Source organism: Pimephales promelas, chromosome 4 (genome assembly GCF_988280905.1).
Source record: "Pimephales promelas chromosome 4, fPimPro1.hap1.1, whole genome shotgun sequence".
NCBI lineage: Eukaryota > Metazoa > Chordata > Actinopteri > Cypriniformes > Leuciscidae > Pimephales > Pimephales promelas.
In genome coordinates, this window is record NC_142772.1 from 15,150,557 (window position 1) to 15,222,645 (window position 72,089).

The 72,089-nt window shown below is 41.9% G+C and overlaps 3 protein-coding genes and 1 long non-coding RNA gene across 4 annotated transcripts; 3 read left to right on the plus strand and 1 right to left on the minus strand.

The window, feature by feature from the left end:
* The first annotated feature begins 14,501 nt into the window (after positions 1 to 14,501).
* LOC148981662 (uncharacterized) lies at positions 14,502 to 16,657 on the plus strand. The gene is made up of 2 exons (XR_016168257.1): positions 14,502 to 15,361; positions 16,206 to 16,657. It is a non-coding gene; the product is annotated as an uncharacterized LOC148981662 (long non-coding RNA).
* Positions 16,658 to 17,371: 714 nt separating this feature from the next.
* Positions 17,372 to 18,007, plus strand: LOC148981663 (paraneoplastic antigen Ma2-like). The gene has a single exon (XM_089129775.1). It carries the CDS (start codon positions 17,372 to 17,374, stop codon positions 18,005 to 18,007), a length of 636 nt encoding a protein of 211 aa, XP_088985901.1.
* Positions 18,008 to 26,402: 8,395 nt separating this feature from the next.
* Positions 26,403 to 29,326, plus strand: LOC120472185 (uncharacterized). Its single transcript, XM_089129776.1, has 2 exons — positions 26,403 to 26,869; positions 27,977 to 29,326. The coding sequence occupies exons 1-2, from the start codon at positions 26,710 to 26,712 to the stop codon at positions 29,320 to 29,322; spliced, it is 1,506 nt and encodes a 501-aa protein (XP_088985902.1). The 5' UTR covers positions 26,403 to 26,709; the 3' UTR covers positions 29,323 to 29,326.
* A 45-nt stretch (positions 29,327 to 29,371) lies between these two features.
* Positions 29,372 to 36,197, minus strand: LOC148981664 (uncharacterized). Its single transcript, XM_089129994.1, has 4 exons — positions 35,742 to 36,197; positions 32,478 to 32,672; positions 32,035 to 32,131; positions 29,372 to 30,916 (listed from the first exon to the last, which is right to left on the minus strand). Exons 2-4 carry the CDS (start codon positions 32,607 to 32,609, stop codon positions 30,600 to 30,602), a joined length of 546 nt encoding a protein of 181 aa, XP_088986120.1. The 5' UTR covers positions 32,610 to 32,672; positions 35,742 to 36,197; the 3' UTR covers positions 29,372 to 30,599.
* Positions 36,198 to 72,089: the final 35,892 nt, after the last annotated feature.

Genomic DNA, 72,089 nt, shown 5'->3' on the forward strand with positions numbered 1-72,089 from the left:
CTGTATGCTTTCCCCCCGATCGCTCTGCTCCCAGGGGTCCTGGAGAGGGTCCGTCAAGAGGGCATCAGTCTACTTCTGGTTGCCCCGAGATGGCCGACACGAGTATGGTTCTCGGATATAATATCACTCCTCATAGCTCCGCCATGGCCGATTCCTCTGAGGAGGGATCTATTGTCTCAGGCGGAGGGCACAATCTTCCACCCTCGCCCAGAGTTGTGGAAGCTGTGGGTCTGGCCTCTGAGGGGGTTCAGTACCTAAATGCTGGCTTATCAGCTGAGGTGGTTGAAACCATACTTAGCTCTAGGGCCCCATCTACCAGGAGATTATATGGCCTCAAGTGGAAGGTGTTTCACACTTGGTGTGGAGAACGAAGGTTGGATCCAGTAAACTGCCCAGTGGCTTCAGTTCTGGAATTCCTTCAGGATCGTTTCTCTGCGGGTCTCTCCCCGTCCACTCTTAAGGTGTACGTGGCTGCCGTTTCGGCTTTCCACGCGCCAGTAGATGGTGGACCTCTGGGGAGGCACCAATTGGTCATTAGGTTTCTCCGTGGTGCTTGGAGGATGAGGCCGGCGATCAGGTCCAGGGTGCCTGCCTGGGATCTGGCAATAGTTCTGGAAGGGTTGTCCCTCGCTCCCTTCGAACCTTTAGAGTCGGCTTCGCCTAAGGACTTAACGCTGAAAATGGTCTTTCTCTTAGCGATTACCTCTCTTAAGAGGGTGGGAGATCTCCAGGCCCTGGCGGTAACGCCAGCTTGCTTGGAGTTTGCCCCTGGCAAAGTAAAGGCCTTTTTGCACCCGAGTCCGGGCTACGTGCCTAAAGTTCCTTCGAGTACGGCTCGCTCTGTAGTCCTTCAGGCATTCCATCCTCCACCTCATGTGTCGGCGGGAGAAGAGAGGCTTCACTTGCTCTGCCCCGTCAGAGCTTTGAGTGTATACTTGGAAAAGTCTGCTTCTTGGAGAAGATCTGACCAGTTGTTAGTATGCTTTGGGTCACCTAAGAGGGGGCTCCCGGCGACCAAACAAACTATAAGTAACTGGATTGTCCAGGCTATTACTGAGGCTTACAAGGTGCGTGGGGTTCCTTCACCTTTGGCCTTAAGGGCTCACTCGACTAGAGGCATGGCTTCCTCTAGGGCCCTTCTGTCGGGAGTACCTCTGCAGGAGATTTGTGAGGCAGCCGGCTGGGCTACCCCGCATACTTTCATCAGGTTTTACAGTCTCAGCCTTCCCAGTACGCCCGGTGCACACGTACTCGGCCCTTGCTGAGTGCCTAATCAGTTTCACTCTGGGGCGGGTCTGTTCGGTGCGTGGCCTAGTGGGTACTCGTTCCCCAAAGAGTCGATTTTATCGACGCAGTGTTGAGTTCCCTCGATAGGGAACGTCTCGGGTTATGACTATAACCCTTGTTCCCTGAGAAGGGAACGAGACACTGCGTCGTGTTGCCACGCCCCCTTTTCAGACCCTTGAGCGTCTTGCTTCATCGCGAGGCTAGTGTGTGTTGTGACAGCGTCACTTTTATACTTCCGGGTATGCCGTCACATGTTACGTCACGACGCAACACCAATCAGGATTGGATTAGTTTCATTCATACTTCAGAGGCGCACGCTTAGGGAGCGTCCCCAAAGAGTCGATTTTATCGACGCAGTGTCTCGTTCCCTTCTCAGGGAACAAGGGTTATAGTCATAACCCGAGACGTTTTCCTCTCCGTTCCACCAGATGGTTTTCTTACCAGGTTCCAAGGGTTTTTACTGAGCTGGGGAAAAAAGCCTTCTCTTACTTTGCGCCATGGTCCTGGAATAATTTGCAAAATTTGTTACATCTAAATTATCTAGTTCCATTAAATGAATTTAAGGCCATGTTAAAATGCAATATAACTCAAAAATGTAACTGCCATATGTGACCTGCTCTTTTCTGTGTGATGATTGTTTGTTTGTTTTAGACTGTTGTATTTTGTATATAAATTGAATCTGGTGTGCCGTCTTGGCCAGGTCTCCCTCGGAAAAGAGACTCAGGGTTCTTCTCAATATCCCTCCTCGTCTCCTCGCTCCTCCGTCCTCCCTCCTATGACCCGGAAACCGATCGAGCTCAGCCATCTTGAAGGACATCTCAATTCTCTAATTGCACCGTGAGGAGGATCGAGGAGATAGGAGGCTTCCTGAGGAGTCATAAGCGAGGATACACAGGTGCATCCTACGCGGAACTGTTATATTGACTAAACGTGACGCACGTGTCAATTCTCCTCCCCCTTCACATCGGTCACAATCATTTTAATTTATACTTTACCTTTGCAGTTTATATAAACCACACATCTCTGATATTTCAACAGTATAGCCTATCTTTATTATTATTTATTATTAATTTATTAAATAACCAAACTTTAACAACATAAGGGCAGATCCTTTTAGCGCTGCTGATGACACTGTGGAGTGACGCTCGAGTGATCAAGTACTCCAATGGATATAAAAAAGCTTTTATTCGATTCCTCTGTCCTCCTTTCCTTTCCTCGCTTCCTTCTCTCGCGTCCTACAGGGGGTGGAGCTGAGACGCAAGGAAAGGAAGCAAGGAAAGGAAACGAGGATGCACAAATAAGAAATGAGAAGCACCCTCAGTCTCAAGGGACTTCCTGGTTAAATAAAGGTTACAGTTTTTTTTATTCGCTTTGGTACTATTTTCACAAGTAGGTGTACATTTTCAAAACTCTTAGTACAAAAATCCAAACTGATCACACTTAACGCAGCTAGTCATTCTTTCAAAACCTGATGTAATGCTTTCAGTCAGTTGCACATGTTTTCAGTCCACATAATCATTTCAAACACACGATTATTGTAATATGTAATGAGAACATTTTGTTTAATCACTGAAACACAACAATATGATCTTCTTTCAGTTTAGTACTTTTAACAATCAGTTCATCCAACAGCAAACAATGCAAGATACATGTTTACGGCCTTAGAAGTGCTGAAATGAATATGCTACAGTACTATAAAAGACAGATTACACAGTTTTACTGTAACATTAGGCAATACACTTACAGTACCCAACATTTATGTAACCCAGGTGGTTTATTACAGTAATATTCCTTATAAGGTTATTACAGTTTTTCTCGATTGTTTACACACATTTTCTGAAAGAATCCCTCATATTCTCAGAACTCTACACACAAATCTAAAAACACTCACACAATTGGCAAAACCCCTCAATTCTCCTGCAAAATGAAACTTTACATTCAAAACAATGTTATTTCTTCTCAAAATGGTATTTTGTTTTCAAATGACACACACAAACTATCATATGAATAGACATTTATAAGAACCAGTTGAACACTGATGTGCTCAATGTAAAACACTATGATCAATGGAAAACACTTCTCCATTCATCATAATGACTTGGGCCTTTTTTGTTCAGTGTTACACTTACTACAGACATTACATACATAAGTGTGTTGTAAAATATTTGAGAATATTGTTTTTATACCCAGAACATACAAATACACGGTAACAAATATATTTTATTTTTCCCACAAAATCAATGGGAGATAGATCCCACATTTTGTACACCCCAACCAACACAAAGTTGCACATACAGTGGCCTACATACAAAACAACAGAATTTTTTATGTTATGTTACAGTAAAAAAAAAGAAATAAAAAAATATCTATGCTGCATTCTCTCTTTGGTTTTGGTATTTTATGCTAAAGCTCTGATTGCTAATTGTAAAACTGTGTGACGGGTGTTTGCCCATGTGACGAGTCAGTGTGAATATTTGAATGGCAGTGTGTTCCTCGTGAAAACAAGAGATTTTCTGCATGAAAATTGTGCCAAATGCAGAGAATTGTGTGTAGTGTTTTGAAAAACGTGTGTTTTAGAACTGCAATTCGAGTGTAAAGCAGGAATTGTGCTTGTAGTTCAGCAGAATTGGTTCAGGGGGTTGGTCAATGAGTTACATGTTGTGGTCATTGTGTCTCAAGTACCAGAAAATGTGTGTAAACAATCGAGAAAAACTGTAATATCTTATTTCTGAGATGATTACAGTAATAGTTCTGAGTAAGTAGGGAATTATTGATTAAACAATAGTATTAGTCATTAAGAGAAGTTCATTTGTAGGATTTATAAGTGATATAAAGGGTTTCACTTGAATAAGGTCATAACGGGGATGTGTTGCTTTAAGAATAATGAGGGAGATTAAAGTTTGTCTGTAATGCACTAGGGGAAAATGTGCTTTTGCCTAGCATTCTTGTATTATTTTATTTTCATTGGATGTTGTGTGTTTTATCCTGCCCTCTTTATTCAGAGGGTGTTTTTGGATTGGATGAGGGATTCTGGGAGAGAGGAGAGAGAAGCGGGTGTTGTAAAAGGCTGAGGAGAAAAAATGTAATCTAAGTGCTGTATAAGTATTTAATTTGTGCATTTATTCAGTTCGGACTTTTCTACAACACAGAAATATTTGTGAAAGAGTTACTCCAAACAGGAGTTCGTCTAGCTCTTTATTTTCATAGTGTGGAAAAATACACTGACGGAAACACGGTAGAATCACGGACATTTATTTGCGGACTGCGCGTTGATTATCGTATCCGTGTGAAGAGGACCACTGTTCGCTGGACTTTGATCAGAGCGGGTCTAGATCGGATGAGCTCTGGGGTTCGTTTGCTGCTGTCGGGGAAGAAGATGGTGAGCCGATGGGTCCAGTAATGACAGTGTGTGCAGGTGCTCGTGGTGGATGAAGAGTTGCTGAGAGTCGTTTGCTGACGGAGGAATTCAGGTGATCTGGTTTTGTTTTGTTTGCTCAACAGAGTGAAGAGGCCATTTGTTGTTTCTAGGCCACAGCGAACTCTAGCAACGATACAGGCCTGCAACGGGGGTTGGATGGTGACTTTTACAATTGTGTGTGTGAGTGTGCGCGCGCATAAATGAGTGATCACTGAAAGGGTACGGTTACGGTACAGTGTTTACATTTCACAAAAGATAACAAAAGTGTTCAAAAGTGTTATTTGAGATTTATGTGATGTAATTGAAAAGGTTATTCCTAACTTTGTTTTCATTCTAGTGAAATAATTTAAAGTGAGTTAGTTTATCTTAAAGTCACAGAGTGAAAGTGAATTTGTGACAGATGGAAATAAGGCGTTGTATCAATAAGTCAGGATAAACAGTTGAGTAATAGTAATAGTTAACAAGTTCATAGTCAGGTAATGTTGCCATTCTTATAGAGTAATGAGATAGGATATGTTATGGTTAAAGTTGTTATTGTTTGTGGAAGCAGTTACTGTACAGTTACAGCACTTTTATTATTCTTTATCTTTCATGTGCAACATGTCATGTTAACAGCAGAAGCAGTAGTGGAAAAAACCATTGTAGTTACAGGAGACGCCAGTAGAGGGGGACGGTTGAATGAGATGACGGTGCAGCTCGCTTCCTCTCTTCAGTCATTATACACTTGACCTGAGGAAAGATTGTGTCCGTGCATTTTTCATCCAACTATCTTAAAACTATTCCCCTTTTCAGGGCTTTTACATTTGGAGGCACTGCTGGGATGAGAGAAGTGAGGTTGGTGTCCCCAGATAGCGGAAGAGACCACACATCGATCATCCCCTAAAACGTAACCCGGGTGGCAGAGAGTACAGTCACGGTGGGAGTGGAAGTCTAACCAAGGAAAGCGTGTATCCTGAGGTGCAGAGTCTACTAGGGAGCAGCAAAAACCACGGTAACAGACAATACATCACACCACCGCCCCGCTTGTATCTCACCTGCCAAGATGGATCCAGAGGTTGAAAATTTGCGTTTTGAGGTTAAAGGAGCTCTTTTCCAACTCACCACAGATGAGTTAATGCAGATAAGTGACTTTCTTGAAATATCAGGAACGAACCGAGAAAAGATTATTGGAAAAACTCGTAACACTCTTGTTTCTCAGATTATCCAGTATATTGAAAATGAGAAACTAAGTGAACTAGAAGATGAAGGCATGTCAGATCTGTTAAGTCTTATGGACATGATAAAAACACTGCAAGAAGCGAGTAAAATGGCACATCTGAAAAAGCAAAAGAGAATGAAGAGCAGGAGAAATTAAAGAAAGAGCTAGAGCAACTAAAACTAATGGTACGACAGAAGGAAACTGAAATGCAGGAACGGGCTAGTAGAAACCCCCAGAGTACATTAAATAATGAAACTACCCCAGTTCACGCAGCTCATGGCCATGCAAACAGCCCAATATGGCGAAAAGATTATAAAATCTCAGGTCAGATTGGCGAACCTGGACAAAAAGACAGGCTTACCTTCTCCAGCTTGGCGCGTCAGATCGAGAATGGTCTCAGCAAAGGTTACCCCGAATCAGAAATAGTAGACGCCGTCATTAGAGCCATAGTCCCCGGCCTACAGCTCCGAAGCTATCTTGAAGGAAAAAGTCATCTGTCCCTGCCAACCCTTAGGAGGATCCTCCGATCACACTACCAAGAAATGAGCGCGACCGAACTATATAAACAACTGACCACGGAAGTTCAGAGTAATAGAGAGACTCCACAAAACTTCTTAATCAGAGCTATGGATTTAAGACAGAAAATATTGTTTGCTTCACAGGAAGCCGAGTCGAGCCTCAAATATGACCCCGCACTAGTGCAGAGCATGTTCATGCACTCGGTACTCACAGGCCTACAAAATGACAGCATCAAAACTGATCTCCAGCCTTACCTGTTGCAGCTGACTACTTCTGATGAGTTGCTCTTAGAGAGGTTAAACCTAGCATGCGCTAATGAGAAAGAGAGGCAAGATAAAAAGAGGCTGACTGCTCCACAGCGACATACTGGCGTTCACGCTGTTCAGTCTAGTGATGCGAGTGGCGACAAAAAATGTCCAGTTCGACCAAACATTGCCACCCTTCCTCTGGATGTCTTTTCAGACTTAAAAGAAATCAAAGCTGACATAGTACAGTTGAAAGACCTCAAGGCAGAGATATCACAAATTAGAGAATCCATTCATAAGACAGAAGCAGTACCAAAACTGTTTCCCCCTGCTAACAAAGGGATTGACTACAGTGCAGCTAACTGCCCAGTGTATGCTCAGCCACAGTTCACGACCTGGAACAAAGAGAGTGCCACAGATTTTCACCAGCCAAGTGAGGAGTACCAAACTGCGGGTGGAGCAAGACTAAAGACACCGACAGCGCAGTTTCAACAGAGGTTTGCACCGCAAAGATACCCAATGCAACGCCCCAGACCAAGATGTTTTATGTGCCAGCGGCGAGGAGAGGAGCACTGCGAACATTGCTACAGGTGTGGGAGTAGCGAACACTTTCGTGCGGGCTGCAAAGGATACAGAGCACCGCCCAGTGCTAGTAGAGGGACCCCTTTAAACGAGGAGTGGTTGCCCCCAAGGGACCGGGAGTGACCAGATCTGTCAGGGTGTCCCAAAAATGCACCAACTGTGGAGAACAAGAGAGATATCAAAAGGTTCAACAATGCTCAGTGTGTAAAACAGCATTATACTGTTCTAGAGAATGTAAGGGTAATCACTGGCCAGAACATAAAGAAAATTGTAAACCAATCACCCACCCTGAACCGAAAACACAACGAACACATTCATGCAAGATGGTGAATGAGAAAAAAAGAAACACTTTGAAAAAAAAACATTCGACAGTGACTGAATTAGTGGGCAAGAAATGTCTCCTTAATTGCTACCTACAAGGGAAGAGAACCCAAGTGCTCTGGGATACCGGTTCCCAGGTCTCTGCGATTAATGATGAGGTATGGAAAGCTGACAAATTCCCTGACATCAGACTGAGAGATATTGCAGAAATAGTTGACCCAGATGACCCCTTACAAATTGAGGCAGCTAATGGTACCGAGATGCCGTATGTGGGATGGGTAGAGGTGACTTTTAAGCTAGCAGCCGGCGTTGAGGAGTTTCATGTCCCCATGCTTGTTATGAAAGGCAGCCAACAGCCCCGCCCCATTATTGGCTTTAATGTAATTGAACGTGTAGTTATTAACAGCCAGAACAACCAGACAAATAACACATGGGAAGAGAGACTGATAAATACTGTGAAAATGGCTTTTCCCTACCTCAAGAAAAAGACAGCTCAGGCATTCGTCAAAGCAGTCAAGCAGCGAGAGAACAAGTGAGTACCTAGTGAGAACAGCCGACCAGAGAATGAGTATACCCAGTCATAGTGCTGTCCAAGTGAAGTGTAAGATAAATGTGAAACGCTTTAATGAAGACACAACATTAGTCTTTGCGCCTGATGACAATCCCCTGTGGCCGGAGGGACTTGAATTTTGTGAAACACTTGTCCAAGTGAGGAAAGGGTCCCCACCGAACATTATCTTGAGTGTACAGAATGCCACTGACCATGATATCATATTAACAGGAAGAGTAGTGATCGGTACAGCACAGCCAGTCACCTCTGTATATCCTCTCAATACTAATGAGGAAAAACACTCTCCTGTGGATGTGAACAACATTCAGATCCAGCACACCAAAGACCATGAGGCAAGTGCAGAACTCTGGGATCCCCCCATCGATCTCAGCCATCTGCACGAAAGCCAGAGAGAGGTTGTTCGTAAGATGCTGAGGGAGGAGTCAAACTCTTTCGCCAGATCAGATAATGATATAGGCTGTATTGAGAAGCTCCATCTGAAAATTCCATTGAAAGACCCTGAGCCTGTAGCCCGAGCTTACATGTCAGTCCCTAAGCCCTTATACGAGGAAATGAAGAACCACTTAACCGATTTGATTACACAGGGGTGGATTGAGAAATCGCACTCATCCTACGCTTCACCCATTGTGTGCGTAAGAAAGAAATGTGGCTCTTTACGACTCTGCATAGACTACAGGGAGTTAAATCGGAAGACCCAACCTGACAGACAGCCAATACCCAGAATCCAGGATATCATGGATGGCCTTGGAGGAAACGTCATGTTCTCATTGTTAGACCAGGGAAAGGCCTACCATCAGGGTTTCATGGAAAAAGACAGCAGGCACCTGACAGCTTTTGTGACACCCTGGGGTCTGTACGAATGGACCAGGATCCCATTCGGGCTCATGAATGCTCCAGCCGCTTTCCAACGCTGCATGGAGGACTGCTTGGAAGGCATCCGAGACAAAATATGTATTCCATATTTGGATGATACTTTAGTGTTCAGCAAAACATTTGAAAGCCATGTCAGTGATGTAAGAACAGTATTACAGAGATTAAGACAGTATGGCATTAAATTAAAACCAAGCAAATGCGAGTTATTCAAAGCTGAAATTCGCTACCTGGGGAGAATAATATCAGCAGAAGGGAACAAAATTGATCCTGCTGACACTGTTGCCGTCAGAGCACTAAAAGACAAAAAACCCAGAACAGTTGGTGAGTTGAGACAGATCATGGGACTGTTGAGCTATTATCGCCAATACATAAAGGACTTCTCCCGCATTGCCAGCCCCCTGTATGAGTTAACTAAGGGATCGGCCCATATAGGGAGACCACAACCAGAGGGAAGAAAGTCGCAGAAAAGAGGAATTGCAAAAGTGGTGCCATCGCACACACCAATCGGATGGACAGACTCACATCAAAAAATCCTTGACCGACTGATCGACTGCCTGGTCCAACCACCTGTACTGGCATTCCCTGATTTTTCTCAACCATTTGTACTCCACACAGACGCATCTAACAAGGGACTCGGAGCCGTGCTTTATCAGAAGCAAGATGGAAAATTGCGTGTTATAGCCTACGGTTCCCGGACACTGTCAGCATCGGAAAGAAACTATCACCTCCATTCAGGTAAACTGGAATTCCTCGCTCTTAAGTGGGCAATTACAGAGAGATTCCGTGACTATTTATACTACTCCCCCTTTTTCACGGTTTACAGTGACAACAATCCCTTGACTTATGTGCTGTCCACTGCTAAATTGAACGCTACAGGAAGCCGATGGGTAGCAGAATTGGCAGACTTCAACTTCACCATTAAATACCGCCCCGGCAAGGAAAACATTGATGCCGATAGTTTGTCTAGGATGCCAGTGGAGGTGGAAAAACTGATGTATGAATGCACAGAAGAAATGTCGTATGATGCAGTGGGAACAACTGCTCAGGCAGTAGAAACACAGTCAGAGTCAAATGCTGCATGGTCGATGGCTATCTCCGTTAAGAGTTTACTCGACGCTCAAGGGACTTCAGTTGTTTCATTAACGCCAGCACAGATACAACAGGATCAGAGAGACGACGCTTATATTGGACCAGTTTTACAATGTAAGTTGTCTGGAGTGATTCCCGTGCGTCAGGAATTGAGAAAATTCAATGCACAAAGTTGTTGTCTCCTTCGGGAGTGGAAAAAACTGGAAGTCGATGAAAACGGGGTTCTATGGAGAAAGACAGTCCACAGGAAACAACTGATATTGCCTGAAAAACACAAAGTTACAGTACTGAAAGAGCTGCATAATCAGATGGGACACCAAGGCATTGACAGGACAGTGTCGCTGATAAGAGACCGCTTTTTCTGGGCGTACATGCAGCGTGAGACAGAGCATTATGTAATGAGCTGTACTTGCTTGAAACAGAAAAAGCCTAGTCGTGAAACAAGGGCCCCTCTATTGAACATTGTCACCACCCAACCATTTGAACTTGTGTCAATAGATTTCCTCCATTTAGATAAGTGCAGAGGCGGCTATGAGTATATTCTAGTAATTGTGGACCATTTCACACGTTTCGCACAAGCGTACCAGACAACATCAAAATCTGGGAAGACAGTGGCTGACAAAATATTTAACGATTATGCTCTAAAATTCGGGTTCCCAACACGCATTCACCACGACCAGGGAGGTGAGTTTGAGAATCAAGTTGAGCAAATACTGCAGTGTAGCTGGATCGAGGATGACTCCTTACCACCCACAGGGAAATGGCCAAGTCGAACGGTTTAACCGAACGTTAATACAGATGCTCAAGACCCTGACAGACAAAGACAAGATGAACTGGAAAGACTCCCTGAATAAGCTTGTATTCGCTTATAACTGCACACGTACAGAGGTAACAGGTTTTCCCCCATTTTATCTATTGTATGGCCGCTCTCCAAGATTACCGATTGACATGTTATTCAGTTTGCCCACAGAAGAGGGAAGTCGCAGCCAGCGTGACTATGTGGAAATGTGGAAGCAAGGAATGCAGGAGGCATATGCGATCGCAAGAGAAAATGCACACAAATCTGCTCAGCGGAATAAGAGGGTGTATGATACGAAGGTGAGGAGTTCTGTGTTGTGCCCAGGAGACCGTGTGTTAATTCGAAACATGACCCCTCGCGGGGGAACTGGGAAGTTAAGGAATCACTGGGAAGATGCCATCCATACTGTAGTTCGTCGAGTGGGAGAGGATGTTCCCATTTATGAGCTGAGACCGGAACATGGGAAAGGACAGACCAGGATTTTGCATCGAAACCTCCTTTTGCCATGCGATCACCTACCGCTGGAAGCTGAAGTACGCCCACCTGTGAAACCACGAAGGAAAATGGCAGTTGCTGATAAAGTCAGAGAGGAGTCGGAAGAAGAGGATGATGAGGATTACTATTTTGTGCCATCTCAGACCTTTACTCAACCACCAGAGTCAGTGAGAGAGATTCCTCCCATGGAAACTAATGTGAGTCAGCCAGACCTAAAGGAACATGCAGTAGAGCCACCTCTGATAAGATATTATAATAATCACACTAATAACCAGGATGTCCAGGACGACATCGCATTTGAGACAGAGGGGGGAATATCAATGCCATCAGTGGAAAACATGCACAACGCACACGACCCAGAAGTGGAGACCAGACCTCAGCGGCCGCAGAGACAACGTAGGCCACCAAAGACTTTCAACTATGACAAAATCGGAACCCCATCCTGCTACAGTCTTGATGCATTGTCTTTTTAAGCCCGAACTCCATTGTGGACACCACCGTTTGAACTGGCTTGCACTCATTGACTCATGAGGAAGTAGATTGTACAGTCGAGGACTTTGTTACCTAAGTCGACTGTGGGGTATTCAGGTGATGGACTTTAAAGCATTCAACATTTCTACAGTTACGGGACGTATACACTATACAGTGTGTGTTATGTTGAAACAGACCGAATGTATCAAAAGAGTTCCAGACTGTAACTAAATAACAAAAGTGAACATGTGTGTGTTATGTTGAAACAGACAGAATGTATCAAAGGAGTTCCAGACTGTAACTAAATAACAAAAGTGAACATGTGTGCGTTATGTTGAAACAGACAGAATGTATCAAAAGAGTTCCAGACTGTAAAAAAAAAAAATATATATATATATATATATATATATATATATATTCTGAACATGTTTGAATTTATGGTTAGAGTTAATGATGTTGAGGACAACATCTAATTTTGAGGGGAAGTATGTGACAGATGGAAATAAGGCGTTGTATCAATAAGTCAGGATAAACAGTTAAGTAATAGTAATAGTTAACAAGTTCATAGTCAGGTAATGTTGCCATTCTTATAGAGTAATGAGATAGGATATGTTATGGTTAAAGTTGTTATTGTTTGTGGAAGCAGTTACTGTACAGTTACAGCACTTTTATTATTCTTTATCTTTCATGTGCAACATGTCATGTTAACAGCAGAAGCAGTAGTGGAAAAAACCATTGTAGTTACAGGAGACGCCAGTAGAGGGGGACGGTTGAATGAGATGACGGTGCAGCTCGCTTCCTCTCTTCAGTCATTATACACTTGACCTGAGGAAAGATTGTGTCCGTGCATTTTTCATCCAACTATCTTAAAACTATTCCCCTTTTCAGGGCTTTTACAAATTGAGTTTATTTTTGTGAAAGAGAAAATAAGAGACAAGGGTTGATTTACATTTGAAGTTTATTGGTTTATTAAGACTCAATACAAGGGTTTTTTTGTTTGTTTATATTTATTTTATTGTGTGTGAATAAATGTTATTATTTGTTTATACTTACCAAATGGTGTTGCTTGTGTCGTGTATGTACGGTACAGTATATGTGCAGCTTACATATTATTATGCATGTTATGTATGTACAGTTTTTGCTGCGTTATTTGCTGTCATCTATGGGACATCTATAGAGTGGCTGTGTCTATCGAACTGACTATGGACACCTGTAGACTGGGGTTGTAATAGACAATGATTATGTGCACCTGTGAAGAGGGAGGAATTTATTCACATTGGCTGATTAACGACTCGTTTCACCTGTTCCGGGGGCTTCATATGAGCGGACGAGGTGATCGGAGGTGCGCGGCTCAGGAGAGGGAGATGTGATAGCCGGTGGCACGACGCAGGAGAGTCCCCCAATCACCGCAAGCTAAGTACCCTGCTGAGGGAAGTTATATTTCTGTAGCCTGACTTGCAATGCGTTGGTATGTGGGAAGACAAAGCGCCGGGTGGCTCATGAGTGTTTGTTGTCCGTTGCAGCGCAGGATTACATTAGCCGGCAACAACGCGATCGGGAAGAATGCAGGAAGTGTAAACTTCGCCGGGTGCAATTTTGACGGCTGTCTCTGCTGAACCACCATGACCGGAGTACGCTTCGGGAAAGGATTCACCTGCTGGACTTGTTGTGGATTACCTAGCGCCGCAGAGTGGACAGGAAACGTTGGGTGAGCTGAACTGAATATGATGTGTAGTGTAATCTGATCATTGTGTGTGGGTTTAATTATGAATTGCTATGCTGTTTAATCATGAATTGCTGTGCTCTTCCAATATTTAAATGTGTCATAGTGTGACGTGCCGTGGGTACATATGTATTTGTATAGCTAAATTCACTTATAACTTATTTACCTGCATTTATTTATCTAGTTCTGCTCGCCAGTTGGGGGTGCTTGTGATGGGACTGCATGTTTATGGCTGTGCTGCGGCGAACCTTCTATGTGAATTTCAGTAACTGTGTAATAAAAGAGTAAACCGTTTTTGAGCTTCATGTGTTTGTGAGTCTGGGGGATTAGCATTCACCTGCAGTGGTTAAAGACCAGTGACACTTGCAGTTAATTAGTAGACAGTTAATTGAGATATTAGATCTCAAGGAAGGGAAAGAATAACAATATTGCATAGTTGCAAGTCGAGAGACACATTTAAAGAATCCGGAGCATCGCTTGGGTTACACTCAGAGCATAGGGGGCGCTACACAATTTGGGGGCTCGTCCGGGATCAATTATTCTTTTCCTGAGATCTCGTTGAAGATTTAAGAAGACTAAAGTAGTTGTTACTTACTCTTTTCTGCTTCAAGATGGAGTTCAAGAGTGATGAACTGTTGGCTGCTGAACTTAAAGAGTGGAGTGAGGAAGCTTTGGTTGATGAAAATCATGCTATCATGTTAACCAGTTAACCTTCGGGCAACCGACGGCGCTCTGAAGCCCTCCCCCCCCCCCACTAGTTTAATGTTTATGAATGGATTTAACATGAAAGAAGATCATTAATCTTGGCAAACTATATATAATTTTAAAGGTCTAAGCCTCGGGCATCGATGTCAGTGCACTGTTTTTCGATGGAAAGCTTATAAGAAATGTATTTCTTGCATTTAGGTAAGCAGTACACATAAAAACGCACGTAAACAAAAACTCACCATTATTTTGTAATAACGAGCCAGACACGCATCCACTGTTAAAAATTCCAGATTGAATGGAAAGCTGAGGGTCCACTGAATAACATCCCATAGAGCATTTTTTGTCCAAAGAAAAAATAATGTTGTAATATCCATGGTAATTCCTTTGTTTACATCGCGTTTCTTCAGGGTGAATATCATGCGGTTTTGTTATGCAATAAAATAGTCCATAGAAAACAGACTCCCGGTAGCAGACCCTTATATGGGTGTGTTGCTTAGAGTGTAATGAACAAATTACGACCGCGCACACACACACAAATACAAAGATAAGCGATATCTAGTTCAAAATATGCAAACACTGCAGTCCGTTTTTTGACGTCATGATATGCACATCATATCATTCTGTCTTTATAACGAAAGCCAATAAAAGAAACGACATGATATGACTGGTAAAACATGTAGCCAACCAGTGCACGATTCCAACGATGCCCGGGAAGTTTGAATTTCTCACACGAACATATGTTTTTATTTGCTCTCCGTCCGATAGAGGAGCTAAACTCAGGCTCTGCAGAGCCACACCCACCGCGGTCATGTTTTGACAGGCCTGCTATAGCTAAGAGCTAAGATAACAAGCTAAGAGGTAGCTAGTCAACAAACATCTGTTCGTGCAGACATGCAGACTGTCATAAAATGATTTGTCAAAAGAAGTATTTTTCTGCTGAAGTAGTTATTCGAGATCACTCGAAGATGGATTATGTCGACATTGATGAGAAGATGAGTGATGAGAAAATCGTGACGACGGTAATAATTATGCTTGAGGGCGGAAAAGATTATCCAATTTTCGGTGAGTTGCTTTATACATAATTATGTAACATGCACACATTATACGTATGTGTGTCTGTGTGTGTGTGGGTGGGTGAGAGAGAGAGAGAGAGAGAGAGAGAGAGAGAGAGAGAGAGAGAGAGAGAGTGTGTTACTGTGTTTGGTTTTCAGTTGTTTCATACGGAAAATGCATTGTGTAAAGTTGTGTCTGAAAAGATTATGCTACTTTATATGCATTTATTTATTTGTATATATGTATTTATATGCGTTGTACGGTTATGCAGTTGTTTGCCGTTTTTTTCTGGCACATGTGGTGTGCTATCTGAAGGATGGAGGGGCTGGACACCTGTGCAATATACATTTTTTCCTAGCACACATACTGTATATTTTTACAGTCTAATATACATAATATTTATAGTACAAATGCAAATATTTGTACTGTAAATATGATGTATGTTGTACTGTAAATGTATATGTTGTATGTATATATATATATATATATATATATATATATATATATATATTTTTTTTTTTTTTTTTTTTTTTTTTGCAGAAATTGGTGGGAAGAATTGCAGAAAATATGTGCTATATAGGAAGGAGTTGTATGCTTTCAAAATGCCACATTCCTGTCTGATGGCCGGCCATCAGTGTGATTGTTGGTTCTTTGTCTGGTCATCCATATGAATGCTGTCTATATCACTGGCCATTGATTGTTGATTGAATGGATGAGCTTTAGTACGAATGCTGTGTAAACGACTGCCCATCAGTTTGATTGTTGAATGAATGGCCAGCTATATAGAAACTAAACAGAATTATTTACTTGACATGCAGTGCTAATTATCTTTCCATTCTTTCCCATGCAACAGCCATCAAGTTGAATCTTCAGATGATGAATGGCATCCAAGCACCAGCCAGAGATGCAAGCTCTCAGTTTCTTCACTATTCTTCACTTTTTCCATACTTTTCAGAACATTGCAATTGACCAGAGGATGGTGGCATCAAAAGCTAGGAATGGACTAAAGCAATATATGAAGGCCAAGCCAACAAAGTACAGTATTTATATCACTTGTATTTTCTATTGCAAAGAACCTCAGTTATTTATTTTTTATATTTCATAATATTTTACTTATGTATTTTACATATTTTTTTTGTTCTGTTGTGCAAATAAATCACTTGCATAAAGTCTAATGGTTGTGTGTATTATTTTATAATTGCATTATTTTATGAATTGACTGAAATAGCTTGCAGTGCCCTGCATAACATTTGGTCATTAGGTTGCTTTTTGATGTATCCAAGGAGGTTTCTTGGTACCTGGACATAGTCTTGGAAAAAATATTGTAGGAATCTCATTTTTCATAATATCTTCCTCAAATTTGAAATATAAACTGATGAGACTTATGTCTTTCAATCAATTACCTAACTGGATTCCTACAGGTTTGTTTTCATTTATTTTTACATGAAATTGTAAAATATTACATGCAGTATAAATTATCTTCAAGACACTTTAAATTCTATAACTTTTTGTCTGTGTAAGTTTTTTCAACTTTAACAGTTGGGTAATACACTCTAAAGTGTCTTCTTTTTAAACATGTCTAAATTGTGCATGTAGTGCAAATAGTTGAGCAACTGCAAATATTTTAGTTTGGGCATGTTATTTTTGGGGATGTGCCTCAGGCAGGGGGAGGGAGAAAGGGAACTGACATAGTCTTGGAAAAAAGTTTGCAGGAACCCCATTGTTCATTATATCTTCCTCAAATTTGAAATATAAACTGATGAGACTTGTGGCTTTCAATCCTTTATCTATCTGAATTACTCCAGGTCTATTTTTATATATTTGTACATGAAATACTAAAACATTTTTGTGGCGCACATTATTTTTGAGGCACTTTTAACTTTTATAACTTTTTTTCTGTTTGAGCATTATCAAATCTGATTGATTGTTAGTAGAGTCCCAACTGTCTTCTTTCCAAAGATACCTTAATTGTGCCTGTGGTACACTGTTCTCAGGAGCTGTATTTATTGTTATCCAGGCATGTCATTTTCAGCTGTGAGCCCCCTTGTGGAGCTGAAGGTTAACAGGTTAATGGGGGTACCATCAACAATGGAGGTGGCATTCATTGAAGAAGCGGTCCAAACCATAAAAGCTGTTGGCAAAGTGAGAGTAAGAGACTCCAAAGCGGGGACAACTCCAAATACTGTGATGGTATTATGTGAATGCCGAGAGAAAATTGACTCATCTCGCATACCAGCTGAGTTGCCGAGAGCGGATGGTGAAGATCCATGGAGAGTTATTGTAGCATCGGCTGATCTACATGCTTCTGATTTCGCAGAGAAGTTGAAAAAATTTCTTCGTGAGGAAGGAAAATCCATGAGTGATGTGGGATCATTGTTCCATTCGTCTGGTTCGAATGCTGCATCGCCTGAGTCCATCATTCGTGCTGTTGGTGATCTGCTGGAGAAGACAAAACCTTCTGGAGATTCAAATGCTTACAGAAGATTGAGGATGTTCTCTGGTACCATTCCTATTCCGGTTGGAGAGGAGAGTTTCGAGAACTGGTTGGAACAGGCGAGAATGATGACATCTGAATGCGAGTGTTCAGAAAAGGAAAAGAGGAGAAGAATTCTGGAGAGTTTGAAAGGTCCTGCTTTCAAAATGCATTCAGAATGATGAGACAATTCGCTAAAGAAATGCTGTCTGATTTCCTGACCCAATTGGAGAAGTCATTGACGAAAGTTGTGCAGAAAGGAGGGTTGATGTCACAGTCAATGGATAGAGCGAGACTTGAACAACTTATCAGAGGTGCTTCTGCTGAGTCTGACCTGATGTTGTTACAATTGCGCCTAAGAGAGAGGAAAGCTAAACCCCCTGGTTTCTTGGAGTTTTTGAATGAGATAAAGACCGCTGAAGAGAATGAACTTGCGAGACGTAGGATTGGAATGCCAGTAAAATCACTGATTCTGAAAACTGATTCTGAAGTGGATTCTGATGTGGTGAATAAGCTTAGAGCTGAGCTTCAAGAACTGAAATTGAAGATGAGAAAAGATTCATCTAAGATGCCTGCTGATTCCATGAGAACCGCTGCTGCTGCAGAGAAGCAGGAGAAGAAAAGAGAGGCTACTTGTGGAGACCCTGAGGTGGAAGAGTTGAAGATGCAGATTCAGAAGTTGAACAAACGTCTGGAAGTAATGAGAATAAACTCAACTGCTGAACAGATTCAGACCAAGAGGTCGACTTACAGAGAAATGCCTTTTCGAAGAAATGCAGAGAGAAGGTTGCAGCCTAAAGAGGATTTCTTCTGTTACCGTTGTGGTGAAGACGGACATATTGCCACTAAGTGCAGAGCAGCAGAGAATACCGGAAAGGTGATTCAAAAGCTGGTGAAATCCCTACATAGAGCTAAAGCTGAAGTGAGCAGAGCCAAGGATGATTCTACTGGGTCCGGTAGTTCAGATTGTTTCTCAAAGAAGGGAACTACTGATGGAAGTGAAAAGGATGGTGTGCCCAGAGGTCTTGTGGGACCAGTTTCTACCATTTCAGTGGAAGTGAATGGATGTTCATGCAGTGCATTACTTGACAGTGGGTCACAAGTTACCATTGTTTTTGAGCATTTTCATGAGAAACATTTGTCAACCGTTCCAATTCAACCATTGAGTGGATTGTCAATTTGGGGACTGAGTGCTAGTACTTATCCATACAAGGGATATATTCTGGTGGATGTGTCTTTTCCTGAGTCGCTCACTGGAGTGCAGCAAAAAGTGCCTGTGTTAGCGCTGGTGTGTCCAGAACCTAAAGGTCCTAAACAGGTTCCTGTCATCATCGGAACAAATGCAAGTTTCTTCCAAAGACTAATTTCATTGGGACGGGAAACAGAAGTTTCTGATACTGTACATTCCTTGAGGATACAGTCGACCGTTTCCATACCTGGTTTTGAGAAGTTGCCGGGGAAGGAAGAAGTGACTGACTGTGCGGAAGGCACTGTAAAGTGGATGGGTCCGGGAGATCTGAAAATACCTCAGAATGGTGAAAAGTATGCTGAGTGCACAGTGGAACTCAAGAAACAGACTAGAGAAGATATTCTGATGGTGGAAGCCGCTGATGAGAACCAGTTACCTGCGGGAGTGTTTGTTCCTTCGACTGTCTGGCATTCATCGGATGTAAATGTGGATAGTTTCCAATTGCTGGTGTGTAATGAGACTGGGAAGGACATAGTTATTTCTGAAGGAACGGTGATGGCAAATGTGTTTAATACGGATACTGTAACTGTGATGCAAAGAGAACAGACATCTGTGACGAAGTTGGATCCGAATATCTTTAACTTTGGTGATTCCCCTATACCAAGTAATTGGGAAGGAAGATTGAGAAAGAAGTTGTCTGAGCGTGGGAGCGTTTTTTCCATATCCGAGTGGGATGTGGGGAAAGCAAAGGAAGTTACTCATACAATCAGGCTGAAGGATAGTACACCTTTCCGAGAGAGGTCGAGGAGGATTGCTACAGCTGACATAGATGATGTGCGTCGCCATCTGAAGGATCTGCTGGCTGCAGGAATTATTAAGGAATCGAGAAGTCCTTATGCGTCACCCATAGTCATCGCTCGAAAGAAGAATGGTGCTATAAGGATGTGTATTGATTATAGAACTCTGAACTCGAGAACTATACCTGATCAGTATACTACGCCGAGGATAGAGGATGATTTGGATTGTCTGACGGGAAGTAGGTGGTTTTCAGTGTTGGATTTGAGGAGTGGATACTATCAAATCGAAATGGCTTCTGAAGATAAAGAGAAGACTGCATTCATTTGTCCTCTTGGATTCTACCAATTTGAGCGGATGCCTCAGGGGATATCGCGAGCTCCTGCGACGTTTCAGCGACTGATGGAGAGGGCAGTTGGAGACATGCACTTACTACAAGTGATTGTGTACTTGGATGATCTGATTGTTTTCGGGAGAACCTTGGAAGAACATGAAGAGAGACTGATGAAAGTACTTGATAGATTGGAGGAGTTTGGGTTGAGATTGTCAGTTGATAAGTGTCAATTCTGTCAACCATCTGTCAAGTATGTGGGACATATTGTGAGTGCAGAAGGCGTTACACCAGATCCCGAGAAGGTGAAGGCTGTTAAGGAATGGAAGATACCTCATGATCTGAAGTCATTAAGATCATTTCTTGGATTTTGCGGTTTCTATCGCAGATTTGTCAAGAATTACTCCAAGATTGTAAGGCCTTTGACGGAATTGACCAAAGGGTATGCACCTGTGAAGTGTAAAAAGAAGGTGGAGAAGAAAGGGAAATACTTCCAAGAGAAGGAATCCTTTGGAGAGAGGTGGACTGACGAATGCACGGATGCGTTTCATGCTATCATCAAGTGTTTGACTCATGCACCAGTACTGGCGTATGCTGATCCATCTAAGCCGTACATACTGCATGTGGATGCTAGCTTGAAAGGGCTGGGAGCAGTCCAAAATCAAGAATACCCTGAGGGGTTGAGGCCAATTGAATTCGTAAGCCGAAAACTGAGTGAGGCAGAACAACGATATCCCATTCATCAACTTGAATTCCTGGCGCTGAAATGGGCAGTTGTTGACAAATTTCACAACTACTTGTATGTAACAAAATTCACAGTAAGGACCGACAACAATCCCCTTACGTTAGTGGTGCAACGGATCATCACTGATCCGTGATCCGTTCGGATCAATGTCTTCGGTTCGGCACACACGTGATCCGCGGATTGATTATGAAAAAAAAAACAAAAAAAAAACGTGCGCATGTTGTTCAGTCAACGCACAGCTTCGTCATAGCGAGCGGAGGAACGGAGAAGCTTGAACGCCCCGCGTCATTTCAGGGCTCCAGACCAGACTGCGACCAAAATTTGAGAGTGTGCGACTGAATTTTACATCCAGTTTCACATGTGCGACCAGTAAATTTGCCACACGTTAAACGCATGGTAAAGCGGTGCGTCAATGAATCCGTGACAAGAATAGCGCGCGTAAACATCTGTGGGAGGGAGACGGAGACAAATATCACAACCTGATGTGCGTCTGAGCAATCAGCGATCTATCGACTCGTTAGTCGTTGCCTAGCAGCGAATGCAAACAAAATGAAAGTGGAACGAAAATACGCTACTCATTTATGATTAGGACCGTGGAGCAGCAGCAGCGATCCATTGACAAAATAAAGCCCCGAACTTGACAGTCGCGGGCCGATCTCGCTCACGCAACACTGTTACTAGGAGATCCAGTGAAGAAATCCATTGAATTCGCCTCAGAATTCATAACATCAACACCACGAGATCCAGTGAGAAACACTCCGATTCGGCGCAGGTTTCTGTTATAAACCATATCAGATCAAACAGAGCTGACGTGGAAACCAGGAGAAACACTTATAGAAGGCTTTCAGTCCACAAATCAGCCTATATATGATAATGTGTAAGAAATAGTCAAATGCTTACAAGTAGCCTACTACACATCTTTTCCCAGCACTTCAATAATATCATAAATAAATGTTTTATTTTTTTGAATTTTTTATGTGATTACCAACACATTTTTTTGTTTATCCTTTAAAGATTGTCCTAAAATGAAAAAAGTACGATGATATTTTCACTACTTTTATTAATTGATATTAAGACATTATAAATGATAATAACTAAGTTAATTTCATCTACACCCTAAATTAAGCTTAGTGATTTATTGTCAGCCCCAGTGCTACCAGAATTTTTTTTTTTTTTTTTTTTTTTTTTTTTTTGTAGAATTCGCTGTGAGTTCTCATTTGAGGTGATGCTGCCCTCAACTTTCAGTCTGGAACCCTGTGAAGTTAAAATAAAACAGAATATCATAATGTTAAGTCTATTTATTATTAAAGAATTTGTCAGTAGGCTATTACAGTTATTTTGGGGGAAATTTTTTTTTTTTTTTTTTGCTGATCCGAAAAATGATCCGATCCGTGACCCTGATCCGAGAAACGATCCGATCCGTGAGTTTTTTGATCCGTTGCACCCCTACCTTACGTATGTTCTAAGTAGTGCGAAACTTAATGCCACTGGACATAGATGGTTGAGTGCCTTAGCCACGTATGATTTTAACCTGCAGTACAAGGCTGGAAGTCAGAACATTGATGCTGATGTGCTGTCACGTTTTCCTGCGGATACAGATGGAACTACCAACTGGATGGATATCCCTAGATCTGGGGTAAAAGCTATTTGTGGACATTTGAGGAGTACTTACTCAGCTGAAGAAGGGGAGGACAGACTGGTTGATCAGTTGGGTGTTGGAGTTGAAAGTGTTCCAGAACTGTATGTTTGCCCAATTCACTTGAACACTAATGAGAGTGATTCATTGACTAACCAGGAGTTGAGAATGGCACAAAGGGAAGATCCAGTCATTGGCACAGTGATGCGAGATGTGGAGTCTGGAAAGTGTCTGAAAACAAAAAAGAGTTCAGATGTGTTGGAGACTTTGTTGAGGAAACAAGGGAAAAAGTTGGTCATTTGTAATCATCTGTTGTACAGAGTGACACAGAATTCTCTTGGAGGAGAGAAATTACAGTTGGTTTTGCCTGGAAAGTACAGACAGGAAGTCTTGCATTCTCTACATGATGAGTCGGGTCATCTGGGGATTGAGAGAACGACTGAGGTGTGCAAAGACAGATTTTACTGGCCGCATATGTCCATGGAAGTGGAAAGATATGTGAAGAATTGTGGGAGGTGTATTGCGAGGAAGACATTGCCGCAAAGATCTGCGTACTTGAATCATAATTCAAGCAGAGGACCAATGGATCTTGTTTGCATTGATTTCCTATCGATTGAGCCAGACTTGAAAGGAGTATCAAATGTTCTTGTTGTAACTGATCATTTTTCACGTTATGCACAAGCGTATCCTGCCAGAGATCAGAAGGCACTGACGGTCGCAAAGATCCTAGTGGAGAAGTTCTTCGTTCATTACGGATTACCTGCTAGGATACACTCTGACCAGGGTCGAGACTTTGAGAGCCGACTGATCAAGGAGTTGCTTGGAATTCTGGGGATCAGAAATATCATACCTCGCCATATCATCCTCAGGGAGATCCGCAACCGGAACGTTTTAACAGGACATTGTTATCCATGCTAGGAACCTTGGATGCTTCTAAGAAGGAGAGATGGAGTCAGAGTGTGAGTCAGATGGTGCATGCGTATAACTGCACGAAGAGTGAAGTTACTGGATTTTCTCTTTACTATCTTATGTTCGGGAGAGAGGCTCGCCTTCCAATTGATGTGCGTTTTGGAAGTGCTGGAGACGGGAGAAGAGGAGAAAAGCATGTGAAGTATGTAGAGAGAATGAAAGAGGATTTGAGAAAAGCATTTGAGTTATCACTGCAGAATGCACAGAAATCGGAGCAGAGGAACAAAAGACTCTACGATCAGAGAGTGAAGTTCTGTGAGCTGGGAAAAGGAGACTCTGTGATGGTGAAAAACTTGGCTACAACTGGGAAGCAGAAATTGAGAGATAAGTGGGGTTCAGTACCTTACCTTGTTCTAGAGAAGCTGGAAAATTTACCTGTGTACAGGGTGAAGCCGAAGACTGGAACCGGAGGGGTGAGAACTTTGCACAGAGATAACTTGTTGCCGATTGGTGAGGGAGTGCGATTAAACTTACCTTCAGAGAGGGAGGACAGTTCACACCGCGTGGTGACCAGATCTTAAACTGTGGAAAGAAAACAGAAGAAAGTCATAAATCATGAAAGGGAGAATCGTGAATCAGTGGACTGGAATTCTGAGAGTGGTGACAGTAGTGATTATGTTTATTATCCAGTTGAAAGGACTATGAACCTTGAAAGACTATCCTTTCCGTCAACTGTGAGGGAGAACGTACCGAGCCCTAATAGGTCTCGCGAGGATCCTGTTCAGGTAGAACTGACTGGAGGAGTGGAGTCTGATGCTCAAATGGAGGGGAACATTGATGATTCAGTTTCTGAAGAAGGAGGAATTGAAACTGTGAATGTTGCAAGTGGAGAAGATGAGATTGAGAGAGGGAGGAATTCTCTGAAGAGGAGGATTAAACCAGTTCAGAAGTTGAGTTATGATGAACTTGGAAAGCCCTCTGATAAGCCTTTGACTATCGTGTATAGGGGTATGGTTGTGAAGATTCAAGAGTCTTCTAAAAAGAGGAGTGATTGCAGAACATTGTGGTGTCATTCTATGGCCACCTGTGAACAATGTGGTCAGGAGAAGAGGAATCCAAAACCTGAAGTCCTACTACAGTTGTAATTGGAGACTCATGAGGACATGAGTAGTTTAGTAGGGGGAGAGTGTAACCCAGGTGGTTTATTAATATTCCTTATAAGGTTATTAATATCTTATTTCTGAGATTATTACAGTAATAGTTCTGAGTAAGTAGGGAATTATTGATTAAACAATAGTATCAGTCATTAAGAGAAGTTCATTTGTAGGATTTATAAGTGATATAAAGGGTTTCACTTGAATAAGGTCATAACGGGGATGTGTTGCTTTAAGAATAATGAGGGAGATTAAAGTTTGTCTGTAATGCACTAGGGGAAAATGTGCTTTTGCCTAGCATTCTTGTATTATTTTATTTCCATTGGATGTTGTGTGTTTTATCCCGCACTCTTTATTCAGAGGGTGTTTTTGGATTGGATGAGGGGGGGAGATTCTGAGAGAGAGGAGAGAGAAGCGGGTGTTGTAAAAGGCTGAGGAGAAAAAATGTAATCTAAGTGCTGTATAAGTATTTAATTTGTGCATTTATTCAGTTCGGACTTTTCTGACACAGAAATATTTGTGAAAGAGTTACTCCAAACAGGAGTTCGTCTAGCTCATAGTGTGGAAAAATACACTGACGGAAACGCGGTAGAATCACAGACATTTATTTGCGGACTGCGCGTTGATTATCGTATCCGTGTGAAGAGGACCACTGTTCGCTGGACTTTGATCAGAGCGGGTCTAGATCGGATAAGCTCTGGGGTTCGTTTGCTGCTGTCGGGGAAGAAGATGGTGAGCCGATGGGTCCAGTAATGCCAGTGTGTGCAGGTGCTCGTGGTGGATGAAGAGTTGCTGAGAGTCGTTTGCTGACGGAGGAATTAAGGTGATCTGGTTTTGTTTTGTTTGCTCAACAGAGTGAAGAGGCCATTTGTTGTTTCTAGGCCACAGCGAACTCTAGCAACGATACAGGCCTGCAACGGGGGTTGGGTGGTGACTTTTACAATTGTGTGTGTGAGTGTGAGCGTGCATAAACGAGTGATCACTGAAAGGGTACGGTACAGTGTTTACATTTCACAAAAGATAACAAAAGTGTTCAAAAGTGTTATTTGAGATTTATGTGATGTAATTGAAAAGGTTATTCCTAACTTTGTTTTCATTAGTGAAATAATTTAAAGTGAGTTAGTTTATCTTAAAGTCACAGAGTGAAAGTGAATTGAGTTTATTTTTGTGAAAGAGAAAATAAGAGACAAGGGTTGATTTACATTTGAAGTTTATTGGTTTATTAAGACTCAATACAAGGGGTTTTTTGTTTGTTTATATTTATTTTATTGTGTGTGAATAAATGTTATTATTTGTTTATACTTACCAAATGGTGTTGCTTGCAGTTAATTAGTAGACAGTTAATTGAGATATTAGATCTCAAGGAAGGGAAAGAATAACAATATTGCATAGTTGCAAGTCGAGAGACACATTTAAAGAATCCGGAGCGTCGCTTGGGTTACACTCAGAGCATAGGGGGCGCTACATTTACATAATCTATAATTTCCAAATATCCATCATATATGTCGGCCTAATCAAGTGAAGGATCAATGAAGACATCCTCTACAATCATTTAGGCAAATTATAGTTTTTATTTTTCAGATATAATTGTAACATAGGTATACTTTCTATAATGAAATGTAACTACGTAAATACAAGAACAAAACATAACATTTAGTGCACACATTACTGTATATAGTGGCCAATTGTGGTTACCACTATGTGAAATCAATTAGCTATAACGAGTATTCATCATGTGTGGTTACATGTAATTTACTTGTAAATATTCATACGAACACACATTTTATTTCTGTAGTTCTCAAAATCCATATACTGTATATTGCTGAATTGAAAATCTATAGGTTTACCAAATGATTAATTGATTAAACATTAAGATCAGTTGGATTAAATAATAGACAAAAGTATTAAACTGAACAAAAAGAGATGCAAATCAAAAGTTTGATAGTAAGAGCTTTATGAAAGGCAGTTACTGTGAATGAAACAATAATGTAGATGAAACACTTATTTTGTGTTGTGAAAAGGATACTTTGTGATAGGCCTTTATCACATTTCTTGGTTTGGAACGTTCGAAATCGCCAAGCAGTGTACTCGCACTTCCGGTGGTTACTTAGTTACCAGATAAACTATGGCTGCCTCCTCTCGCCGGTGCTATTGCAGTGTACCGGGTTGTTCAACATCAAAACAAAGACAGCCATACCTTAGCTTCCAAAAAGACGAACACCTCCGCAAGGCTTGGGTGAGATTGATAAGGAGGGACGAAGGTCCTTTGTTCCATATAAGTCGGGGTAGTACGCAGTGGCGGCTGGTGATATTTATTTTTGGGGGGGCGCATTTTTTATTTGTATTTTTTTTATTGAGGAGGGCAAATAAATACAAAGCAGTACCAAAAACCATGTTGACTACTACTTAAATATAAATGTATGATCTTTATTTACATTTAATACCAATAAAGAAGTACCAAAAAGCATGTTTCCGACTTGAACTTAAATGTTGCTCTCTTTTATATACATTTCGTACTAGTAAAGAAGTACCAGAAAGCATGTTTCCTACTTGAACATATTGCTCTCTTTTATATACATTTCATACTAATAAAGAAGTACGTTTGCATTTTTCAGAGAGATGTTTGAGGTCTCTTACCCCCGTTGTTGTCCACAAAACTTCAGTGCCGACACTTTGAAATAAAAGGCAGGGAAAACAAAACAGAGAATTGCTAATATCACATCCAGCCAGCCACCTCCGTTTCTCATAACACACGCGGGTGAAGCTTTGTGTGTAGCTTCGTCCCCTGTCACTGGCCTGCTGCTGAATTTGTAAATCAGGGTTGGTCCGGTCCGAGATCCTTTATCTTTTTTTTTTTCTTCCAGCGAAAGCCTTGTGAAAGGGTTTTTTTGTAAAAAAAAATCACAGAATTTGGATGAACTGCTGCCATTATTTATACAAAAAATGTCGAAATGGTGTCGTCTGCGCGCTCGAAATAGTATAGTAACGGCTCTGGTAGTGGCCCAGAGCGTGAAGTTGAATGACAGGTGACGAGAACCAATCATATTGGATAAAATAACGTGAATCAAATTCTGATTGGCCAGGGACGCAACGACTTGCGCCCTGAGGTGAATCTTTAAGAAACCAATTAGAGGCCAGCTTCAGGTCACATGTTGCACGAAAATTTAAAGCCTCACATAGACACCCATTAGTCCGGCGTCCCAATGAAACACATTGAAAAACATAGAAAATAGTTGACCGATTAAAGCCAGTTTTTATTAAATGCTGATGCTTTTCTTACTACCAGCCGGTACATCGTATGAAAAAAATATTTTATTGTTGTATTTTTATATAATTTTTGTATATGTATATTTCTTGATGGGGGCGGCGCCCCAGCGCCCCCTATTGACAAGCCGCCACTGGTAGTACGTTTGTATGCAGCTTGCACTTTGACGAGGAAAGCATTTACGTCTCGAAAAGTGGGCGGAGGAGACTAAAATCCGGTACTACACCAAGTCGATTTTCGTGGAACAGCTGGGGGGAGACTCGTGTGCTTCGCCAGTCAGTTTTCGATCGGGTTAATGCGCGTTTTGAAGTAACGTTAGTTGAAGAGTCACAGAATAGCGACTCTGCTATAGAGAACGCGGATGAACAGCCCACAGTCGCGGAGGATCAACAACCCGCGGCCGCCAGTGATCACAATTACTCCCGCGACTCCGCAGGTGGACTAGATGCTGATGCTGCTGCCGAAACCATCAGGCAACTGGAGGCTAAGGTCAGAAGTTTAGAAAGACAACTGAGTGACCTGTCATGCACACTAAACATCAACAGATACTGTGCCACTGACGAGGAATTCCGGTTCTACACCCGTTTTCAATCAGAGAAGGTGTTTTGGTCGTTTTGGGAATCAGTTGCCCCCTCAGCATCTAGGCTAATCTACTGGAGCAGAGCTCAGAGGGCAAGCGATGTCATGGCATTGGAGAAACCAAGCCCGAACCGGAGGCTGGCACTCATGGATGAACTGTTTCTTTACTGCTGTCGAGTTGCCGTTGGTATGAAGGAGAAGGTGATTGCGGACATATTTGGCATTAGTCTCACTACGGTGAGTAGAATAATAATTACATGGGCCAACTATCTATTCATTGTTTTGGGGTCAGTGCCAATCTGGATGTCAAGGGAACAGGTGCAAGCAACAATGCCACCAAAGTTTACACAGTACTGCCCGAACGTGCGTGTTATTCTGGACTGCACAGAAATCAGATGTGAGGCACCATCATCACTTACCCTCCAGTCAGAAACATTCTCCTCCTACAAGAACACCAATACTTTCAAAGGTCTAATTGGCATTGCCCCATGTGGTGTTATCACCTTCATCTCAAAGCTTTTCACAGGTTCAATATCAGTTCGAGAAATCACACGTCAGTCAGGGATCCTCAGCCTGTTTGAGCCTGGAGATGCATGCATGGCTGATAAAGGCTTTGTCATTGACCAGATGCTGTCTGATGTTGGAGCAACCCTCATAATCCCCCCATTCAAAAGAGGTACCAGGTTCAGCAAAGAGGACACAGAAAAAACCCAGAACATCGCCCGACTAAGAATCCTGGTGGAGAGAGCCATCAGAAGAGTGAAGGAATATCATATCTGGGACACAACCATTCCTTTGACCCTTTCAGGGTCCGTCAATCAGCTATGGGCAACTTGTTGCCTAATGTCCAACTACCAAGGCCCTCTGGATGTGAAGGGTGATGTCCCAGTGTGAAACCCTTAACAAAGGCATAAGATGAATGATTCAGATTTGTTTGGTTTCGTTTCATTTTATTGCATTAAAACATGGCATAGCATTTATTATATATATATATATATATATATATATATATATAGCATGACATATATACATCTTTTATAAAAAATAATTTATGTGAAAATGAATACAATAACATTACATTTATACACTAAAAAAAAAATCAGACACTCATCTTACATTTATATTTACATACATTTAATTTACTTTAATTTTAATCCATTAAGTACAAGTGCGTGTACTTTACATTTGTGTGTGTTTGTGGTGGTGGTGATGATTAGAGAGTAGGTATATCAGTTCCATAAATAAATCAATAAATAAAATCAGAAAGAGATCCCAGTTGTTTGTGTGTGTGTGTTTCTGTGTGTGTGTGGGGGGGGGGGGGTGATTTACTTTAGTTTCAGGTACGTTTCCATATATGTCTTGAAATAAAATAAGTCAAGTTTACCTTTCATTTCACTGCTCAGCGAGTAGAGTAGAGAGTAGGTATGTCCGTTCCATAAATAAAATCAGAAAGAGATCCCAGTTGTTTGTGTGTGTGTGTGTGTGTGTGTGTGTGTGTGTTTGTGTGGGGTGTGTGTGTGTGTGTGTGGGGGGGGGGGGGGGGTTACTTTAGTTTCAGGTACGTTTCCATATATGTCGTGAAATAAAATAAGTCAAGTTTACCTTTCATTTCACTGGTCAGCGACTCGTCGAGCCAAATTCGCTCTACTGTGAGGTCACTTTGTGTGGATGTAATGAAATCACACCATTTTAAACCAGTAATGGCTAACTGGCCTTGCACTTGCCAGAAATACTTGTGATTTTTTTTTTGTTTGGCCTGACCACCAATGAACTTGACATGTGTAACCTCTGTTATACTGTTAACATCTGGGCATTTCACTTCAGCTAACCCAAAGGGTGGATTTGCAGTGGGATCATACACTTTGGCATCAGGGCTAGCACCGAGGTAAGGCGCATCAGGATTCACAACGAATCCAGAAGGAGCAACACTGACATTGCAAAGGTCACTGTACTGTTGTAAAACTTCTGGCTCAAGGTCAATACCCCTTTTCATAGCAGGTGTTTGCCTTACCCCCTTTATGATCCTGGCTGCGAGAGCCTGACTAGATGACTCCCCTCTAACGCTACAAACTTCGCCGAATCTACTGGAAGTTAGGCGGGGCTGTCGGACTTCCTTCCACAAAGGATTCTCTGACTGCCCCCTTGTATTCTCTTCAATGATACTTGCACATTCACGGGGTTAGTTCTAAACTCTGTAAGTGATAAAACTGCTGACAATTGGGGACAAAATGTAGATGCCGTTCTAATTCTAAGCCACTAATTAATGGAAGTTGTGGAAATGAGGGAGCTTCTGGATGCTTAATGATTTCTCGGGGTATTACTGGTGTGCACTGATAAGAAAGAACTGAACCTCGAGGGACTGGTCCAAATTTAGAGTCCACTAAAGTCAGTTCATAGAGACCGTGTAAGATTTTGCAAATGCCAGGTTGTGGCTGATGGCTGCGTAGTTGGGCTCCAACTGACAACACTGCCGGGTCAGGAAGGGGTCCTAAAACACAAGTAACAGAAACCATTCATCAGTTAATAACTGTCAATGTTTTACAAGCAACAGTGTAGCTAATCTGATACAAAGAACTATCTGCATGTTCTAATTTTAAAATTGCGGATGTTATCGGACTTTCAGAAATAGTAATAATAATGAATAATCAGATTCAGGTTTAATCATAACGTAGTGCAGACATTATCTTAATTCCATAATGTGCTTAAACAACAGTATTGCTGGCCATAAACTGAGACAGTGCTAGACGCGGCACTAAGGATGTTTACATTACAACTAGTTGAAATGTTCCTCCTGTAAATATATTTCCCTTTCAAATGTGCATTCTGATTAACACATACATTCATTTCCAAACTAACCTGACGAAGTCCAGTGCTCATCTTCTCATTAACAGCGTTTTTCTCTTATTGATCATATTTCATACCGGTTGAATTTACAATCCTAAACTGAATTTTACCAATTTTTTTCTGATAAAAATTGTTAAAATATGGCTGATTTTTGGTTACCATGATTTAACTATTAACTTGTTGTTTTATTTTGTTTTTTATTTGTAGTAAAACCATGGTCTATCATCATAAGAGCGCAAAAAAAAAAAAAATGAACGATCCAACAAATTGAATTCATCTTAACAGGCTAACAGCGTGACGAATTTTGGAATAAACGTGTGAATTACAAACAGTGAAATGAAAAATGACTGAAATATTTTATACAAAAAAAATATTAATTTTGATCTTTATCATCAATGCTCATACACACTGCAGGTCACTAGTGTGGTCACTATTTAGATGAGCACTGACGTGGGGTGAAATTTTCACGCATGTTTAATAGCCATGGCTTATGTTAGATTAAAAACCTACAAGTTCCTTTGAGTTTGAAAAATCATGTACACAGTAATCATCAAAATATCTCTTCTCCTGTCTCTTAAAATGAACACCCACAGGATGATTTACAAATCTGGACATTTTCAGAGGCGTTTATTCAACTAGATGTTAACAAAAGCACATTGAAAATACATAACCGGAAGAATCGATACACTGCTTCGAGCAATCCCAGTAATCAATTCTGCCGTGATAAAAGTATATAAGTAAATTACCATAATTAAAGCTTACCAGCGTAAGCGCGATACAGAGTAGATTTGACACTACTGCGTCCTAGCGCCTTTGGCTTTCGTACCACGAGTTCATCCGTGGGTTCGGGACGAATCCCCTGGATCAACACAAAAAGAAATTAAATTCAGTTGCAAATCTGAGAGAGTATCAGTTTAATTCAGCAAACAAGCAATATTGTAGGTGTACATCCTATGCAGGCAACCGCTGCTCTGCAAAATAGAAGGAAACAAATGTATACTGAAATGTGATGTGTGAGTAAATCTAGAATTGCGTATGGCTATATCTGAGGGACCCAGACAAATTTTATATTATCATGTAAACAATTCATATGGATGAGGTGTAGGATATGGAGACACTGTGCAGAAACATCTACACCAGAATCAGTATTCCAACAGTGTGCACTTACAAACTTTAAAGGCACAACTTGCATCAGACAAACTTACCTGTGTCCTTGGACGGTGCCATGATTGAAGCACACCGGTGCAGGACAGTGGGGTTGGCACAATTTTCAGCCCCATGGTGCTGTAGTGAGCCGTTTGATACAGGAGTGCAACAACATGGTTGCATAAAGCCATTCCAGCAGCACACGAGCAGGAGCATCCATTTAACTCCACAGGTCTAACAGCATGCAGCACAATCTAGAAATGGAGAACATTTACTTAAGGGAAAGTTTGGATGTTTAGCCTGTACAGTAATTAGCATTTATTTGACACTAGGAACATTATTGTAAAACTAGGTTGAACAAAATTAAGGCAACAGCCGAACAAAAAACAAAAGTTGAACTTAGACGGATATGTCGTAGAGCGGAACGAAAATGGAAAAAGGACAAATTACAAGTGTCTTATGAAATATTACGTGAGTCATTCATTACATACCAAAAATCAGTAAAAGCTGCAAAATCTCAGTATTTTTCTGACATCATAGCCAAAAATTCCCACAAACCTAAAATACTTTTTACTATCTTAAATTCGGCTGTGAATCCTGTGAGTGCTGTCTGTTTAAATGCATCAACTGTAGTATGTGATAGCTTTTTAAAGTTTTTCACAGAAAAAATTGTTGATATTAGACAAAACATTGTCCCTTCAAACTATGAGTCATCTATGCTCTCTCCCTTTGTCTCATCATTTGAATTTCAGATAGTAACTTTAAATTCACTTAAAGATATTATTAAGAAACTAAAACCTACTACATGTCTGCATGACATTATTCCAACACATTTTTTGCTGCAGATTTTTGATGTTGTTGGACTTAGTATTTTAGCTATAATAAATAAGTCCCTTCTCACAGGTGTTGTTCCAAAATACCTTAAACATGCAACTGTAAAACCTCTGCTAAAAAAAAAACAACCTCGACCCAACCATACTTTCCAATTATAGACCGATTTCAAATCTATCCTTCATTTCAAAAATCTTAGAGAAAGTTGTTTTGGAACAACTACAGAGTCATTTGGAGTTAAATAGTGTTTTTGAAAAATTTCAATCTGGGTTTAGAAAATACCACAGTACTGAGTCCGCTTTATTAAAAGTTTTTAATGATATTTTATTGTCTGTTGACTCAGGGGATTCAGTGATTCTCCTACTATTCGATCTAAGTGCTGCCTTTGATTCTGTGGACCACAAAATTCTTATCTCACGGCTTGAACAATGTGTGGGGATTGAAGGCAGCACCCTGGATTGGTTCAAGTCCTATTTAGATGCCAGAACTTTTTCTGTTAGTTTGGATGGGTTTTCTTCTTCTGTTTCTGTTTTGAATTATGGAGTCCCTCAGGGCTCCATTCTGTCTCCAGCTTTGTTCTCGTTGTATCTGCTTCCTTTGGGGACTATCTTCTCTAAACATGGGGTGTCATTTCATTTTTATGCTGATGACACCCAGATTTATCTGCCACTAAAGAAAAACGATAAAAAGGGATTAAGCTTATTATCAGCGTGTGTGTCTGATGTGAAATCCTGGTTTTCCTCAAATTTTTTGCACTTGAACGAAAGCAAAACTGAAGCTATCATTTTTAGTACCCCAGGAGTCTCTATTGGTCCAAATGCTGACCTGGGAGTTTTGGTCCCCTATGTTAAACCCTCAGTGACAAACTTGGGTCTTATTTTTGATTCTGCTCTTAAATTTGACAAACAGATAAGTGCCGTAGTTAAATCTAGTTTCTTTCAACTAAGACTACTATCTAAGGCAAAGAGCTTTTTGACATTTGCAGAGTTTGAGAGAGTGATTCATTTGTTCATTTCATCTAGACTTGACTATTGTAATTCTCTTTATATTGGAATGAGCCAGTCCAATATTAGTCGTCTTCAGATGGTCCAAAATGCAGCAGCCAGACTTTTGACTGGCACAAGGAAGTTTGATCATGTCACCCCAATACTGCGTTCGTTGCACTGGCTACCAGTTTGTCATAGAATAGAATTTAAAATTTTGCTTTTTGTTTTTAAAGCCATGAACAATTTAGCTCCAAGCTATCTGTCTGATCTTTTGAAACTAAATGACTGTACTAGATCACTGAGGTCATCTCAACAAAGATTGTTGATGGTTCCAAGATCAAGGCTGAAGACGAGAGGGGACCGTGCTTTTTCTGTTGTTGGTCCAAAACTATGGAATAGTCTTCCTGTATCTTTAAGATTAATATCCACTGAGTCTGTTTTTAAATCTAAGTTAAAAACCTACCTGTTTTCACTGGCCTACAAGTGTCCTTGATTTAATGTTGAATGGTCAAATTGGTGGTTTCGATGTAAACACCCCCCCCCCTCTCCTTTTCACATTAGTTTTGCGGTCAGTCTTGCTTTTTTTTTACGATATTTTATTTCTTCTGTACAGCACAATGTTCAACTACTGTTGTTTTTATTGTGCTTTATAAATAAAAGTTGATTGATTGATTGATTGAAAAGTTACTGATCTGCAACAGCAGATATATGGAAAAAGAAAAAGAGCATCTGCAACAGCAGAAGAAAGAAAAACAATGAACAAATGCACCTGAACCTTTGTAGGTCTGAAACCATGCTCTATTCACTACACATTACAAGTTTGGGGTAATTTGGTACTGTAGCACTGTCTGGATCCAAACTGTAAATCTGATGAAATCCACCAAGGATCAGAAAGATTAGGTACTATCTACATGATGTCCTGTTGATAAACAAAAGACTACAGAAAGCCAGTAACGCATGTTGACGAGTAAGTTAGGAACTAGAGCATGATTTCGGCCTGAACTTCCTGACAATCAATGTAACTTGAAGTGTATGTGGCTCTTCATTCTTTCGCATAGAACGGTAGCAGCTCGCCTGCACTACCACTTCCTCACTCACTAAATCTGACACTGCATTAAAAGGGGGGGAAATAGTCACACATCATACTGAAAAAAGATTAAATGTTTAACCACATACAACTTAACCTTTGGCTGTGATTCTTAAACTGCCGCAACGGCATTTCGGAACGTTAATGTAGCCCAAGTGATCATTAAAACATCGGGGCCCGGGCCATTAACGTTAGCTAGCTAGAAGTTACCTCCTCAGGCAAAAGTTTAATGACCACTGACACTGACTGACATACTCAAGTGAAAAAAAGTCACATAACGTTATATTGTTCGAATTATTTAAATAGGATACGGTGTATTTGAAGTGAACCTTTCTAAGCTGACGACGAATAACTAGCTTACTAAACATAACAACAAGCTAGCGATAGCTCGCCAACAGAACAGAATTCAAGCTACTTACCTCTATAATTGAAGACAAAATTCTCGTAGAAGAACTTGTATCCTTTCTCCAACTTGGATGATTTTACCTTTGAGTGTTCATTCACGAGTCGCACCACATCGTCTTGGCCAACTTTTGGGAGATTCGAGAGAGAAGTAGTCCAGCGATAACAGGCAGCCATTTCGAACGCAATAACCGGAAGACGCAGTACACTGCTTCAGCTATTTTTGACGGTTACTTCCGGCGTTCTATTTTGATGCGATAAAGGCCTATTGTGTGAATTGTACTAACACAGTTGAAAACATGATGAAATGTTTGAAAAAAGTGCACTTTTGATGATCTGTTGTGATATTAGCACTAAGAGTTTTGAAAATGTACACCTTACTTGTGAAAATAGTACCAAAGCGAATAAAAAAAACTGTAAATAAAATAAAAATAAATAAACAGGAACCATAACAGTGTAATTTCAGACAGCAAAGAAATATGGGCAGTTGAAGCATAAGTCAGGTGCATATGACTAATAAATGAAGCATTATGACTGGTATACAGAGTTATAGAAAATGTTTCAGAATTCATTATTCATTATGGTAATATTGGTTAAACAATTAGAGTTTAGACTTAAATTCATGCAGTGTGGTTATTGTCCAAAGAGCCAGGGACAGAGAGTACCATAACGGAGAAAGACCTGCCACCCATAGACGATAGACGAAATATCAGCACACAAAGGAGTTCACAGCCAAAAAAATCTGAGAGGTCGAAAGGGTAATATAGGGAGAAAGTAAGTCAGAGAGGTAGGAAGGAGCAAGACAATTGAGTGACTTATTGGAGTACACTTTACAATGAAAATTACACCATGATTTACTCACCCTTAAGCCATCCTAGGTGTATATGACTTTCTTCTTTCAGACAAATAGCACAATCAGAGTGTAAGACTGGAAAACTGGAACTCAGTCTCACCAGTGCCCTCTGAAGACAAAAGGCATAGCTTGCAGATTAACATTTGAACCCCTACCCCCTTCCTCTGAGCATCTTATCTACATTTTCTCTTTTCTCTCGCTCTTTACAAGAGTTATATTAATAAACATCCTGACGCTTCCGAGTTTTATAATGGCAGTGGATTAAAACCATTAGTTTGAAGCTCAAAATAGTGCATCTGTCAGGATACAAGCACGGAGACAGAGGTAAGTGAATCCAAACACAGCTTTATTCAATGTGACAAAAGTGCAAGGTGGGTATTCAGAGTTCAGGTGCGGCGAAGATCACTCAGTGCGGGGCAGACAACATTTGAGCATATTATCTTCAGGTTAGTTGATGTCAAGCAGTTACAGTTCATTAATACTTGTCTTTTCTCTTTCAGATGCAGTCGTTAGCACGCAAGCTCGGAGTGAACACTGTAGAGGATACAGGATTACTGGTAACTTGGAGTCAAACAGGATTTCTGGAGACAGCGGAACAAGAATACAGAGGTTAGTGTTTCACGGGTGAGTATTGTTGTGTTAGGATGGCTATTTATCGAGATATTAAGCTGAAGTAAAACCAGGTCAGACGTGACAACAACTCTTTTATTCTTCTCCACAACTCCCCACTGGGTGGCGGTAATTGACCATATAACATTTAACCATATCACTACATCCCCCTTTCTGAGATTTATGCGTTACATCACAATAGATACATAACTATGTATGTGTGTGAATGTAAATGACATCCTTGTACAGTTTACTACAATACTACAAAATCTGTTATCCCTTTTATATTACTATTATACTCATGGCTTATTGACATTTTTAACAATTATCTCAGTACTCAGTTTTATTTTTTCTTCTTTTCCCCAGATAATGGAGATAACAGATAATTAACAGATAAACAGATTATTTCTTCGTCTTTTTTTTTCCATAAAGAACATATTTTCTTTTTATTCTAAGAAGAGTGGGGTAGACTGCCCAAGCCTTCTACTGAGTGTGGGGGTTTATTCTGCCCCGTAGCAAATCACTCAGTTCTCCCAACAGTACCTGCTAGCTATGCACAAAGTCCTTCATGTACCTTGGAGGTCTTCTGTCCCTAGAAGGATACCTTTTCACCGGAGTATCCAGAAGGACTGAAGCATCATCCGAACATACAACATCTGGTCCAATACCAGAATCTTTGTTTTCCAGAACAGGTGTATCATGACTTGATATTTCTACTGGCAGTGCTACTGGGGTTCACACCAGGTGACTACGATTCCGACGAAGAATACCCCTAGATGATTCCACCAAGTATGATCTTGGAGTCTCCGCTTTCATAATCACAGCCCCTTTCTCTTTAGTGTCTTTAATCCACATTAGCTCACCTGGATGCAACTGTGGCAAGGCATAAGCTCTGTGCCTTTTATTATACTGTTTCCCTTGTTTCGGGCTGGTAATACGACAATTCACCATGACGTCACAACAATAATAGACGTTCTTCCGGGTGGCAAAAGCCGAAGCGTCCCTATGGCAACACTAGTAAATTGCATGGAGGGAGACACACCGCCGGCAGAAGCCTAATCTACATTTCAACAGTTGATTCAAGAACAGACGTGGTGGACAATTCGGACATATGATCATTAAAGCTTAGATTCTTTGATCTAGAGACGTGCACTCCCAACGCACTAGACCGCGGCGCGGGACTAGATCTGATGGCCGAGTGCGGGCGGTAATGCACTCTGTGTGTGCGGATTGCAGGAGAATAAAACGATTCGCGGGACTCCCGCTAACTAGAATTATCTATGAATAAAACAAATAAAAACTAATACATTTGTATTCATCTGTTGCAGAAAAGCAACAAGAACAATTAAAACAAAATAGAAATTACTTACATGGCAGTTTCTTTTTATAGCGTGACTGCAGCGATGAGCGATGTAGCCAATCACAGACATATGTGTTGATTTATTGAACGCATTGGCCAATCAGAAGCATTTACGATGAAGAAGCATTTACTCACTGCTCAAAAGAAAGTAACATAGAAAGTAATAGAAATAACTAAGTTAGTTGAGAACGTCAGTTATATAACGACCCACGTATTAAAATGGTTGGGTTTAAATCGGGCTCAGAAGACGACATGCATGCACTTTTGACGACGTCCACTCGCTTTAACCTCCTCACCCACAGGTTCTGCTGGATAGGTTTACTTTTTTCTGAAGGAAATCGATAAAAAAAACCTACACCTTTTGCTGTATATCTGGTGGCGCAACCCCAAACACAACATATTTTCGCCATAGATTCAACTTTGATCAACAACAATGATTTTAACTGTGTAACTGTTCAGTTGCCGGCTGGATCTCTTCAGTTAGTCAATGGAAGCCGCTCGCGTTCTGCCACCCGGAAGTATCGAGGTGCCTATTGTTTACAAACATTCTGAAATGCCCTATACACGTGCGAGTGGAGTGCAATCTCAAGCGCGTGTTATGTTTCTATGGCAACCAGAGCAGAGCTTCCGCCAAACCGTGCTTTGCATTTTCTCCAATGTTTATAATAATATAAATGAACCGTCTTGTTTAATCTTAAAGTTTTGGTGGCCAGATTCAGACTCAATGAAGAGCAGAGAGCACAGATATGATCAAGCTGAACAAGCAATCGTTATTATAGTTCAAAATAAGGGCAAACAGTTAAAGTCATTATGCGAGTTAACTCGAGTCAGAATGTGCATGTGCAAGGCTGCATTTTTCATCCATCACCGTGACATCAAGTGGACTTTTAAAGCTGAAATAATGAGTGGATTAAGCTTGGAAAAACGAGAGAAATAACATGGATAGAACTTTCTTGTTGGTGGATTGTAATCACAGTCAGTCAGATAACGTCAGGAAGTGAGACGACGGCTACTAAAATTAGGTAAGACAAAAAGTTTTATTTTTCCCAACTCGTGTGAAATAATATGTGACAATCGGGTCCAGTCGGGTTTGTGTCTTCCTGCCGGGTTCGGGTCCAGTTTTCAAATAATAGACGGGTCCAGGTCGGGTCCGGGAAGTACATTTATGGCATTTCTCGGGTCTGCACGGGTCCGGGTCCAACTTTTGAAATGAACGACGGGTCCGGGTCGGTTCGGTGTAGCACATTACGGGTCTCTTCCGGGTCGGGCATGAATTTTTGGACCCGTGAAGACCTCTATGTTGATGACAGTTTGGCTATTTCCACAAATCGGGAAAAATAGTCAATCACCAGCAAGTATTGATCTTCTTTCCACTGAAACAGATCTGCTCCAACTTTTGTCCAAGGCCTCTCAGGGAATTCTGTGGGAATCAATGTCTCTTTGAAGTTCTTCCTTTGACTTGCACAAATATCACATTTCTTTACCTTTGACTGAAGCTGTGCACTGAGACCCAGCCACCAAACTGATTGCTTAGCACGTTCTCTACACTTCCCAATGCCCTGGTGTGCAATGTGCAATTTCTCTAGGATATCACTCTGTAGTGATTTTGGAATTACCATTCAACAGCCTTTTAACAACAGTCCATTTTCTATGGTTAATTCCCCAGCAAATTGGAAGTACTGCTGCACCATGGATTCCACTCTGTTTTTAGACGGCCAGCCCTCCAAGACATACTTTTTCACCAGCTGTAAAACTGGATCAGCTTCCTGATGTTGCTGAATTTTGCGAAGTATCTTTTCAGTTGCAGGTAACCTTGTGACAATAAAGTTCACGTACAGGTTCATCTCCTCTTCCTTTTGTTGTCCGTCATGTTCTCCATCATGTTCTCCTTGTCCAGGTGCTCTAGAGAGGCATCAGCAGTCGCAAGATTTTTCCCTGGAACATGCGAAATAGTGTAAGTGAATTTCATGAGTCTCATTCGCAATCGCTGGATACGTGGTGGTAGTTCGTCTAGGTTCTTTAAACTCAAGAGGGGTACCAATGGTTTGTGGTCTGTTTCCACATGAAAGGAAAGACCTACGAGAAAGTCCGAGAAGCGCTCACAAGCCCAGGTGACAGCTAAGGCCTCCTTTTCAATTTGCGCGTATCTCCTTTCTGTGTTTGTGAGTGCTCTTGACGCGTAAGCAACAGGTTTAAGCTGCTCACCTTGCCTCTGAAGCAATACAGCTCCCTGCCCGTATAAAGATGCATCAGCTGAAACGACTGTAGTGGTGTTTGGATTGTAAAGAGCCAGCCCCGGCGGTGTGCTTAGGTCTCTTTTAATGTCCCCAAAAGCTCTCTGTTGGTGCTCTCCCCATGCCCATGCAACTTCCCTAGGTGATTTATCATGCCCATGAATCTCCGCACTTCACTTACATTTGTCGGCTCGCTCATTTGTGTGACTGCACGCACCTTTTCAGGATATGCTTGAACAATGTCAACATTTGTTGCTATGTCACTTTTGAAATTGCCTTTCAACTCCTCTTGCTGTTTCTTTACCAGCCCATTTTTGGCGTACACGTGTGACAGCCTTCTCTAGAGTGAGTTCAGAATCCATCTGAAGTTGCTCTGACAATATGTTATCTCTCAGTCCAACCACTAATCTGTCTCAAATCATTTCACTATATAATTCTCCATAGCCGCAATGCTCAGCTAGGCAATGTAGTGCTGTGATGAAATTATCTGCAGACTCTCCAGTTTCTTGCTGTCTCATATTAAACTTTGCACGTTCAAATATCACATTTCTTCGTACTACAAAGTGTTCATTCAGTCGCTCCATGACAGTATTGTAATCACTGAGCTGTTCTTGAGTGAGACGCAATAATGTGAGTGTCCTCTGCCTCATCGCCCATTGTATACACGAGTGCATTCACTTGGTTCTCTTCTGGTTGTAACTCAAGTCCAGATGCAACTCTATATCTTTCAAACCTTTTACTCCACTTTTGCCACTCTTCTGGTTTTAAAAAGTCAAACTTTTGTGGTGGCATTACCTGAAACCGATCCATTTCCTCTCACGCGGCTCTCTCCTCTCCTCGTGTCGATCTTTTCTTTTCCGATTTTTCACCTTCCTAGCATGAATTCTTCGCATCACACATGGCAAAAAGGGCTCTCTCTGTCCTCCTATGCCATTATTGTGCAATTTTCTGACACCATGTTGTGTTAGGATGGCTATTTATCGAGATATTAAGCTGAAGTAAAACCAGGTAAGACGAACGTGACAACAACTCTTTTATTCTTCTCCACAACTCCCCACTGGGGGGCGGTAATTGACCATATAACATTTAACCATATCACTAAAAGTATACATTACTTTACAGAATAGTCGGTGCATGAGAGACTTCAGGAGACAAGGGATAAAGGTCTGTTCCTGTTGGAGGCTTGACATCGACTGGAGCTATCGTGAGTGTTTTAAGTGTTGGTAAATTAAGGTCAAGTCAAGTCACATTTATTTATATAGCGCTTTTCATAATACAGATTGTATCAAAGCAGCTTCACAGAGATAACATGAAAGTAGTACAACACAGATCAATAATATTGTTAAATATTAAATATTAAATATCCCCAACTAAACAAGCCAAAAGCAAGGCAACAGTGGCAAGGAACCAAAACTCCATCAGATTGGATGGAAAAAAAAAAACCTTGGGAGAACCCAGGCTCAGTCGGGGGCCAGTTCTCATCTGGCTAACATTCATATTGTTTATATATAAATATTAAATATAAATATTGTTTATATATAAAACGGCGCCATAACATATCGCCCGCGTCGAGTCTTCTCTTCACAGGCATTGGTCTTCTCATCACAGGCATTGGGGCATCCGAAATCCCCGTGAGAGGCTGGATACAAAACTGGACCTGACGAACACCATTTTTCTCGGGACAAGCCTCCCGAGATAACAGCAGAAAGGCAGATGGGAAATAATTAGCATTGCTGATGTTCATAATGATTTCCATTATACGGGAGTCGGTGTTAGAAAACCACTATCTCACAAACTCTCCGCAACCCAACTCTCCGCAACCCAACCATACACGCCGACCCGTCTGTCTAAAAGGCTGTCGAGCCCCACTGGTGCGTTAAGCAGTTTCAGTGGCAAACGGTTCCGTATGGCATAACAGAGGACTAAAAGGTAAGCATTATGTGAATGCTTGACTAAAGAGATGCGTCTTTAATCTAGTTTTAAACTGTGTCAGCGAGTCAGAGCCTCGGACCGTATCGGGAAGGCTATTTCAGAGTTTTGGAGCTAAATACAAGAACGCCCTCCCTCCTTTAGTGGACTTAGATATCCTAGGAATGACCAGAAGCCTCGAATTTTGTGATCTTAAGGAATGCGGTGGATTGTAGAGCTAAACCATTTAGGGCTTTATAGGTCAGTAGAAGTACCTTGTAGTTGATACGGAACGTAATAGGTAACCAGTGTAGAGATGATAAAATCGGTGTTATATGATCATATTTTCTTGACCTAGTAAGAACTCAAGCAGCTGCATTTTGTAATAACTGTAGCTTGTTTATTGAGGATGCAGGACAACCAGCTAAAAAAGCATTACAGTAATCTAGTCTTGAGGTCATGAATGTTTGAACTAATTTTTCTGCATCAGAAACAGATAGCATGTTACGTAGCTTAGCAATGTTTCTAAGGTGGAAAAAGGCTGTTCTTGTAACATATGAAATATGATTTTCGAAAGACAAGTTGCGGTCTAGTATAACACCCAGGTCTTTTACTGTAGTGGATAAAGTAAGTCAAGTCAAGTCAAGTCACATTTATTTATATAGCGCTTTTCACAATACAGATTGTATCAAAGCAGCTTCACAGTGATAACATGTAAGTAGCACAACACAGATCAACAACATTGCTAAACACTAAATAAATAACCCCAACTGAGCAAGCTCAAAGCAAGCCAAAAGCAAGGCGACAGTGGCAAGGAACCAAAACTCCATCAGATTGGATGGAGAAAAAACCTTGGGAGAACCCAGGCTCAGTCGGGGGCCAGTTCTCCTCTGGCTTACATTCATATTGTTTAAATATAAATATTAAATATAAATATTGTTTATGAATCAAACGGCGCCATAACATATTGCAGGCGTTGAGTCGTCTCATCACAGGCGTTGAGTCGTCTCATCACAGGCGTTGGGGCATCCGAAATCCCCGTGAGAGGCTGGACACAAAACTGGACCTGACGAACGCCATTTTTCTCGGGACAAGCGTCCCGAGATAACAGCAGAAAGGCAGATGGGAAATAATTAGCATAGCTGATGTTCATAATAATTTCCGTTATAACTCACAAACTCTCCGTAACCCGAACTCTCCGCAACCCAACCATACGCGCCGACCCGTTTGTCTAAAAGGCTGTCGAGCCCCACTGGTGCGTTAAGCAGTTTCAGTGGCAAACGGTTCCGTATGGCATAACAGAGGACTAGAAGGTAAGCATTATGTGAATGCTTGACTAAAGAGATGCGTCTTTAATCTAGTTTTGAACTGTGTCAGCGAGTCAGAGGCTCGGACCGTATCGGGAAGGCCATTCCAGAGTTTTGGAGCTAAATGCGAGAACGCCCTCCCTCCTTTACTGGACTTCGATATCCTAGGAATGACCAGAAGCCTTGAATTTAGTGATCTTAAGGAACGCGGTGGATTGTAGGGCGAAAGAAGGTCCGTTAAGTACATAGGTGCTAAACCATTTAGGGCTTTATAGGTCAGTAGTAGTATTTTGTAGTTGATGCGGAACTTAATAGGTAACCAGTGTAGAGATGATAAAATCGGTGTTATATGATCATATTTTCTTGACCTAGTAAGAACTCTAGCAGCTGCATTTTGTACTAACTGTAGCTTGTTTATTGAGGATGCAGGACAACCAGCTAATAAAGCATTACAGTAATCTAGTCTCGAGGTCATGAATGCGTGAACTAATTTTTCTGCATCAGAAATAGATAGCATGTTACGTAGCTTAGCAATGTTTCTAAGGTGGAAAAAGGCTGTTCTTGTAACATATGAAATATGATTTTCGAACGACAAGTTGCGGTCTAGTATAACACCCAGGTCTTTTACTGTTGTGGATAAAGTAACAGGACATCCGTCTATATTAAAGTTGTATTGTGAGAGGTTTTGTGAGTAGTTTTTTGGACCAATAAGTAATACCTCCGTTTTATCTGAATTTAATAGCAGGAAATTACGCGTCATCCAGCATTTTATATCTTTGAGACACTCTGTCATTTTAGATGAGTTAGTGTTTTCATCTGGTCGTGATGAAATATATAATTGAGTGTCGTCAGCGTAACAGTGGAAATTAATTCCATGTTTTCTTATAATATTACCAAGTGGCAGCATATATATTGAGAATAGCAGAGGGCCTAAAACTGATCCTTGCGGTACTCCATAGTCTACTGACGTTATCTTTGATTTTTTCCCATTTAAACAGACAAAATGAGAACGGTCCGATAAGTACGATCTAAACCAGCTTAATGCCTGTCCCTGGACACCGGTGAAGTTTTGTAGTCGATCCAAGAGTATTATATGATCTATAGTGTCGAACGCAGCGCTAAGATCAAGTAGGACTAGTATTGAGATACAGCCTTGGTCAGAAGCTAAAAGTAAATCATTTGTAATTTTAACTAGCGCAGTTTCTGTACTATGATGCGGTCTGAATCCTGACTGGAATTTTTCATAGATATCATTTTCTTGCAAAAAAGAGCACAATTGAGCGGACACTACTTTTTCAAGTATTTTGGACATAAATGGAAGATTTGAAATGGGTCTGTAATTTGCCAAGTTATTTGGATCTAATTGCGGTTTCTTAATGAGCGGTTTTATTACAGCCAGCTTGTATATTTTTGGGACATGACCTAAAGATAAAGACGAGTTAATAATATTGAGGAGAGGCTCTTCCACTACAGGTAATAGTTCTTTCAGTAGTTTAGTGGGTATTGGATCTAATAAACAAGTTGTTGGTTTAGATGCAATGATAAGTTTATTTAGCTCCTCCTGTCCTATCGTTGTAAAGCGGTTTAGTTGTTCTAGAGGGTCCATAATTGAAGCTGAATCATAAGACACCATAGAGGATTGTACATTTATAATTTTGTTTCGGATGCTTTCTATTTTCGCATTGAAGTAATTCATAAAATCATTACTACTAAACTGTAAAGGTATATTTTGCTCTGGTGATGTCTGTTTATTTGTTAGTCTAGCCACGGTGTTAAATAAAAACCTTGGATTATTTTGGTTATTTTCGATTAGTTTGCGGAGATGCTCAGCCCTGGCTGTTTTTAGTGTCTTTTTATAACGTGACATACTGTCTTTCCACGCGATTCTAAAGACCTCTAAATTAGTTTGTTTCCATTTACGCTCTAAGTTGCGAGTTTCTCTCTTGATAGCATGCGTAGCACTGTTGTACCACGGTGCTTTAATTTTCTCTCGAACCTTTTTTAATCTAATTGGCGCAACAATATCTAATGTACTAGTAAGAATGGTGCTTAAACTGCTAGTCATTTCCTCTAATTCATCTGTTTGTTTGGGTTCACTTAGCAGCTTAGATAGATCAGGTAAGGTATTTGAGAATCTATCTATAGTGGTTGGAAGGATTGTTCTGCCTGGTCTATAACGTGGCGCAACATGACATATTTCAGCAGTACGTATTATGCAAGTCACCATGTAATGATCAGTGACATCATCGCTTTGCGGTATAATATCTATATCAGTTGGATCGGTTCCATATGATATAATTAAATCTAGTGTATGATTTAGACGATGAGTGGGACCACTGACGTTTTGTTTGACCCCAAAGGAGTTTAATAAATCTGTAAACGCAACCCCTAAAGCATCATTTGTATTATCTACGTGTATGTTAAAATCTCCAGCAATTATTGCTTTATCGACATTTACCAATAGATCCGAGAGAAAGTCTGCGAACTCTTTTAGGAATTCAGCATATGGCCCTGGAGGTCTATATACAGTAGCCAGGGCTAGAGATAATATAGATTTCCTTCTTACATCTAAGAGCGTAACATTTAGCACAAGTACTTCAAATGAATTAAACCTGTGACCTGTTTTCTGAGTAATATTAAAAATATCTTTATAGATTGTTGCAACACCGCCGCCACGACCGATCAGACGAGGCTCATGTTTATAACAGTATCCTGGCGGAGTAGATTCGTTTAGACCGAAATACTCATTTGGTTTAAGCCAGGTTTCAGTAAGGCACAGAACATCGAAGTTATTGTCTGTGACCATTTCATTTACGATAACCGCCTTAGGTGTGAGCGATCTAATGTTTAGGAGACCTAGCTTTAGAAATTGTTTTTGTTGACTGATATTTAGATTTTCTGGTTTAATTACAATAAGATTTTTGCTAGATCCTACACTAGATTTATTGTTTGGCTTCACTAAACGAGGAATAGACACAGTTTCTATATAATGTTCCACACTATGCTTATTAGTTAAGTTTGGACCGCAAAGGCTGTAATTTGGACTTTGACTCATTAGTCATCTGGTGCGTAATGTCTTGGAAATGTTGTCGGACAGCACAGCCGCTCCGATTCGGCTGGGATGGAGACCATCTGTGCTGTACAGCCTCGGTCTTTCCCAAAACAGATGCCAGTTATTTACAAAGTGCAGCCCCTGTTCATTACACAATGACAATAACCATTCATTTAATGCAAAAAGTCTACTGAACCTTTCCTGTCCTTGTCTGTACGTGGGAAGCGGTCCAGACACGATGATCGCTGCTTTAGGCGCTGTGCTGCGTACCGTCTCGATCAGGCTCCTGTAGTCCTTCTTCAGAACCTCCGTCTGCCGCAGCCTGATGTCGTTCGCTCCCGCGTGCAGCACAACAGCTCCGACGCGCTCGTCCCCGTTCAGGATCTCGGGAACCTGTGCAGCAACATCAAGAACACGAGCACCAGGAAAGCAGTGAGTGCGCACTTTACCTTTATCCGAATTAGCGCGGACATGGCGGACTATGGATGTGCCGATGATCACGGCGTCATCGCGTTCCGGCTCGCGAAGAGGGGAGAAGCGGTTCCGGGTGGAGATCTCGAAGACCGGGAGGGGCGGAGAGGCAGCTCTGGCTCGAGTCTTCCGCTGTGTGATCCATGGTCCATGTTGTTTCGGTGCCGGAGTGAATGAAGCCTTAGATGATCGCATCTTCCTCGGCAGAGTAACGTACGGCGTAGATGAACTCGGAGTCAAAGAGTGATTTGATTTGTTAGCGTCGGCGCGTGATGCTTCAAGCGTTGAGCGCCGATCCAGCAGCTCGGCTTGCTTCACCAGCAGACCGCGGATCTGTTTCTCGACGTATTCCAGCTCCTGCTTCACCGTGAAGAGCTCGAATGTGTCTTCATCTGCACTCAAAGGTAATGTTAGACACGCATCTGATATGTTCGCCATTATAACGGATGATCAGTAAATTAGTAGTGATACTACAACTATCACTACTAATTTAGGATTGAAATGTCGGAAATAACCAGGATTCAGTGAAACGGGTGTAAAATGAGACGATCAATAGGCGAGAGGGCACGCGTGGAATGCTAGCGGGCTAAAGGCTAGTAACAGGACATCCGTCTATATTAAAGTTGTATTACAATATTAGAGGTTTTGTGAGTAGTTTTTTGAACCATTAAGTAATTACGTTTTATCTGAATTTAATAGCAGGAAATTACGCGTCATCCAGCATTTCATATCTTTGAGAAACAATTTAGATGAGTTAGTGTTTTCGTCTGGTCGTGATGAAATATATAACTGAGTGTCAGAAGGAAATCCATATTATCTCTAGCCCTGGCTACTGTATATAGACGTCCAGGGCCATATGCTGAATTCCTAAAAGAGTTCGCAGACTTTCTCTCGGATCTATTGGTTAATGTCGATAAAGCAATAATTGCTGGAGATTTTAACATACACGTAGATAATACAAATGATGCTTTAGGGGCTGCGTTTACAGATTTATTAAACTCCTTTGGGGTCAAACAAAACGTCAGTGGTCCCACTCATCGTCTAAATCATACACTAGATTTAATTATATCATATGGAACCGATCCAACTGATATAGATATTATACCGCAAAGCGATGATGTCACTGATCATTACATGGTGACTTGCATAATACGTACTGCTGAAATATGTCATGTTGCGCCACGTTATAGACCAGGCAGAACAATCCTTCCAACCACTATAGATGGATTTTCAAATAGCTTACCTGATCTATCTAAGCTGCAAAGTGAACCCAAACAAACAGATGAATTAGAGGAAATGACTAGCAGTTTAAGCACCATTCTTACTAGTACATTAGATATTGTTGCGCCAATTCGATTAAAAAAGGTTCGAGAGAAAATTAAAGCACCATGGTACAACAGTGCTACGCATGCTATCAAGAGAGAAACTCGCAACTTAGAGCGTAAATGGAAACAAACTAATTTAGAGGTCTTTAGAATCGCGTGGAAATGTCACGTTATAAAAAGACACTAAATATCCATATCTTATATCCAACCTCCCTAAATCCTGGCTACTAGCCTTTAGCCCGCTAGCATTCCACGCGTGCCCTCTCGCCTATTTGATCGTCTCATTTTACACCCGTTTCACTGAATCCTGGTTATTTCCGACATTTCAATCCTAAATTAGTAGTGATAGTTGTAGTATCACTACTAATTTACTGATCATCCGTTATAATGGCGAACATATCAGATGCGTGTCTAACATTACCTTTGAGTGCAGATGAAGACACATTCGAGCTCTTCACGGTGAAGCAGGAGCTGGAATACGTCGAGAAACAGATCCGTGGTCTGCTGGTGAAGCAAGCCGAGCTGTTGGATCGGCGCTCAACGCTTGAAGCATCACGCGCCGACGCTAACAAATCAAATCACTCTTTGACTCCGAGTTCATCTACGCCGTACGTTACTCTGCCGAGGAAAATGCGATCATCTAAGGCTTCATTCACTCCGGCACCGAAACAACATGGACCATGGATCACACAGCGGAAGACTCGAGCCAGGACCAGAGCTGCCTCTCCTCCCCTCCCGGTCTTCGAGATCTCCACCCGGAACCGCTTCTCCCCTCTTCGCGAGCCGGAACGCGATGACGCCGTGATCATCGGCACATCCATAGTCCGCCATGTCCGCGCTAATTCGGATAAAGGTAAAGTGCGCACTCACTGCTTTCCTGGTGCTCGTGTTCTTGATGTTGCTGCACAGGTTCCCGAGATCCTGAACGGGGACGAGCGCGTCGGAGCTGTTGTGCTGCACGCGGGAGCGAACGACATCAGGCTGCGGCAGACGGAGGTTCTGAAGAAGGACTACAGGAGCCTGATCGAGACGGTACGCAGCACAGCGCCTAAAGCAGCGATCATCGTGTCTGGACCGCTTCCCACGTACAGACAAGGACAGGAAAGGTTCAGTAGACTTTTTGCATTAAATGAATGGTTAATGTCATTGTGTAATGAACAGGGGCTGCACTTTGTAAATAACTGGCATCTGTTTTGGGAAAGACCGAGACTGTACAGCACAGATGGTCTCCATCCCAGCCGAATCGGAGCGGCTGTGCTGTCGGACAACATTTCCAAGACATTACGCACCAGATGACTAATGAGTCAAAGTCCAAATTACAGCCTTTGCGGTCCAAACTTAACTAATAAGCATAGTGTGGAACACTATATAGAAACTGTGTCTATTCCTCGTTTAGTGAAGCCAAACAATAAATCTAGTGTAGGATCTAGCAAAAATCTTATTGTAATTAAACCAGAAAATCTAAATATCAGTCAACAAAAACAATTTCTAAAGCTAGGTCTCCTAAACATTAGATCGCTCACACCTAAGGCGGTTATCGTAAATGAAATGGTCACAGACAATAACTTCGATGTTCTGTGCCTTACTGAAACCTGGCTTAAACCAAATGAGTATTTCGGTCTAAACGAATCTACTCCGCCAGGATACTGTTATAAACATGAGCCTCGTCTGATCGGTCGTGGCGGCGGTGTTGCAACAATCTATAAAGATATTTTTAATATTACTCAGAAAACAGGTCACAGGTTTAATTCATTTGAAGTACTTGTGCTAAATGTTACGCTCTTAGATGTAAGAAGGAAATCTATATTATCTCTAGCCCTGGCTACTGTATATAGACCTCCAGGGCCATATGCTGAATTCCTAAAAGAGTTTGCAGACTTTCTCTCGGATCTATTGGTAAATGTCGATAAAGCAATAATTGCTGGAGATTTTAACATACACGTAGATAATACAAATGATGCTTTAGGGGCTGCGTTTACAGATTTATTAAACTCCTTTGGGGTCAAACAAAACGCCAGTGGTCCCACTCATCGTCTAAATCATACACTAGATTTAATTATATCATATGGAAACCGATCCAACTGATATAGATATTATACCGCAAAGCGATGATGTCACTGATCATTACATGGTGACTTGCATAATACGTACTGCTGAAATATGTCATGTTGCGCCACGTTATAGACCAGGCAGAACAATCCTTCCAACCACTATAGATGGATTCTCAAATAGCTTACCTGATCTATCTAAGCTGCAAAGTGAACCCAAACAAACAGATGAATTAGAGGAAATGACTAGCAGTTTAAGCACCATTCTTACTAGTACATTAGATATTGTTGCGCCAATTAGATTAAAAAAGGTTCGAGAGAAAATTAAAGCACCATGGTACAACAGTGCTACGCATGCTATCAAGAGAGAAACTCGCAACTTAGAGCGTAAATGGAAACAAACTAATTTAGAGGTCTTTAGAATCGCGTGGAAAGACAGTATGTCACGTTATAAAAAGACACTAAAAACAGCCAGGGCTGAGCATCTCCGCAAACTAATCGAAAATAACCAAAATAATCCAAGGTTTTTATTTAACACCGTGGCTAGACTAACAAATAAACAGACATCACCAGAGCAAAATATACCTTTACAGTTTAGTAGTAATGATTTTATGAATTACTTCAATGCGAAAATAGAAAGCATCCGAAACAAAATTATAAGTGTACAATCCGCTATGGTGTCTTATGATTCAGCTTCAATTATGGACCCTCTAGAACAACTAAACCGCTTTACAACGATAGGACAGGAGGAGCTAAATAAACTTATCATTGCATCTAAACCAACAACTTGTTTATTAGATCCAATACCCACTAAACTACTGAAAGAACTATTACCTGTAGTGGAAGAGCCTCTCCTCAATATTATTAACTCGTCTTTATCTTTAGGTCATGTCCCAAAAATATACAAGCTGGCTGTAATAAAACCGCTCATTAAGAAACCGCAATTAGATCCAAATAACTTGGCAAATTACAGACCCATTTCAAATCTTCCATTTATGTCCAAAATACTTGAAAAAGTAGTGTCCGCTCAATTGTGCTCTTTTTTGCAAGAAAATGATATCTATGAAAAATTCCAGTCAGGATTCAGACCGCATCATAGTACAGAAACTGCGCTAGTTAAAATTACAAATGATTTACTTTTAGCTTCTGACCAAGGCTGTATCTCAATACTAGTCCTACTTGATCTTAGCGCTGCGTTCGACACTATAGATCATATAATACTCTTGGATCGACTACAAAACTTCACCGGTGTCCAGGGACAGGCATTAAGCTGGTTTAGATCGTACTTATCGGACCGTTCTCATTTTGTCTGTTTAAATGGGAAAAAATCAAAGATAACGTCAGTAGACTATGGAGTACCGCAAGGATCAGTTTTAGGCCCTCTGCTATTCTCAATATATATGCTGCCACTTGGTAATATTATAAGAAAACATGGAATTAATTTCCACTGTTACGCTGACGACACTCAATTATATATTTCATCACGACCAGATGAAAACACTAACTCATCTAAAATGACAGAGTGTCTCAAAGATATAAAATGCTGGATGACGCGTAATTTCCTGCTATTAAATTCAGATAAAACGGAGGTATTACTTATTGGTCCAAAAAACTACTCACAAAACCTCTCACAATACAACTTTAATATAGACGGATGTCCTGTTACTTTATCCACAACAGTAAAAGACCTGGGTGTTATACTAGACCGCAACTTGTCGTTCGAAAATCATATTTCATATGTTACAAGAACAGCCTTTTTCCACCTTAGAAACATTGCTAAGCTACGTAACATGCTATCTATTTCTGATGCAGAAAAATTAGTTCACGCATTCATGACCTCGAGACTAGATTACTGTAATGCTTTATTAGCCGGTTGTCCTGCATCCTCAATAAACAAGCTACAGTTAGTACAAAATGCAGCTGCTAGAGTTCTTACTAGGTCAAGAAAATATGATCATATAACACCGATTTTATCATCTCTACACTGGTTACCTATTAAGTTCCGCATCAACTACAAAATACTACTACTGACCTATAAAGCCCTAAATGGTTTAGCACCTATGTACTTAACGGACCTTCTTTCGCCCTACAATCCACCGCGTTCCTTAAGATCACTAAATTCAAGGCTTCTGGTCATTCCTAGGATATCGAAGTCCAGTAAAGGAGGGAGGGCGTTCTCGCATTTAGCTCCAAAACTCTGGAATGGCCTTCCCGATACGGTCCGAGCCTCTGACTCGCTGACACAGTTTAAAACTAGATTAAAGACGCATCTCTTTAGTCAAGCATTCACATAATGCTTACCTTCTAGTCCTCTGTTATGCCATACGGAACCGTTTGCCACTGAAACTGCTTAACGCACCAGTGGGGCTCGACAGCCTCTTAGACAAACGGGTCGGCGCGTATGGTTGGGTTGCGGAGAGTTCGGGTTACGGAGAGTTTGTGAGTTATAACGGAAATCATTATGAACATCAGCTATGCTAATTATTTCCCATCTGCCTTTCTGCTGTTATCTCGGGACGCTTGTCCCGAGAAAAATGGCGTTCGTCAGGTCCAGTTTTGTGTCCAGCCTCTCACGGGGATTTCGGATGCCCCAACGCCTGTGATGAGACGACTCAACGCCTGTGATGAGACGACTCAACGCCTGCGATATGTTATGGCGCCGTTTGATTCATAAACAATATTTATATTTAATATTTATATTTAAACAATATGAATGTAAGCCAGAGGAGAACTGGCCCCCGACTGAGCCTGGGTTCTCCCAAGGTTTTTTCTCCATCCAATCTGATGGAGTTTGGTTCCTTGCCACTGTCGCCTTGCTTTTGGCTTGCTTTGAGCTTGCTCAGTTGGGGTTATTTAGTGTTTAGCAATGTTGTTGATCTGTGTTGTGCTACTTACATGTTATCACTGTGAAGCTGCTTTGATACAATCTGTATTGTGAAAAGCGCTATTTAAATAAATGTGACTTGACTTGACTTGACTAAAAACAGCCAGGGCTGAGCATCTCCGCAAACTAATCGAAAATAACCAAAATAATCCAAGGTTTTTATTTAACACCGTGGCTAGACTAACAAATAAACAGACATCACCAGAACAAAATATACCGTTACAGTTTAGTAGTAATGATTTTATGAATTACTTCAATGCGAAAATAGAAAGCATCCGAAACAAAATTATAAATGTACAATCCTCTATGGTGTCTTATGATTCAGCTTCAATTATGGCCCCTCTAGAACAACTAAACCGCTTTACAACGATAGGACAGGATGAGCTAAATAAACTTATCATTGCATCTAAACCAACAACTTGTTTATTAGATCCAATACCAACTAAACTACTGAAAGAACTGTTACCTGTAGTGGAAGAGCCTCTCCTCAATATTATTAACTCGTCTTTATCTTTAGGTCATGTCCCAAAAATATACAAGCTGGCTGTAATAAAACCGCTCATTAAGAAACCGCAATTAGATCCAAATAACTTGGCAAATTACAGACCCATTTCAAATCTTCCATTTATGTCCAAAATACTTGAAAAAGTTGTGTCCGCTCAATTGTGCTCTTTTTTGCAAGAAAATGATATCTATGAAAAATTCCAGTCAGGATTCAGACCGCATCATAGTACAGAAACTGCGCTAGTTAAAATTACAAATGATTTACTTTTAGCTTCCGACCAAGGCCGTATTTCAATACTAGTCCTACTTGATCTTAGCGCTGCGTTCGACACTATAGATCATATAATACTCTTGGATCGACTACAAAACTTCACCGGTGTCCAGGGACAGGCATTAAGCTGGTTTAGATCGTACTTATCGGACCGTTCTCATTTTGTCTGTTTAAATGGGAAAAAATCAAAGATAACGTCAGTAGACTATGGAGTACCGCAAGGATCGGTTTTAGGCCCTCTGCTATTCTCAATATATATGCTGCCACTTGGTAATATTATAAGAAAACATGGAATTAATTTCCACTGTTACGCTGACGACACTCAATTATATATTTCATCACGACCAGATGAAAAGACAAACTCATCTAAAATGAGTGTCTCAAAGATATAAAATGCTGGATGACGCGTAATTTCCTGCTATTAAATTCAGATAAAACGGAGGTATTACTTATTGGTCCAAAAAACTACTCACAAAACCTCTCACAATACAACTTTAATATAGACGGATGTCCTGTTACTTTATCCACTATGTCATATGGAGAGACTATGGTCTGTTTTATTTTGTTTGTGTATTTGGCATGTTTGTTTTCTTTTTGATTTGATTTTCTTTTGTGATCGTTGTTTTATTATGCATGTTTTCTTGTGTGATGCTTGATCATTATTTAGGGTGTGGGGTAACGCCCCCGTAGTTTTTGGAAGCCTAGATCACAGCTGATTAGATGGACAGCTGTTGGTAATTGCCATGTCGAATTACAGACGCTTTAAAAAGGCGAAGAAACTGACAAACAGTGAGCATGTGACCCGTGAACTCTGTTGTGCAGCCCTGTTCTCCACGTTCTTTTATGACCAGACGTAGTCGCGATTGCTTTTATTTGTTTTATTCTCCTGACTGTAGTATGAACCATTGTCTGCTCGCGTTGAAGTGACGGTCCGGCTGTGGATTTGGTGGCTGCTGGATTTTGTTTGTCTCTACTGTGCTGGATTTCCTCTATTCTCTGCTGTGCTGGATTCATCTGTTCGTTGTTGGACTGGAATTCGTCTGTCTCTACTGTGCTGGATCTCCTCTATTCTCTGCTGCGCTGGATTCGTCCGTTCTTTGCTGGACTGGATTTCCCCCGTCTTCGCTTGCTGGATTTGACTGTTCCCTGCCGTGCTGGAGTTCGTCTGCCTCTGCTGTGCTGGATTTCCTCTGCTCTCGGCCGTTCTGGACTGCTGTCTCTCTCTGCTGGGGTCGCTGTTGGTCGCGCTGAATTGAGCATTGTCCAACAAGACTGGGAGCTAGATGCGTCTACTCCCAGTTTATTGGTGAGTGACGTCCTGTTAAATTATATGCATTGCCTCGTCCGGAATTAATATCCACGCCGCAACTAAACTAAAGTGTTCCAGTATTGCTGTAGTTTTACCACTGTTGTTTAATGCGTATTCACAAATTGTAGTGATTTAATTGAGTGTGCACGATTAATATTATTCCTATCGTGGTGTGGTGTTTATGCTGTGTTTCCTTACTGTGGAGATACTGGCGGCTCTTTTTTTCTGTTGTGTGAGTGATGTGCTGATGCGCGTGAGTGAGTGACAGGTGGGCTGCTGTGTAGACGCTGCTGTATGGTGCCAGACGGACTTGGTTAGAGGGACGCTCGCGGACTGTGGGTGCTTATGGACTTCCAGCGAACTGTATCTTCCCGTTGCGTTGTCCAGCTTTTTAAAGTCAATTGAGAGTGCACGGTGTGCCCTTTCTTTTTATGATTGAAACAAGGTTGTAATAAAAACATTTCTATTCAAACTGCTGTCCGGGTAATCCTGTTGTGTTGCTCCCACCAAACTAAAAGAACTTGAAAGCCAGGGTGTTTAAATTAATAGAGTCCCAGCTCTTCAATTGGGTGGCGTAGTCGGGCTACATTGTCTGCTCACATTTGGCAGTAGTCGGCAGGGTTTGGTTTGGAGCTTCACATACAGGTTATCTTAATTGCATAGTAGTTATAATTTTTACATAAATATATATATATATATATTTTTTTTTAATATGATGATGATGCCAATTTATGCGGGTGCACCTTGGATTCCCAAATTTAAAGGTGTAGGGGGTGATTTAAAATTTGGTGAGTGGAAAGAACAAATTCAGAGTTTGTTGCAGGCACGGGAGTTTAATGAACAGCAAAAAGTCAGCATACTGTTGGGGGCATTAACAGATGAAGCTAAGCGGGAGGTTTGTGTTCTGGGGGATACCGAACGCAATACTGTAGCAAAATTTTTTAGCTATTTAGAGACCCTGTATGGAGATCAGGTCCCTGTGGCAAATTTGAGATTACAATTTTTTAGCTGTACACAAACTGCCAGTGAAAGTTTAAGAACTTATGTTCTCAGGCTGCGGGAATTATTCGGTAGATTAAGGAAGCGAGACCCAGATGGCCCTCTTGATGAAAGTCACCTGCTGGACCAGCTCTTGATGGGACTCCGTAATGCAGAACTGAGGAGCACCATCAGAACTTATGCACGCCGTAACCCAGATGCCACTTTCAACACTGTATTGGAGGAGGTCCTGTTGCTGGAAAGTGAACAGCGGCCTGGGGCTGGGCATGAAATTGTAGCACAAGCTGTGGGTGAGTCCTCTGTTCTTAAATCACAAACAGGGAAGGATGACTGGGCTGAGGCGTTTCGGCGGGAGCTTCTCCAGGAGGTGAGGGGGCAGATGAATGCATTAAGACGAGAAATGACCCAGCAGTTACAACCCGCTGCAAGTGAGCCTCCACGATCCTCACAATTCCCTAATCAGCCACCACCTAGGAGGAGGTTCCAGTCTTATACACCTAACACCTGGGCTGCAGACGGTAAGCCTATCTGTCGCCAGTGTGGCCGCACTGGACATATTGCCAGGTTCTGTAGACCCCCATCTGAGTCCCATGCTGATTTAAACTAGTTTGTCCTGCTACTGAGGTCCAAGTAGCAGGGAATTTGGGTGAGGCAAGACAAAGGGCCGTATTTGTGGGTGACTGCCCTAAGGTTGAGGTTAAAGTAAATGGTGTGCCCCTAATTGGACTGATTGATACCGGTTCACAAGTGACATTAATGCGACAGAGTATATTTGACGAACACTATCCAGCAGATGCCTTATCACATGGTGCAACCCCTAACAAATTGACACTTAGAGCGGCTAATGGGTTATCCATCCCTTATCAAGGCTATGTGGTGATGGACTTTGAGATAGGAGGTGCTAATATCTCAGGGAGGGGGGTTGTTATTGTAGCCGATCACTGTCTAACTGCCCCATTACTGATTGGTATGAATGTTATTACAACCTGTTGGCATGACCTACTTGCTCGACCAGAGGGTCTGAAGACTGTTTTCCAGGATCAGGGGACAAGGAAAGCGTGGACGGGTGCATTTGCTGTATGCCAGAGAACAGCTGTAGTTGGTGGAGAAGATGGATATATGGGGTTTGTGCGTCCAGCAAGTCGCAAGGGCCTAACCGTTCCGGCCAGAAGTGAGGTGGTGGTTTGGGGCCGTGCGCGGATGGGTCCGAAGGGACAGGACTACTGTGGCCTGATTGAAGCACTGCCTGAGCTGGGGCCTTTCTCTGTGGCGAAGACTGTTGCAATTGTCAAACATGGCCAACTTCCTATTCGCATCCAGAATATGACCTCTTGCCCTGTTTTTATAGGCCGCTACCAGAAGCTGGCGAAGGTGTTTCGTGTTGACCGTGCTGACGTCCATGGCCAGACAGATCTAAGCCTGACTGTGCAGGATGATGGAACAGTCGCAGTAGATATTGTGGAGGCTGGAGAGGGAGAGCAAGTGGAACCACCTGTCGGGATGTTAAGAGATTTGCAAGGTAAAGATGACTTGACCGAACGACAGAAGCAAGATTTTGAAGTTCTCCTACAAAGGTGGGTCAGGGTGTTTGCCCTCCATGAGGAGGATTTCGGGCATACTGATGCGGTGCAACATCAAATCCACACCAATGACGCACCCCCAGTAAGAGAAAAATATCGCCCCTTACCACCCATGATGTATCAAGAAATGCGCACCCTACTAGCCGATATGTTGGAAAAGAAGGTTATTCAGCCTAGTTCCAGCCCTTGGGCTGCACCTATTGTGATGGTTCGCAAGAAAGATGGCAGTTGGCGCTTTTGCGTTGACTATCGCAAGTTGAACTCCCTGACTTATAAAGATGCCTTTCCGCTCCCCCGTATAGAGGAGACCCTAACCTCCCTGACCCAAGCTTCCTGGTTTACCACGCTTGACTTAGCCAGTGGTTATTGGCAAGTTGGGGTCGACCCTCGAGACCGACCCAAGACCGCCTTCACCACCCCACTAGGCCTATACGAGTTTCAGAGGATGCCATTTGGCCTTTGCAATGCACCAGCGACGTTCCAGCGGCTTATGCAGCAGTGCTTGAGTGGCCAAATTGCTGATTCTGTACTTGTTTATTTGGATGATATCATTGTCTATTCTCCAGACTTTTCCTCCCATCTGTGCCACTTGGAGGCTGTCTTTGAGCGACTGCAAAATCATGGACTAAAGCTGAGAGTGGATAAGTGCCAGCTGCTGCAGCGGTAAGTAAGGTTCCTGGGTCATGTGGTCACTGGAGAGGGAGTAAAACCAGACCCTACGAAGGTCACTGCTGTAACCGAATGGCCGGTTCCAACCACAATTAAGGAGGTACGTGCTTTCCTGGGCTTAGCAGGTTACTATCGTCGCTTTATTGTCAACTTTGCAAAGGTAGCACGCCCCTTGAATGCCCTCTTAAGCGGAGCCCCTGCAGATAAGAGAACAGGATCTCGGCAGATCTCTTGGTCGGATGAGTGTCAACAAGCTTTCGATCAACTGAAAACTGCTTTGACTCGGGCCCCAATCTTGGCTTATGCTAATTATGCAGAACCTTTTGTGTTGTACACCGATGCGAGCCATGCTGGCTTGGGAGCTGTCTTAGCTCAGCTACAGGATGGGCGTGAGCGAGTTGTGGCCTATGCTAGTAGGAGCCTGCATCCTAGTGAGAAAAATGATGCCAATTATAGCTCCTTTAAATTGGAATTGCTAGCGTTAAAGTGGGCCATCGTAGAAAAATTTAAAGACTACCTGATGGGGGCTAAAGTGATTGTTTATACTGACAATAACCCTGTAGCTCACTTACAGACCGCTCGCCTGGGGGCCACGGAACAACGGTGGGTAGCTCAACTGGCTGCCTTTGACTACCAGGTGAGGTATCGTTCTGGTAAGGAAAACGCTAATGCGGATGCCCTGTCCCGAGTACCTGTTGAAACCCCTGTAGACACTGATGTGATAAATGTGGTGACTGTGGCGGACGTACAATCGACAGAAGGCCAGTCGATGGACGGCTGGCGAGCCAGGCAGCTTCAGGACAAGGATCTGGAACAAGTGCGGAGGTATGTGGAAAGTGGGAAGTTTCCAGTGGGACAGGAGTGGAGAGTTGCTTCTGAAGATTCACAATCTCATCATTTTAATGTTGTTTTTAGTTTTTTATTGTTTTTATTAATAATAATAATCATTAGTATTATGCATGTGATTTACACTTTTCATATACATTTTTATACTTTTCATATATATTCATAATCATTTATAATCTACATTTTTATGAATCAAACTTTTCTGAATTCTGTATGTGGAAGACTTTTAGAGTTTGGGAGACTTTGGGGGGAAGTTGAGTGTATTATGTTTCTTTCCGTGGAGCAGAATATACATTTCGGTGATTGATTAAGAGCAGATGTTCTGGAACAGCTATATGTACTGTGTAAGTTCTTTGTTTGAGACAGAGAGAGGAAAAATACAGAGAGGCAACAAGGACGATCTTTGCTGGTCCACTCTCTCTCCCTTATGTCTTATATAAATTGGTAAAATAAATAACATATATTGGCAGAATGACTGGTGTCTTTTCATTAAATTAAATAACAAGGGGAAACGAAGATTTTAAATCTACATTTTTGGCGTCACGAACAGGATTCGAACCTGTGCGGGGAAACCCCATTGGATGGATTCATTAGCCCTAGGCTGTATCTATCCCATAGTGTTACCATGCGAGGGGTTTCTATGGGATGCTACCTCCAGGACAACTAGATTCAAGGGAAATTACATACGAGTTTGGCATTCGGAAGATGCGAATGAATATTGTGAGACTGAATTAGAAACTGGGGAAATTGGACGGTGTTTTTATCTTTCTGCGGGAAAGACAAACAAAGCTAAAACATGCCCAAGTACAACTATTGCACCAGCTCATGGTATATTGTTAGCAAAGGAAACCAAAACCTTGATAAACGAAGCTCATATGGTGCGACAACACATTAATTATAACTTGATGTCTCTTCTTACGGTTTATGATCAGTCCTATTGTGGAAATTTCACAAAAATTAGGAGCTGGTTGGAAAAAGAAATTAAATATTATACCTCTAAGGATCCTCTTGGAAGTCGAAATCGCAAATCTCGAAGTATATGGGGAGACATAGCGGGGGTATTTGGCTCTGTCAATTCAATTAGTAATACTGCTCAGCTGAACCAATTAAGTGAGTACTCTCAGTGGATGGGAACAATGACCGGCAAAGGACTTACTGAGACTCTTCAAGGTTCTCTACATATTATAGCAGCGGGTCAGCATCTTAATGACGCAGCGAGGGAATTGGCAGATGCATTAAGCCTAGTTCACACTACGTGATTTTAAGCCCGATTTAAGCCCGATTTGCAAATCGTTGAGTCGCCGACAAGTCAGGGTGTTATCGCGTGCAAATCGCGGGCGATTAGCAGACGATTAACGCTCGCCAATCCGTTAGTGTGAAAGAGCCAACAACGCATCAAAGACAGCTCGCAGACACCTCGCAGACAGGTCGCCGAGCTCAGAAAAATATCTAGCATGCTAGATATCTCGAGCAGTCGCGCGACTCAATCTCAGTGATGTCATGAGTACAGCCAATCATAGCAACGCATGGGTTGAGGACACCAGGTAAATCTTACTTTTTCTTTTTTGCATTTTTTTTTTCTCAGAGCAGATCGTCGAGCAAACAGTGTGCAGCACTAGTTTCTGTCTGACGTCCATATTCGCGTGTTGTGTTCTTCTCTGCAGTTTCGCGTCATTTCTGGTTCGTTTTATTGCGTGGTTTTTCGTGACAAAACATGGTTTCTAGACCAGATAGAATCGTGTTGTTGTCAACTCGTTATTTGTTTGATTATTTTCAGGATTTAGACCGTACTATAGTACTGAAACAGCTCTCATTGAGTCACAAATGATATGCTCTTATCATCCGATCGTGGTTGTATCTCTGTGTAGTGCGTTGTTAACTCGTGTAGTGAGTTACCTCCTGTTGTGGATCAATCACGTTGTGTTGCGTGGTGTGAACAGCTAAACAACTTGAACACTCATGATTTCACTGAGAGCAAGTCATGTAGTGTGAACCGCACAGTTCAGCCCGACATTTTAAAATCATGTAGTGTGAACTAGGCATAAGTGAAATCGTCTAATTTTGAGACACATCGTGCAGCGTGTTTATTTTTGGCTCGGAACTGGGGGATTTAATTAGTTAACGAGTTAATTAATTAATGAGTCCAGGCACGGGCAGAAGACTTTTTTAGTTTTTCTTTTCTTAGATGATTGGGGTTCATTTTAAATGCTTACACATAGATGTTAAATAACACATAGTATGCGGGGACATAACATGGGTTGGGTTTTTGTTTGTTATTTTCTTTTCTTTTCTGTTTCAATTCTTTTGTCTTCTATGTCTATGTCTTGGTCTACTATTTCTCCTCAGCACTATCACTTCAATAGGTTGGCCACCTGGAGATGATGGTGTGGAACTGACGGCCGTAGTTCCAGAGGAGGGACTGAAGATTCACAATCTCATCATTTTAATGTTGTTTTTAGTTTTTTATTGTTTTTATTAATAATAATAATCATTAGTATTATGCATGTGATTTACACTTTTCATATACATTTTTATACTTTTCATATATATTCATAATCATTTATAATCTACATTTTTATGAATCAAACTTTTCTGAATTCTGTATGTGGAAGACTTTTAGAGTTTGGGAGACTTTGGGGGGAAGTTGAGTGTATTATATTTCTTTCCGTGGAGCAGAATATACATTTCGGTGATTGATTAAGAGCAGATGTTCTGGAACAGCTATATGTACTGTGTAAGTTCTTTGTTTGAGACAGAGAGAGGAAAAATACAGAGAGGCAACAAGGACGATCTTTGCTGGTCCACTCTCTCTCCCTTATGTCTTATATAAATTGGTAAAATAAATAACATATATTGGCAGAATGACTGGTGTCTTTTCATTAAATTAAATAACAAGGGGAAACGAAGATTTTAAATCTACACTTCGTTCGGGGTGAAACGGCTGTTGCAACAAAGGACCAGACTGGTGATGAGGGATGGGGTTCTGTGTCGTCGGATTACTGACTTTAATACTCATGAAGCTCGTCTCCAGATTGTCTGCCCTACTCAACAGCGTCAAGAGGTGTGGGAGAAATATCATGATGCTGTTGGACACTTGGGAGTGGAGAGAACCATCAGTTGTCTACGTCGACACTTCTTCTGGCCAGGTATGCAGACCCAGGTCCAACAATATCACTCTATGTGCCCCCGTTGTCAGATGAGAAAAACTGATGCTGTGCCGAAAGCGCCCTTGAAGCCCTTTACTGTGTCCTTTCCCCTTGAGGTCATCGAGTTAGATTTTCTTTCTTTAGGAAGGCCCCAGGACCCATATCAAAACATTCTTGTCATGACTGATATGTTTAGCCGCTATGCCTGGGCTATCCCCACAAGAGATCAGACAGCGAGGACTACAGCCAGGGTCCTGTGGCAATCAGTTATCCAGACCTTTGGGTGTCCGATGAGGTTTCATTCGGACCAGGGCCCAAATTTCGAATCCCAGCTGGTGGCTGAATTATGTAACCTCTATGGCATCTCCAAGAGTAGGACAACCCCGTACCACCCTCAAGGGAACGGCATGTGCGAACGGCTTAATCAGACCCTGCTGAGCATGTTGCGGACTTTAGAAGATGAAAAGCAAAGTCGTTGGCCTGAACATCTTCCTGCCCTTGTGCAAGCTTATAATGCTACCTTACACAGCTCAACAGGGTACGCACCTTCGTATTTGATGTTTGGGCGCCATGTCAGGTTGCCTGTGGATGTAGCTCTGGGGGTAGAGAATCAGCATGCTCGTTATAGCTGGGATAGTTGGGTGGGCGAACATCACCAACACCTGTTGTATGCCTATTCACTAGCAGCTAAGTCTATGGGTCAGGCGGCAGACCAGTACAAGAAGCAATATGATCGCAGGGCCAAGTCACTTCCTTTAGCTCCTGGGGAACGTGTGTGGCGGAGGAATAGGCGAGATGCGGGAAGGGGTAAGCTTAGTAGTAAATGGGACCCAGAGCCTTATGTAGTAGTGGAACAGTTGAATGAAGAGGGTTTGACCTATCGTGTTAAGTCTGAGCGTACAGGGAAAGAGAGGGTTCTGCATAGAAATTCTCTTAAACCTTGCATTAACCCCCCCCCAAGGTGCCCTCGCATTGCATCCCGAGTTGCCAGTATCTCCTGTTTGTGCATCGCAACCTCTGATGTATATACCATGGGTGGACCCTGTTGGTCTAGATGACCCAGGTAATGAGGTGGCTCCTAGGAGGTCTGTCCGTTCCAATATGGGACAGCCCCCTGTGAGATATAGAGACACTTAAATATGTGGATACCTATGGTTGTCAGGGACTGCCAACGTTAAAGAGTGGGGGGATGTCATATGGAGAGACTATGGTCTGTTTTATTTTGTTTGTGTATTTGGCATGTTTGTTTTCTTTTTGATTTGGTTTTCTTTTGTGATCGTTGTTTTATTATGCATGTTTTCTTGTGTGATACTTGATCATTATTTAGGGTGTGGGGTAACGCCCCCGTAGTTTTTGGAAGCCTAGATCACAGCTGATTAGATGGACAGCTGTTGGTAATTGCCATGTCGAATTACAGACGCTTTAAAAAGGCGAAGAAACTGACAAACAGTGAGCCTGTGACCCGTGAACTCTGTTGTGCAGCCCTGTTCTCCACGTTCTTTTATGACCAGACGTAGTCGCGATTGCTTTTATTTGTTTTATTCTCCTGACTGTAGTATGAACCATTGTCTGCTCGCGTTGAAGTGACGGTCCGGCTGTGGATTTGGTGGCTGCTGGATTTTGTTTGTCTCTACTGTGCTGGATTTCCTCTATTCTCTGCTGTGCTGGATTCATCTGTTCGTTGTTGGACTGGAATTCGTCTGTCTCTACTGTGCTGGATCTCCTCTATTCTCTGCTGCGCTGGATTCGTCCGTTCTTTGCTGGACTGGATTTCCCCCGTCTTCGCTTGCTGGATTTGACTGTTCCCTGCCGTGCTGGAGTTCGTCTGCCTCTGCTGTGCTGGATTTCCTCTGCTCTCGGCCGTTCTGGACTGCTGTCTCTCTCTGCTGGGGTCGCTGTTGGTCGCGCTGAATTGAGCATTGTCCAACAAGACTGGGAGCTAGATGCGTCTACTCCCAGTTTATTGGTGAGTGACGTCCTGTTAAATTATATGCATTGCCTCGTCCGGAATTAATATCCACGCCGCAACTAAACTAAAGTGTTCCAGTATTGCTGTAGTTTTACCACTGTTGTTTAATGCGTATTCACAAATTGTAGTGATTTAATTGAGTGTGCACGATTAATATTATTCCTATCGTGGTGTGGTGTTTATGCTGTGTTTCCTTACTGTGGAGATACTGGCGGCTCTTTTTTTCTGTTGTGTGAGTGATGTGCTGATGCGCGTGAGTGAGTGACAGGTGGGCTGCTGTGTAGACGCTGCTGTATGGTGCCAGACGGACTTGGTTAGAGGGACGCTCGCGGACTGTGGGTGCTTATGGACTTCCAGCGAACTGTATCTTCCCGTTGCGTTGTCCAGCTTTTTAAAGTCAATTGAGAGTGCACGGTGTGCCCTTTCTTTTTATGATTGAAACAAGGTTGTAATAAAAACATTTCTATTCAAACTGCTGTCCGGGTAATCCTGTTGTGTTGCTCCCACCAAACTAAAAGAACTTGAAAGCCAGGGTGTTTAAATTAATAGAGTCCCAGCTCTTCAATTGGGTGGCGTAGTCGGGCTACAGTAAAAGACCTGGGTGTTATACTAGACCGCAACTTGTCTTTCGAAAATCATATTTCATATGTTACAAGAACAGCCTTTTTCCACCTTAGAAACATTGCTAAGCTACGTAACATGCTATCTATTTCTGATGCAGAAAAGTTAGTTCATGCATTCATGACCTCGAGACTAGATTACTGTAATGCTTTATTAGCCGGTTGTCCTGCATCCTCAATAAACAAGCTACAGTTAGTACAAAATGCAGCTGCTAGAGTTCTTACTAGGTCAAGAAAATATGATCATATAACACCGATTTTATCATCTCTACACTGGTTACCTATTAAGTTCCGCATCAACTACAAAATACTACTACTGACCTATAAAGCCCTAAATGGTTTAGCACCTATGTACTTAACGGACCTTCTTTCGCCCTACAATCCACCGCGTTCCTTAAGATCACTAAATTCAAGGCTTCTGGTCATTCCTAGGATATCGAAGTCCAGTAAAGGAGGGAGGGCGTTCTCGCATTTAGCTCCAAAACTCTGGAATGGCCTTCCCGATACGGTCCGAGCCTCTGACTCGCTGACACAGTTTAAAACTAGATTAAAGACGCATCTCTTTAGTCAAGCATTCACATAATGCTTACCTTCTAGTCCTCTGTTATGCCATACGGAACCGTTTGCCACTGAAACTGCTTAACGCACCAGTGGGGCTCGACAGCCTTTTAGACAAACGGGTCGGCGCGTATGGTCGGCGCGTATGGTTGGGTTGCGGAGAGTTCGGGTTACGGAGAGTTTGTGAGTTATAACGGAAATCATTATGAACATCAGCTATGCTAATTATTTCCCATCTGCCTTTCTGCTGTTATCTCGGGACGCTTGTCCCGAGAAAAATGGCGTTCGTCAGGTCCAGTTTTGTGTCCAGCCTCTCACGGGGATTTCGGATGCCCCAACGCCTGTGAAGAGACGACTCAACGCCTGTGATGAGACGACTCAACGCCTGCGATATGTTATGGCGCCGTTTGATTCATAAACAATATTTATATTTAATATTTATATTTAAACAATATGAATGTAAGCCAGAGGAGAACTGGCCCCCGACTGAGCCTGGGTTCTCCCAAGGTTTTTTCTCCATCCAATCTGATGGAGTTTGGTTCCTTGCCACTGTCGCCTTGCTTTTGGCTTGCTTTGAGCTTGCTCAGTTGGGGTTATTTAGTGTTTAGCAATGTTGTTGATCTGTGTTGTGCTACTTTCATGTTATCACTGTGAAGCTGCTTTGATACAATCTGTATTGTGAAAAGCGCTATATAAATAAATGTGACTTGACTTGACTTGAAGTGTCGTCAGCGTAACAGTGGAAGTTAATTCCATGTTTTCTTATAATATTACTAATATTATTAGTAGCAGCATATATATTGAGAATAGCAGAGGGCCTAAAACCTGATACTTGCGGTACTCCATAGTCTACAGACGTTATCTTTGATTTTTCCCCATTTAAACAGACAAAATGATAACGGTCTGATAAGTACGATCTAAACCAGCTTAATGCCTGTCCCTGAACACCAGTGTAGATTTGTAGTCGATCCAAGAGTATTTTATGATCTATAGTGTCGAACGCAGCGCTAAGATCAAGTAGGACTAGAATTGAGATACAGCCTTGGTCAGAAGCTAAAAGTAAATCATTTGTAATTTTAACTAGCGCAGTTTCTGTACTATGATGCGGTCTGAATCCTGACTGAAATTTTTCATATTCTGAGTCCACTATGGCTCAGACCACTCACACAAAGGATTGCAGTACACGCACTAAACGGTCAAGAACTCCCCACCATTTCATTTACCACTGAAGACATTACCATCATCACTTTAGGCAATCATTCCGAGACAATTTGTTTTTACATTCTGCATTCACCCCTGGCACACTTTGTTCTTGGACATCCCTGGCTCATCCGTCACAACCCTCGAGTGGATTGGCAACGAAAAGCTATACTGGAGTGGAGCAAGGAATGTCATAAGTCTTGTCTCGTGTCTGCTTGTCTGTCTGTGCCTGTTTGTGTGTTTCAGGAGGAAGTAGAGTAAGTCTCGTGCTGCTTCTCTTCCTCCTCATCGTCCCTATGACTGTGCCATAGATTTAATGCCAGCTAAGTCTCCGCCTAAAGGCAAGTTATACTCACTTTCTGTTCCTGAAAAGGAGGCTATGGAGAAATATATTTCTGATTCTCTGGCAACCAAGTTCATCCGCCCTTCCTCTTCTCCAGCGGGGGAGGGGTTCTTTTTAGTGGGGAAGAAGGACGGGTCTCTGCGACCTTGTATTGATTACCGTGGGTTGAATAACATAAAGAATACTTATCCTTTGCTGTTGATGTCTTCAGCTTTCGAGAGGTTGCAGGGAGCGTCCATCTTCACAAAATTGGACTTGCGTAACGCTTATCATTTGGTTAGCATCAGGGAGGGGTATGAATGGAAGACTGCTTTTAACACCCCCAGGGGGCACTTTGAATATTTTGGTCCCCAGCAGTCATCCAGGCACTGGTCAATGACGTGTTGCGAGACATGATAGACCAGTTCATAAATGTTTACCTGGATGACATATTGATATATTTTCCTCATCTCTCCAGGAACATGTGCAACACATCCAACGGGTGCTTCAGAGGTTGTTAGAGAATGGGCTTTTTGTCAAGGTGGAGAAATGCTATTTTCATGCGCAGTCTGTTCCTTTCCTAGGATACATCATCTCGTCTGAGGGAATGTGTGTGGACCCTGAGAAGGTTAAGGCTGTGGTAGAATGAATAAGTCCAGATTCCCGTAAGGCCCTACAGAGGTTTCTGGGGTTCGCCAATTTCTATCGACGTTTTTTTTTTAATTTCAGCCAACTAGCCGCGCCTCTGACTGCCTTGACCTCCCCCAGTACTCCATTCAGGTGGTCAGATACAGCCGAGGCTGTATTTGCCAAACTCAAGAGCCGCTTTGTTTCAGCACCCATCCTCGTTGCCCCTGACTATTCAGTTCGTGGTGGAGGTCGATGCGTCAGAGGTGGGGGTAGGATCAGTCCTGTCCCAGCGTTCTCCCACAGACGACAAGATGCATTCTTACGCGTTTTTTTCTCATCTTTTGTCCTCAGCCGAACGCAATTACGACATTGGTAACAGGGAGTTGTTGGCAGTGAAGTTAGCATTGGAGGAATGGCGTTATTGGTTAGAGGGCTCAGGTTACCCTTTATAGACCCCTTTTGCGCCGACGTCACAGTTACGTCACGGCGCTAGCTGGAGGCAAAACAAAGTGAAAACTGCAGGCGGCCAATGCAAAACAGCACAGATTCGGCTACATAATAAGGAGCTTTAATAATTGTTATTATTATTAAATGTCATCTTGTTGTGTTGTTTGGAGCAAGAATTGATGAAAAATTAATATGCTGTATCTGGAACTTTTATTTCTAGAAAATATTCACATCATTAAAATCGCACTGTAATGTCACTCTTTACATTGTCATGGTCTCGGCGCTGGCTCGGCAGAACTGCGGATCGTACACACAAGTTTAGTACAGGACCATGTAGTAGTGTTGTTTTTGGCGGCCTGTTTTAATTTTAGTTTTAGTCTAGTCTTTGTGTCAAGCTGACATTTTAGTTTTTGTTAGTTTTAGTCATGTTCATACTCTTTTTAGTCTAGTCTAGTTTTAGTCGACGAAAACTGATGACATTTTAGTCTAGTTTTAGTCGACGAAAACCGATGACATTTTAGTCTAGTTTTAGTCGACGAAAGACATAGTCTAGTTTTAGTCAATAAAAATTTTATTTTAGTCTCTTTTTAGTAGGCAATTCTATTTAACCCAGTCAATATATAAGAAGCCTACCTAGTACTAGGCTAGCCTATAGACGAAACCAATTTTTTTCTTTTAGCCAAACCCATTTCAAACAATCTTATCTTCTTATAGTTATCTTCTTATATTATTGTTACCTTATAGACTCAAGAATGCATCCAGGAAGACGCTCTGAATTGAATTTACAACATATTTATTTTACCAACCAAACATAGCCTACACACATGATGAAATTAAAGTTTTTACAAATGTCATTTTTTCTTTTTCTCCCAAAGACGAATCCCTTTCTCTGTAACAGACTTAACTTTGTTTGTTGTCATATGCTAAAGCCTGTTTCACACATACCCATTTGCAGCGCGTATTTTCCCCGCACCCATGTTACAGTTATGATTAGCGCTCATACCGCGCGCTCTGGGAGCCGTGCGTGCATAACAGCAGAGCAGAGATCTACACACTACCTCAACAACGCGACAAAATGGATGTAGGCTAATTTAAAATACTGATTTGTAATAAAAAAAGAGGATAAATGTTGCGATTGTGGTACAGCCGTAGACCAATTGCGCACTGCAAACGCAGCACATGTGAAAGCAATAACGCGCGCTGCTCCTGCATACACACTGCAACACGCACCGCATACATGCTACACACGGAGTGTGTGTGAAACAGCTGTAACTCACGCAACTGCTTCTTCTAAATAATGCCGCGAGTGGGGCTTGAGGATCTGAAGTCGCATGCGTTTGCACAGTGCGATCTAATGCAGCCCCTGAAGTGACACAGGAAACAGAAATGCTGCATACTAATAATGCAAGTAGGCTAAGCGAGACGAGATAACGTTAACATTTCGTCTCGTCTCGTTTTGGTCAACGAAAATGTAGAGACATTTTAGCATAGTTTTTATTTTTGTAAACCACATTTAGTCTCGTTTTTATTCGTCAACGATATTGCATTATACATTTAGTTATAGTCATCGTCACACGACCAGCATTTACGTTGCGTCTCGTCTCGTTTTCGTCACGTGATAAAGGTTCGTTGACGATGATATTTAGTCATAATTTTCGTTGACGAAAGCAACACTACCATGTAGGCATCTAAAGATTTATATGCCTTCAGTTTCTCTTTACGATCGGTTTCTCTGTAAGGTAGGTGTAGAAGTCAGACCACTCAACCGAGGTAACGTACGTTAATCCTGTCAGATCATCCATGCATTGAGTGAGCGTGTAGGTGGCTACGGGTCGGCCAATCTGGTTCCGTCGGTTAAAAATAACTTTTGAAAATAACAATCGCGGTCCTGGAGACTGAGTGACCTTACTCATTAAGATAATATCGGATTTTCTCCAGTCATTGTTAAAAAACAAGCTAACAATCCTTGCTAACTAGCGTTAGTGAAGCGGCCAAATGGATCTTTCTGCCTCCACCTAAGCTCCGCCCACAAAAAAAACGTCACCATGTTTACCAACTGTAAAAGGGTCTATAGTCTGGACTGATCACAAGAATTTAGAGTACATCAGAACTGTCAAAAGATTGAACTGCTGGCAGGCTCGGTGGGCACTTTTTTTGGTCGTTTTGATTTTTCTCTCTCATACCACCCGGGTTCAAAAAACATCAAACCCGACTCTTTATCTCGCATTTTTGATCCTTCCTAACACCCGTCTACTCCCGAGTGAATTTTACCGGAGAGTCTTTTTGTCTCCACACTCTTATTGGATCGAAGATCAAGACGGCCTTAGAAGGGGAACGTCTCCGCCCAGTTGCTGGAGGGATTAAGGTCTGACGTCATTCAGTGGGGTCATTGCTCCAACGTGGCTTGTCATCCAGGAGTTAATCGTACTAAGTTTCTAGTCAAGCAACGATTCTGGTGGCCACTTATGGCTCGTGACATTCACAGTTTTGTTTTGGCTTGCTCGTTTTGTGCCACTGGTAAAACTTCCAATCGACACCTAGATGGGCTCCTTCAACCACTGACAGTCCCTTCGAGACCCTGGTCCCATATCGCTCTCGATTTTATTACCGCCCTCCCACCCTCCCAGGGTAACACAGTCGTTTTGACCATGGTGGACCGGTTCTCGAAGGTGGCTCATTTTATTCCTTTACCCAAATTACCCTCAGCTAAGGAGACAGTGTTGACAGTCATTGACCACGTCTTTCGCTTACATGGCCTCCCAATGGACGTGGTCTCTGACAGAGGACCCCAGTTTGTGTCCAAATTTTGGCAAGAGTTTTGTAAATTACTGGGAGCGAGGGTTAGTTTATCCTCAGGGTTTCATCCCCCGAGCAATGGACAAACCGAGAGAGCCAACCAAGATCTGGAAAGGGTGTTGCGATGTATAGTTTCCAAGAATCCTTCCTCGTGGAGCCAACAACTTTCCATGGTGGAGTACGCCCACAACACGTTATCGGTGTCAGCTCCGGGCCAATCTCAGTTTGAATGTATTTTAGGTTACCAGCCACCTATTTTTCCCACTCTGGAATCCGATGTCGCGGTTCCCTCCACCCACGCCTTAATCCAGAGGTGTCACCTCACTTGGACTAGAGCCCGCAAGAGTTTACTCCGAGTGGGGGCGCGCACCAAGGCTAAGGCCGATCGCCACCGTTCAAAGCCTCCCATATACAGTACGTCATCGGTCAAAAAGTGTGGCTTCCCACA

Coding starts and splice junctions, on each gene's coding strand:
- LOC120472185 (XM_089129776.1), top strand. CDS start 26,710: ATGGCTGCCTCCTCTCGCCGGTGCTATTGCAGTGTACCGGGTTGTTCA. Junction 26,870..27,976: donor TTTGTTCCATATAAGTCGGG/GTAGTACGCAGT, acceptor CCTATTGACAAG/CCGCCACTGGTAGTACGTTT.
- LOC148981663 (XM_089129775.1), top strand. CDS start 17,372: ATGTCATTTTCAGCTGTGAGCCCCCTTGTGGAGCTGAAGGTTAACAGG.
- LOC148981664 (XM_089129994.1), bottom strand. CDS start 32,609: ATGGCTTTATGCAACCATGTTGTTGCACTCCTGTATCAAACGGCTCAC. Junction 32,132..32,477: donor GGCACCGTCCAAGGACACAG/GTAAGTTTGTCT, acceptor GTGTTGATCCAG/GGGATTCGTCCCGAACCCAC. Junction 30,917..32,034: donor TCTGTATCGCGCTTACGCTG/GTAAGCTTTAAT, acceptor CTTGTGTTTTAG/GACCCCTTCCTGACCCGGCA.